The following is a 72,089-nucleotide window of genomic DNA, read 5'->3' on the forward strand; positions in this document are numbered from 1 at the left end:
GCAGGGCATACTACCAGACTCCATCAAGACGCTATTGTGGCCGCAGGGCAGTGCGCGCACTCGTGAGCGAACTTTGGTGAGCCTCTGTGCATTCCTCGAACACACGGGCTTGACGTCCCGTCTGTTCTCCGTCAGGTAGTTACACGCAGTGACCGAACGCTCCGCGAGTTCTACCTTGAACGATTAATAACTGGACGCCCCACTCCAGTTGTAACCTACACAGTGCTGTGCGCGTGTGTGATTTAATTCCTCTAAACTGAACTAATCACGCGCACAACCTGGACACATTACTTATTGTGTAAATAGTTTGTACATATTACTTCTCCCCCTGTCCTCTATTCCTGTCCCCTCACCTCTTTCATTTCATTTCTCCATTCTGCCTGCTGTCCTTTATTTCCGCTGCCCCAGCTCAGGTGCTTCAGTATCGATGGCAGATGCCGGGGCTAGCAAAAATCTTTTCCTTCCTTTTTACTATTATTTTTAATAAAACCACTACCACCACCAACGAGGCGGCGCACGAGCTAGCCCGAGCACTCTACTTCCGGGCAGCCGCAGAGCCGCCTGGTTGCGAAGGGATGGACGAGAGGCTGCAGACATACAAAGAGATCATAGAGCACTATAGACTTGGTAGACGGTCCCTGCCACCACCGGACCGAGCGCTAACAAACAGGGAGGCAGTCGCATGGCGGCGCCTGCAAGCAGGGAACTTCCCGAACCCCGTCTGGCTCTACCACACGCAAGTGGAGGAAAGAGCCGACGATAAATGCGCGACATGTGGAGAGAGGGGTACTTTAGACCACATAATCTGGCAATTCCCTGGTTCCCCGGGCGCCAAGGAGAACATAAGAAGTAGAGAAGCCTGGGAACTGATGCTGCGAAGCGAGTCCCTCGCCCACCAGTAGCAAGCCATCCGCCTGGCGGCTAAAGCCGCGAAGACACACTGTCGCTTCGCCTGTCTTTAGTCGCGGAGACCCCGGCCCCTGTTCTCCAGGCCTGCGTGCCGGGGATGGGGAGTAGGGGGTCTCCTACATCGGTGGAAAATAAAGCTCTTACTCACTCACTCACTCACTCACTCACTCACTCACTCACTCACTCACTCACTCACTCACTCGGTGGACACCTGAAGCGCGCCTTAAAAGAAGGGATAAATGCGGCAGAGGACGAAGAAAGAGAAACCTGAAATTGAAAGTTGCATTTTGGGGAAAGGCGCGGCGCTGCGAAGCGGCCGAACACCTGTGGCTCGGTGCTACTAGTGGCGCATGCGCAGTTGTGACTAGGGAGCGAGAGAAATGCTACAGCGAACTAGAAAATCACTAGACTAGAACTAGGTTCTAGTTAACTGTAGAAATGCGCCGTGTGTCGTCACTGCTCCTCGCGCATGCGCAGCACGGCTCTCCAGGAATCACGCGAAACTGCTCAACCTGCGGCCAGTAAAGCTTTCGCTTTAAAAATTCGGCTGTGGTTCAACGCGATTGAAACTGGTTAGTTGGAGCGAAAGTTTGGTCGCGCCATCTGTTGGACCATCACCGTACGTTGCGTGTTGGGGATTTAGTGGTTGCCGCATGATGGCGCTACGAATTCACGCCATGAACGAAGGAAATTCACCGAAACGTACTTTGCTACTCGCTTATTTGTAATATCTATAATTTACATACTCATAATTGAGTTATTCATGCAAATCTCAGTACATATCGCGAAGATACGTTTCTTAGACATCTTTACCCGCCGCGGTGGCTCAGTGGTTAGAGTGCTCGGCTACTGATCCGGACTGCCCGGGTTCAAACCCGATCGCGGCGGCTGCGTTTTTATGGAGGAAAAACGCTAAGGCGCCCGTGTGCTGTGCGATGTCAGTGCATGTTAAAGATCCCCAGGTGATGGAAATTATTCTGGAGGCCTCCACTGCGGCACCTCTTCCTTTCTTCTTTCTGTCCCCCCTTTATCCCTTCCCTTACGAAGCGGTTCAGGTGTCCCGACAGCGGCGGCCGTGTTTCGATGGAGGCGAAAAGCAAAAGGCGCCCGTGTGCTGTGCGATATCACTAGAACATCTGCTCCTTCGCTGCTCCGCGTTCGCCGATGCTCGTCGCGATATGCTCGCGGCCTATAGGGCGCAGGGCATACTACCAGACTCCATCAAGACGCTATTGTGGCCGCAGGGCAGTGCGCGCACTCGTGAGCGAACTTTGGTGAGCTTCTGTGCATTCCTCGAACACACGGGCTTGACGTCCCGTCTGTTCTCCGTCAGGTAGTTACACGCAGTGACCGAACGCTCCGCGAGTTCTACCTTGAACGATTAATAACTGGACGCCCCACTCCAGTTGTAACCTACACAGTGCTGTGCGCGTTTGTGATTTAATTCCTCTAAAATGAACTAATCACGCGCACAACCTGGACACATTTCTTATTGTGTAAATAGTTTGTACATATTACTTCTCCCCCTGTCCTCTATTCCTGTCCCCTCACCTCTTTCATTTCATTTCTCCATTCTGCCTGCTGTACTTTATTTCCGCTGCCCCAGCTCAGGGGCTTCAGTATCGATGGCAGATGCCGGGGCTAGCAAAAATCTTTTCCTTCCTTTTTACTATTATTTTAAATAAAACCACTACCACCACCACCTGTGCGATATCAGCGCACTTTAAAAATCCCCAGTTTGTCGAAATTATTCCGTGGTCCTTCACTGCGGCACCTCGTTCTTCCTTTCTTCTTTCACTCCCTCCTTTATCCCTTCGCTTACGGCGCGGTTCGGGTGTCTGCCGAAATATGTGAGGCAGTTACTGGTCCTTTCCTTTCCCCACAACCAATTTTTCATAGCGAGAAACTCGTCGCTCAGTATAACCATGATTAGCCGCGGAACCTAATTTTTAGCTTCAAACCCGCTATATCCATGTCTTATACTGTTTCGATTACAAGTTTGATAAAGGCTTTGCGCATCGAGCGGAGTGGATGAGTCCACTGCATACTAAGAACAAATTTACCGCACATATCCAAGCAGTTATGAAGGAGACTTAGATATGAACTGAAGTACGTCAGACCGCTTTTTATCAGAAAGTTTATCAGTCCTTAATAACACTATCTTCGGCTTTATTATCAGCAGTAGAGAAAACTGAAATGCGCACTTAGGTCGTAGTTTTAAAGAAAAAAAAAAACAATTCACCGCCAAGTTTGCCCCAGTGTTCGACTTAAGACTGGCAGCTAGGGCAGTATTTACATCGGTGTGCTCAGCAAACGTGGAGATGAGCAAATCCAAACATAGCGGATGTTTCCGGAAAAATTCCTTCTAAGACGCAAGCAGCGCCATCTCCCTCAAGGATTTTCAACTACTATTGCGATCTATGCAACCTTTGCTATACCCGGTATATTTCCTTGTTGTTTCACTTAATAAATTTTATAAACAAATTTATATCTGTTATAAAGGTCCTCTAAATGCACGGTTTGGGGGCGGAAAGGTCGTCGTTATGAATACCGCACATATTTTGAGCTTCATCTCAATTATTAGGTGGTGGTGGAAACATTTATTGCCAACGATGATGTAAATGGTGGGAGCGAAGCCCCCTATGTGGCACTTGGATGCTCCTTCACTGCGAGGAGGCACCCCTAGAAAGCGAAGGATAGCCCTTGGAAAGCAATTCTTCTGAGAGCACTGGAGATGAGCCGGCGCTGGTCTTGAGGAGAATTTTCGGTCATAAGAGTCTTCCAGTAAGACTCCGCCACGGTCGGTGATGGGGGATGAGGGAAGGTAGGGCATGTGAGCAGGGTGTGTAGAAAGTCTCCTGGTTTGCCGCAGTTTGCATGACGAGGGGAATTGGTCTGGGTGTCGGGCATGTAATATTATGGGGTATGCAGCAGTCCGAGTTTGTAGTCGTCACCAGTGTGCGGCCTGCGCTATGGTGAGGTACCCGCCGCGGTGGCTCAGTGGTTAGGACGCTCGGCTACTGGTCCGCATTTCCCGGGTTCGAACCCGACTGCGGCGGCTGCGTTTTTATCGAGGAAAAACGCTAAGGCGTCCGTGTGCTGTGCGATGTCAGTGCACGTTAAAGATCCCCAGGTGGTCGAAATTATTACGGAGCCCTCCACTACGGCACCTCTTTCTTCTTTCAATCCCTCCTTTATTCCTTTCCTTACGGCACGGTTCAGGTGTCCAACGATATATGAGACAGATATTGTGCCACTTCCTTTCCCCCAAAACCAATTATTATTATTATTATTATTATTATTATTATTATTATTATTATTATTATTATTATTATTATTATTATTATTATTATTATTATTGTGAGGGATGGGGCGGGGGGTGCATACTCCCTTTGTTGTTCCCTGTAGTACAAGAGAATATAACGGAAGGAGAGCAGGCGCTCTTCGGCCCGTACAAGCCTAGGGCTCGACTCCCGCTCGGAATGTGAGACCTCGGGCTAAGGAATGAACCTCTTCTGTCCAGGAAGGCCGGCATGTGGCGGCGTACAGATGAGTGTTATAGGGCGCCGGGGCTGCCAGAAGCGTAGTAAACGAGCAACAGTGCGGCATATGAAGCCATTGGTATATTTTAGAATGGCAGATTGAGAGTCAGAGATAAGTTTGGTGGCAGATGTTGAAATAAGAGCAAGCGCGATGGCTGCCTCTTCTGCCTCTGTGGTAGAATTGGTGATGATTGAGCTGGAGGTCAGAAGCTTTGCTTGATTGTCGGCTACCGCCAGGGCCATACGGGAGCCTGACGTGTACTCCGCTGCGTCCACGTAGACCTCGTCATGATCATCGCTATACTGCTTGTGGAGGGCCCGAGCCCCTTCTACTCTGCGGTCCCTGTCCCGCTTAGGGTGCACGTCCTTGGGGACGGGGGGTACGTTGAGGTTAGAGCGGAGGATAGGAGAAAAGGGGACCCCCTCGGTAGGGTGTGTGGTTGAGGGGAGGCTTAATTGCGATAATAAAGTCTGGCCAGCCTCTGATTTGGATAGGCGGGATATCTGTGCCGTAAAGGTAGCTTCTGTGAGTTCCTCAAAGGTGTTGTGAACTCCGAGTTTGAAGAGTCGGTCGTTTGATGTGCGGGGGGAAGACGTAGAGCCGTTTTCGTGCAACTTCGCAGGAGCGCATTCATTCGGTCTCTCTCCTTCTGTTTAAGGAGTAGGTATGGAAGGGCATATGTGGTGCGGCTTATGACGTAAGCCTGGGTAAGGCGAGTCGTGTGTCGCTCGCGGAGGCCAGCCCGGCGGTTCGCTATGTGGCGAATCAGTCGGGTGGTCTGCTGACCGTGTGTTTGAAGTCTCTTTATGACTTCTCCGTGCGCGCCATGGGAGTAAATAACCAGCCCAAGCACGCGGATTTTGTTTACTAGTGGGATGGGGTGGGTACCTAGGGTGAGGAAGATTAGTAGATTGGCTGAATCGTGTTGTTTGGGCCGGGGAGCAGGTGCGCAGGGAGCAGGTGCGCAGGTGCGGGAGCAGGTGCGGCCACGCTCCCGTACATATGTATCGATAGTGGTTAGGGCCATTTGTAGGTGTTCTTTCATTTTGGCATCAGTGCCGCGGTTTGCCCAGACCGTGATGTCGTCGGCGTAGAGGCTTAAATGGATGTTAGGGATTTGAGCTAGCTGTAAAAGTAGGTAAAGGAGTGCAATGTTGAAGAGAATAGGGGACAGGACGGCTCCCTGGGGTGTACCTCGTGCTCCCAGCGTGACACATGTGAGGCGGTGGTCGCCGAAAATATGCGTGGCTTTGCGGTACCTGAGGAAGTCTCAGATGTAGTTGTACATCCTCGTGCCGACTCCCAGGGTCGTAAGGTTTTGGAGGATAGGTGTGCGTGCAACGTTATCAAAGGCCTTAGGGAGATGCACCCCTAGAATAGCTTTGGTGTAGGAGTTTTGCGAGTCGAGAGTGTGAGAATGTGTAGGAAAACGTCCTGTGTGGAAAGGCCAGGACGAAATCCAAACATGCTGGTGGGCATGTGATTGTTGCCTTCTAGGTATTGGCAAAGACTTGTCTGGAGTACATGCTCCATGAGTTTGCCAACAAAAGATGTGAGGGAGATGGGTTTGAGGTTAGAGGTGAGCAGAGGTTTTCCAGGTGTGGGTATGAAGACGATTTTGGCCTCTTTTTATTGCGGTGGGAGGGTGCCGATTTTCCAGCACTCATTATAGTATTCGGTAAGAGCGGCAATACATTTTGCGTCGAGATTCTTGAGTGCCTTGTTATGTATCCCGTCTGGGCCCGCGGCTGAGGACGTGTCTCTGGAGTTCAGCCTGAAGCTCTGGTTCTGTAATGGGTTGGTCAAGGGGGTCGTTAGGGAGGCCTGCATAGTCGGGGTGTGTTGCAGGAGGGTATGCGAGAAAGTATTGATGCGAAGTTCTTGGAGAAGTTCCGGTGGAGGTGTATCGGAAGTATGTGTGAGTTTGGTGAGGTTGTGTCTTTGGGTACTTTTAGAGTGAGTGGAGTCTATTAAGTGCCTAAAGAGGTTTTAGGTCTGGGGTATACTCATATTACCATCTAGCTTGTTGCATAGTGATTCCTAGTTTTGGAGTGAAAGAATCGCTGCGTACGTCTTTATTTCTTTGTTATGACGGGCGAGGCGGCGCTTAAGTGTTCGGTTCCAACGCTGCCTTTGCCAGAGTCACTCTAGGCCTGCTTTAGCTTCCCATAAATGTAGGAGGCGGGAGTCAGTTATGTCGCTTGGGCAGTCCTCTGCTAGGGGGCGAGTTACGGATCGGACATCGCTTTTTAGTTGTTCGGACCGTTCGGTGATGTCCGTGATGGGGGCGAAAGTGCGGGCTGCTCTACATGAGCGGAGAGTCCCACTTTGTGAAAGTTGTGCCTCTGGGAGGCGTGCGGTGTAGTTGAATGTTTAAGAGAATCTCGATAATGCAGTGATCGCTACCTAGATTCTCTTGTGCGTTGCACCATGTGGCGTGAGGAAGGCGATGTGCGAACGTGAGGTCTGGTGTAGTGTCTTTACAGACACTGCTTCCCGTGCGTGTAGGAAAGGTAGGGTCGGTGAGCAGGGAGAGACGGGCTTGTTGCGTGGCAAACCAAACCCGACGTTCTTTCGATGCGTCGTGTGGGTGACCCCAGGCCATATGTGGGGCGTTAAAGTCTCCTACGACGAGTAAAGGGCTCTTGTTGGCTATGCGCTTCGCCAGTGTAAAGAGGCATTGGAAGTGACTTTGTAGGCACTTAGGGTGGCTATATACATTTAGGATGAAGAGACTGTTCGCTCGAGCGTGTTGCGGCACAAGCTCAATTAGAAGGTGATCAATACCTTCAATAACTATGGAATGATGGTTGGTGATTAAGCGACGAACTAGAAATGCTACCAGAGACGGTGTGGCAGATGTGGGCAGAACAGCTGTATAGCCGCGGGTAAGGTAAGTGGGTTTGAGGGTTCCTGCAGGGCAAGGGTGTCGAGTCCCGTAGCGCAGGACAGCATTTGGTGGACCGCATGACGCTTCTGGTCAAAGCTTCGGCAGTTCCACTGCCAGAGTGTAAGACTACGGTTTGGAACTGCCATCATGAGAGTCTTTAGGGGGGGGGGGGGGGGGAGAGAGCTATAACGACGGTGGGGGGGGGGGGGGGGAGTCATGAGCTACGGCAGGGATAGGGATGTCCGGTCCTACCGGTGCTTTGGACTTCTTGCGTCTGTTTGGGGCGGGGGTCGCGCTTTGGGAGGCTGGTTTCGTTAAGTGCTGAGCCGGGATTCAAGATCGTTATAGCGGTCAGATAATCTTTGGGTTAGTACGTCGAATCGGTTGTTAAGAATAGCATTATCTTGTGTTATGAGGATTACCGCGTCTTTGAGGGTTGCACATTCCTGTTTGATGTGATTTATAGCGCCCTGAAATTTTGCCTCAAAGAGAGCAGCAAAGAACTCAAGCAGGGTTGGTATGCTGTCTAGTGAGATGGGCGCGGAGGGAGGGGGGCGTTGTAGGCGGAGGTGAATCATTAGAGGGTTCAGTGTCAGCCTCCATTGCTAGAAATTTGGAGAAGTAGGTTTGGAGTGTCTTGGCGGAATATGGGCGGTAGGTGGGTTGGGAGGGAGAGTTTGGGATGTGGTAGGAGTGGGGGTAGATGGAATGGGAGATCCGGTGGCAAGAGGACTTATCTGAGCTTCCAGTCTTGCGATGTGTTGTCGAAGGGTGGCGGCTTCTGCTCGGGCTCAGCTGTAGCTTCTGCTTTAGCCGCCGCGGCCTCCGCCTGTAATTTTTCCAAGGCATGTTGTAGATTGGGAATCGTTGACATCGATGTCGTGTGACCGTGTGAAGAGGGGGAGGTGTTACAGGCTTGTTTCAACGGCACTGCCCAAGCTTGCTTGTGTTGGTTGGGCTGGATGAATCCGGACGACAACTGGGGAAAAGTGTCCCTGGCTGTGAGCGCTTCTTGCTTCTGCGTTTGTGGGTGGCTGGGCTGTTTCAATGGCTGGTGAAGGTTTCGTCCTTTGCAGGATCCCGTGCCGGTAAGGTGAAGGCCCTCGCACAGAATGCACGTGGGCGTGCAAGGAGGGTCTTGTTCCGAGTGTTGTGCTTCACAGCGGGGGCAAAGGTTGATCTCTGGGATTGGGCATACGACGTGGCGGTGACCCGGCTGTATGCAGTTAGTGCAGGCATCCGGACTGCCGCGGTATGGGGTGCAGCGGTGGGTGGCTCCCATGTATTTGGTGGAGTGAGGGACCGTAGTTGCGTCGAAAGTGATTAAGACGGGGTGCGTGTTTCCCCATGCGGCGTGCTGCTAGTATGCTGTACTCCGGATTTCTTCTGACCAGGTCTTGGCAGAGTTGCGTTGGGGTTTCGTCGTCATAGGCGTTCGTGATCACACCTCTGGTAGCCCCGGTGGGGGAGCCACGTAAGCTGCGCACGGGTAGGTGTGATCTCTAACGGTGAGGGACGTCAGCGTCTTGATAACCTCGGCTGCTGGGAAGTGTGTTGTTGCCATGGTGAAAGTATTGTTGGTCGGGTGGATACGCAGGCAGAAGTCGTCCGGTGTGATGATTTTTCAGTTGGGTCTGCACTGCCTTCAAGAGTCGAGGTGTTGGGATTTCTTGCAGTCGTAGTTCACCTCGCGGGGCGAACGACTAGTCGAATAGCGTTGGGTCGCAGCGGTGGCAGCTGCTTGCTGCGTTGCACTGTGAGGCAAGCCTCCTTAGTGGCAGGTGGTAGGCGGGCTGGCGTCTTGCCGCTGTCCGTTGCGGCTGCTGCGTCGCGCGCCGCGTTCTTGGAGTTCGGGCTAGCTGCGTCGGAGGTAGCGTTCTCGGAGCGGTAAGGTGGGCCTCGGTGATCTGACTGTGCGGGAGGCGTAGGCCTTATACAGAAATGGCGCCCAGTCGTTGGAGTTTAGTTCTTGTGTGGTTATGGTGCGGCCTTCAACCGTTACTTCCAAGATAACGGTTGGCGTCGCCGACGGTGTCGGCAGAGACGCGTAGCCCAAGTTATGCTTAGCTCGACGGCTGAGCGCCTAAGTCCGATGATCGTTCTTAGCACAGAAAAGGTTGGGTATTGCCTGGGAATGGGCGGCTTCCTGTCCTCTTCCTTAGGCACTTATGTCGCTTTTCGTGCAGATTAGTGACCGTAGGGGAGGTTGGGTAGGGGTAGCACGTACAGTTTGCCGAAGCTGGCGTTATAGGCATCCGCTCGCGTTGGCCCCCTAGAGGCGATCTCACCGTCTCAATTAGTAATTTTATCCTCGGGATCATGCTAAGTAATTTGACACCCCTTCGAACATTCTACGTGAGACGGGTAGCCCCCAAATTTTATGCAAATGATGGTCCCGGGGGGATCCCACTTCGATGGCGGATATTCTGGCGCATATATAACAGATCGAAAGTATAGGTATCAATGGAGGCAATGTGAGCCCACTGTTGCTATGTGATTAACTTCAAGCACCCGTAGCTAACGCTCTTAAGTCGAACACTGAGGCGGTGTTAACGGCGAATTTTTTTATATTTCACAGTCCACCTATGACGTCACTCCTGCATGAAGATAAGCCGAGTACTTTCCAGAACAGATAGTAAAATATGAATTATCATAACAACTGAGACGTTTTTTGAAACTCCGCAATACGTGTGCGGGGTATTTAGCTTGGTTGGGAGGTACCGGTCGGGAGTGTGACATGCAGACTCAAGTAAACAAAACTTCCTAAAATCTTTTTCTCGTTTTATAGCGTACCCCTATAAGTATCTTAAGCAAATTTCCATGGTTTATGAATAATGCTAAAATTAGATTCCTGCGAAATTACGGCGTTGCAGCATGTAGTGACAAATATAAAGAAATCACTGGTTTTGATAGAAGTGATTCGTGCTATCAGGCAATGAAAAAAAAAGCACTACTGGGCTAAATTATTACATTAAAACCATAGTACTCATTATTCAAAATGATCCCTTTTGCTTTATTGTAACCTTATACAGATGCGCTGAAAATTTCTACCCTGAAAGGAGAATCTAAGACAAATAGCAGCGCCAAAGCATGCAACCGCAGAAGAAGAAAGGACAACACACAAGCTCTGACTCCCAACTGAATTTCACTGTTGACTGACTACTGATGATGCTGAGAGGAAGAAGGAAAAGGAAAGTGCACGGGCCTGCCTACTGGCTCAAGCCGAGCCACGCTCGCTGCCGCGTGCTGAAAGTAGGAGGGGGTAAAGGATAGGAGAGCGAAGAGGGAAAGAAAAGACGCGCCGCGCTAAGATGCCCCGCGCCGATCCCGGAGCCAGTGCAATACCGGGCCGTCCCGTGCCAGAGTGCTTCAAGCCAAGCACTCTGCCATATTTCAAAAATAAGTTTAATATCTTAGGTCCAAGGACCCGCTGCAGATATTAAATCAGGTATACCTGATTTAATATCTGCAGCGCGTCCTTGGACCTAAGATGGACCTTTACTGATGGAAGGCCCACACCTTAAATAAGGCGAGGAACAGGGGTGAAAAGGAGGAGATCAAACAATCGGGAAAGATAACAGCACGCACAAGCAAGCAGCAAAACATACAAAAACTCAAACGTTTGCTGTTTCTAAAAAGTCGACCTCTGTTGCGAACAGTGATAATGACAGAGTGCTGATGCAAATGAAAAAAAATAAAAAATTGCTTTTTCGGGGAAAGGAAACGGCGTATCTGTCTCACATCTCGGCCGACACCTAACCGCGCCGTAAGGGTAGGGATAAAGGAGGTTGTGAAAGAAGAAAGGAATAAAGAGGTGTCCTAGGGGAGGGCCCCGGAATAATTTCGACCACCTGGGGATCTTTAACGTGCCGTGCACTGACATCGCACAGCACACGGGTACCTTGGTGTCTCGCCTCCATCTGCCGCCGCGGACGGGTTCGAACCCTGGTACTCCGGATCAAAGCCGAGCGCCCTAACCACTGAGCCACCGCGGAAGGTTGAAACTGCACTCCGTGCACCAACTAGCCCAAAAAGAAGTTTTACTGAAAGTAGAAAGCGGGGAGTTTATCACTTCAATTTTTTTCGACTTTTCGAAAGTGGCAATAATATGTAATGAAGGCACTGAATATTGCTCAATACTTTGCTTCAGCTTCTCGCTCAGCTGTTGAGTAGGTGCGTGCAACGTTGCTTTTTTTTTTTTGGCACCATATACGCGTACCTATGATATTTTTTTTTTCTGCATTTTGGTTTTAGTCGTATGCTTAAAGCGCGGATCAATAAACATAGAAATATAGGCTTCCTTGTTCTTCCATTCAGCGCTCACTGCTTTGATCGAGCTTTTCGGTATTGGAGGAAGTGTTCTGTGCTTCTATTAATATATTGCAAAGGGTGAGCCCTGAGAATGCGAAAACTGGTCATCGGCATCCCCTGAGCAGGGGCAAGGAAAAAGTCATCCCCCAAAATTGGACGCGATAGAGTAGTGGGTTAGGCTTTCCATTCCTAGCAGTTTGTCACCTTTGAACGCAGTTTTCATTTTTTCAATTGCTTCAATTAATTAAATGATCAGTTGCTCTAAATTTTTTCAAGTTAGCGTCATGAGGCATTGGCTTTTCGTTGTGAGCATTTTGGCACCTTTGAATCCCCCTTTTCTAATTTTTTTCATTTTAATTAATCATCTAATTACTATGATTGCATTGACTCGCCATAGGCTATCACACACAAATAAATCATCAATTACTTGAACCCCAAATTACCGTGACAGGATTTTTTTTTACGCAGCCTCCGATTATATGTCGTCGGCTCGAATCCCTGCCGTGAGCTAGGCTCTAACTTAAATAGTAAGTTTATTCTACACAAAACGCTGAATCCTATGACGCCGTCCGGAACATTCTGCGGCAACCGGTTGGCATGATAAGATTTTTTTTTTAAGTAGCTCCCGATTGTTTCCGACACGTGCTGCTGACTACTACTACAGCGACGGCTTTTCGACCGAACGAGCTGTAGTATACGCTGTCGCGTAAAACGGACAGTACACATTGCTGGCGGGATATAGACTGGCTCCTCACTCCACTAAAATGGAGAGGGAGATAACTGCTCTCTTATTTTGGCACGCAGCTGAGTGCCACTGAGAAGGCGGTCGCGAGGTCCGTCGCGTCCCCTACTTTATGGAGTCGTCGCCAACGACAAAAAAACAGACGAAAAAAATCACAGGAGTATGGCAGGAGAAACAAGGGTGGTGCTCCCATCCGGTGAAGGGTGACCGAATTAATTGTGCTCACCGGAGCTCATTGGTCATCTCTGCGCCGCATGGTGGTACCACTGGGCCCCTCTCAACAATTGTGGTCAAGCTCAAGTTGCTCGCTTCTCCTGCACGAACAGGCTTCGTCAAATGCCTCCAGTGTCGGGATTTTTTCGACCACCTAGCTATAACAGCGACTATCTCTGCTCTCCCCCACCCCTCTCCCTTTCAACACCTGTCTGCAGTGAGCGCGACTTGTACTTGTGCACGTGCCACTCGAGCTTTGGAATACGGCAGTGACAACTGACCTTTCATATCTTACTGGGGCCCCTGTAACTGGGTGTGGTAATAATAATAATAATAATTGGCTTTTTTGGGGAAAGGAAATGGCGCAGTATCTGTCTCATATATCGTTGGACACCTGAACCGCGCCGTAAGGAAAGGGATAAGAGAGGGAGTGAAAGAGGAAAGGAAGAAGGAGGTGCCGTAGTGGAGGGCTCCGGAATAATTTCGACCACCTGTGGATCTTTAACGTGCACCGACATCGTACAGCACACGGGCGCCTTAGCGTTTTTCCTCCATAAAAACGCAGCCGCCGCGGTCGGGTTCGAACCCGGGAACTCCGGATCAGCAGTCGAGCGCCCTAACCACTGAGCCACCGCGGCGGGTGTGTGGTAAGACGGCAGTTCACAAAAGTGCAGTTCGCCTGAAAAGTGTGCACCACTGCAAACACGCGTGTAGTGTGGTGAAGCGTTCATAAGGCAAACAGTCGCGAGCGGTGGGGTGAAGTCGTCGTCGAATACCAGCTCCACGAGGCAGAATTGAAAAACGACAGATGAAAAGGCAGGATGAGAAAATAGGTGAAAGGAAGCAAAATAAGTGATTGGAATTAGTCGGGGTTGGCTTCGGAAACGCTGAGCATCGCGGTGCTGGCCCATGGCTGCGAGACGCTTTGAAGTGCGTTGAAATGGGCTCCTACTTTTGAAAGAGGCAGCGGTGCGAGAATGGTTAAAGTTGGTGCACTAGTCCGTAATTGCCACAAAGCTGCTTCCTGGGAGAAAAGTAGGAAGGATGTGGCAGGGGCGAAAAAAGAAGAAATAGAATGGCGAAAAAAGGGAAAGGGGAAAGGTAATGAAAGTGGGTCCTCTTTGCAGAGTTTCTTCAGAATGAAACCTAGTCGTGAGTGCACCAAAGCCAGCGAACAATAACTGTGCGAAGCTTCACAGCATTACTGTGCTCAAGTTACGAGAAATCAGCGAAACTTGAACACTTGGAAGCTGACACTGACATTTGACGCCCAAGGCATGACGGGCGCTGACATACTAAATTTTATTCGTATATAAGGCGAATAGCTGGCTTTCAAATGCCTATTTTTTTCGCCAGTGCATTCAGTTTGTTTTCGAAGTGCGAAAATATACTGCAAATTGTGTTAATAAATAGAGATACGTTTTGTCAAGTTTTTGCGTCTTATATTACATCAAAGAAACCAACTTGTTTGCCTTAGATAAAAGCGCTGTAAAGCAAGTAAAGAAAAACTACACCACCAGAGGCTCTGGCTATTTTTCGAAGCGAGAAGCTTCACTAGGCTCGTTAACACCGGGCTTCGCGTGAGCCACACTACAGATTTGCCACAGCTGCGCATGCGCGAAACTGAGTGACGTCACGCGGAGCGCAGGTGGTCGCTGCTGTCGCAGCCGTCGCAGCCACCGCGCGCTGACTCCGTCGTCTGACCGTGAAACCGAGTGACGTCACGCAGAGCGCAGGTGGATGCTGCTGCCGCAGCGGTCGTCGCCGCCGCGCGCTGCCTCCGTCGTTTGACCTTTCGCCATGGAAGGAGAAGAAGAAGACCCAGAAGTGGTAGCATGGGAGTGGGTCAAAGGCAGCGAAGATATGAAAAGTGCAAGGCTAGACAAGCGGCTGAAACGCCAGAATCACGAGAGGCACCACGAGCATCGCCACGAAGCTTTTCGCTTCGAGATATCCAGGCTTAACACTTTAGCTAAGCCTCATCCCAACTTTTTTTTTTTGCATCGAAGGACTTTTCGCCTCTCTCTACACATCCTACGACCTACCACATAGCATATATGGCTACTCTCTGTGTATCTGGGAACAGCTTTGCGGAATCGATCTGATCGAGCTATTGTCCTCTACAAGCGTTCGTTTCGGTCCCAAGGAAGGATGAATAGAAAAAAGCCATTCGAGTTTCACATTTAGCAGTGCACATCGTCAGCTGGTGGAAGATCACCGGGCGGCGGCGCCACATGGCGCCACGTTCCCGTCAACAGCGCGTGCGCGCCTTGCTCGCCGTGACCAATCAGCGCGTTCCTAGCGGCAGGGCATGGTGCGCGGTAAGCAGTAGCGGTACGCGCTATGCTATAAGTATCTAGTATCTTGCGCAGACCGTCACACCGTCGCAGTATCTCGAGTTCGGATCCATAAGTCAGGGAACGTCACCGATCAGTGTTCTCTTCTGCGCCGTCGACGTGGCGATGAAGCATCGCTGGGTCAGCTGGGAGTTCACATGGCTACTGTAACCATGAAAACGACGCTACCAGCCTTGGCAAGAATGAGTTACAGCGATCAGGCTACCATGGTGTGCAAACTTCCGCGACGTTTTGATTGGCTGTTTTGATTGGTCCCGCCCCGTGTCGTCATTGGGCGAGTGAAATGGGAATGGGAAGCCTCGCGAAAATTAAGTTGAGGGCAGCATTTTGTTTGCTTGTATTTTGAAATTTTTTCATTGAATAACTCCCGTTCCTATGCATCGATTCCTGTAACTCTTTTTGAGTCAGCGTCTGTGTCATATAAAGAATACATCCGAAGTGCAGCTGGCATCCGTTCAAGCAATGTTTTGCAGCCCTTTTAATGTGCTCAATATATGGTTCGCCTGAGTACTGGTCTCGCAAGAGTAGCAGGAACTGTGCGAACTGAATTCCGGGTGCAATGCAAGGAAATTCAATGGTCCGGCTCTGTTTGTCCACTGCACGTTTGCTACAGCCTATAGCGTACTCGCCGCTCGCTTCCCACAACCACCATCCGACAGAGGGCAGGAGCAAGGAAACATAAATAAGGAGCGAGGAGGAAAGGGTCCCCCCCCCCCCCCACTTCCAGCTTTCGCGTGTCTTCGTCCAGCTTGCTGCTGCCTTCTTCCACATGGTTGTAAAAGGCGAACTGTATACAGCATGGATGAAATGGCCGAGTTAGATCGAATCGCCTGTCTAGGCTCCCACCACTGGCAGCGTAGCGAGTGTGTGCGCAGAATCTAGGCCTGAAAAGGACGCCGCCGCGGTGTGTACGTATAGGAGGCTTGAGCCAACACAGCTGCAGGAACGCGTAGAGACGAGAAAGCAGAGTGCACCGTCAAAAGGAGCACTCGTATTTTGGCGGCGTAGGCTCTGCGGTGGCTGTCGTCGTTAAAGGAGCTTCGCAAAACTCGCATTCGTCCCGGCTCATCTTTTTCTTCTTTCTTTTTTGTCCCGTCGACCTGCGCACTGTGAGACGCCTCGGTCCCGAGGCCACAGCAAAGGCGGAAAGCGTCGTATTTCACGAGTTACATCCGGCCTGGATAAGTATATACCTGTGATGCCAAATAAAGTTCGCTTTCTTTCTCTCGATACAACGTTGTTTCCTGAGATCTCCTGGGAGCGGTACATCGCGTATGCCATGTAGACACAAGCCACTAAAAGGCATACTACAGACCCTTCGTTGCTTGAAATCTTTGATACACCTCTATGGCCCAGTAGTTTATTTGAAATTACTCTCGGAAACGCCTTGCATATGGCTCTCAGTGTGGAATAGAGTGCACAATAAATAGTAAACAAATCGCATTTAAGACGCTAGCTGATTTCGCACAAAGCTTTCCCGTTATCTTTTCTATCTGAACTCACTGTCATGACAAAGGCGATGAGCGCGTAGCCTAATTTCGATCCGGTATTATGTAAGGGCATAAAAATGGTGTATGGATCCGACGTATGATGGGAAAAGCCGAGTTGTTCGTTCCAGGACAAAAATCAGCGACGCGGGCAGGGGCGAGAGTTAAGTGCTCAGGCTAGGCTCGCTGGCCATTATTATGTCATCGCCGTATTTCAGTCGGTCATATCCCTCTGCTTACAGCCGCCTAACAATATATACCCGCATGAAATTCTTGTCGCTAAGATCGGCTCTAAATCTAATCTCTCTCTGATCCAATTAGAAATGAGTGGCCGATTGGAGACACGTTCACGTGGGAGCTCGAGCTGCTCTTCGTTAGCAAGAAGCAAACCACCCAACAAGAGCAGATGTGCCCACGGAAAATGTCAGTTGGAAATGGGCCCACTGTTTTTTTTTTATTTTCGCCCGACGGCCCCTACTGCGAGTTAAGAAAAAAGTGAAGTGTGCGCATGAGGGAGGGAAGGAAGAAAAAAGTGAAGTGCGTGCATGAGAGAGGAAAGGAAGAGGTACAGGGCACGTAGAATAAGTCAGAACTTCGTTCCTATATGATGGACATTCAGCACCGCTGCAGTAACCGTTATTCCCACGGGAATAAGCCATTAGGCAGCCCTCCCCTGTCCTCGCTCCTCCGTTTGCTCTCACCTTATCGTCTTGGGACAGAACGGGAAAATTGGTGGAACCGGCGAAAGTCTTCGACAGGGAAAGAACCGCCAGATTGGGCTCCGCGCGCGCTGTTAGCGAATTGACAGTACCCCGCCTTAGCGCCCCCGTTTCGTCATGATGCGACAGCAAGAAAAAAGAAGGGCCGTCGCAGGAACATGGTGCTTTTGTCTTTTTGTTTTCTCGGTCTGAGAGCGAAGGTGAGAGAGAAAAAAAACGACCACCGTACGCTCCAAGATGTGGGTGAGCCTGTACACAAAGATGCACACATGCACTCACGCACACTCACATGTACATATAGAAATGGTGTGGCGCTCTCTCGGGAAGAGACGGTCGACGGCGAAACGACAAACTTGAAATTATACACAAAGGTATTCTTTATATCAATACGTTTCGTACTTGTCGGAAGGAAATGTGTTCGTTCTCAAGAATGGTGAAAAAAAGAGGCAAGTCCGGTTAATTTCCACTAGATAGACAAGTTGACTGCAGTTGTATAGAAATGCCTCGTGGTTGAGGCTTCGCGGGACTACATTACGAAGTCTCAATCGCAGGAAAGCATAAATTACATTCAGGTATATTGAAGATAACCTGCACTCGAAGAAGAGAAGGCGAATTAGCTCTCCACTGTGATGTAACGCGATGTTCATGATCTCAGCGAAATGCAAGTATCTAAACCTGCTGAGAAAAAAGATAACAGCCTTGAGAATAATGTTATGCGTCCCGTGGAGACTCAGTGTTGAATCGAATATCAAGTTATAAATTTTTAAAACCGTGCCGGAGGAAACGCTCTGTGCGCAACAGACTGTTTCAATGGAGAGAACACTTTCTGGGGAAGTGGTAGATGAGATGGCGTGGCGAACTGCTGGTCGAACTCCAGCGCAGTCTCACAACACCACAGTCTAACGGCTTGCGGTTTTCTCGGCTCATAATAAGGTAAATGCTGTAAGCTGTCATTGATTCACTCGCGTCATATGAGAGCACAACGGCCCCATCTTGACTGCTTGGTCACGTGAAATGTGAAGCCTCACTCGCAGCATTTTGGCTTTCGTGAATGGCCTAGGGCCCCAAGTCAACACAACAGCGCCTGAAGAGAACCTCTTGTGCGTTTGGAGATCAGCTTGAAGAGTGGACTTAGGACATATCTAGTCTTCGTTTGTGTCCAGAAACTGCCGCTTCTTTTTATCTTCCTTCCTGCCTTCACCTGCTTTGCATGTCTAGAGTAGCCAAGCGGACGTACAGTCTAACGCAATTTGAAGGCGATCACTTCAAGGTTAACGTACTCGAAAAAATCTTCTCTAACGAAATTTATTTTTCGAGAAGGATAGAGCAAATCCAATAGCTTAGCTAGCCGAATAATTATTCTATCCTGCACCATTATGCTTGTTGCAGACTAAGTGGCCGTCACGCCGGGAGGGATTTGTTGGTCCGTTTGAGCAAGAACGAACATCATAACATTCAGATCACGCTAGACTATACTGCCAACTGACCTCCCTGTCAGTTCAACTTACTTGTTCTTTGCTTGCTTAGTGTGCGGATGATCCCGCTTAGAATTAGTTATAGATGATGTCCCGTTCTGAAAGGCACGTCACCTCAAGTGAGCAAGCGAAAGAAAAAAAACTTAGATGTCACCGAAGTCCTGGCGTCAAATCGAAGTTACGTCAAGAGAGTCTATATTTGTCCACGTCCTCGAAGCTCTGCATCTTCAGCACGTGGCGAGATTTAGCTTTTGGGTCAAGCTATGTCAATGCACGTATCTGTGCTTGCACCGCCACTGCGAGTATCTTATTCTGGGTTCCGGCTTCTTCCCTCCTTTTCTAGAGCGACTCTGATGGTCATGATGGTCAACTCACGGCTCGTTGCGTAATGAATATGGCCGATCCGTAGTAAGAGGGCAAGAAACTCACGAGTAAGCGAGTTATATGGACTCTGTCATTTTTCTTCTTACACTTTAGCGAGGGGAGGGGGAGGGGGGGGCTGTGTGGACAGGTGCCGGAAAAATACCCTTTCGCTGGCTGAGATATGTGCCGGACACTGCGCCTTTTTTTAATGTTACGTAACGCAAACACCTCCTGGCTGATCGGCCTCCCGAACGATGTTCAATATTAAATAAACTCGGAAGGTCATGATCACATCTCTAGATTTACTTTGCGATTACCGTATCACGTGAAAACGTGTTCAGAGCAGACGTTTTGTCTAGGGAACATGTTTTTGGGCCGTTAGAATGAGTTTATTAGTGATCGCTCGTTCTTGGTGGCGTTTGATTGGCATTTCGTTCTGTTCGGGGATCAGCCGTGCACTGAACGTCCTTACGTTCTTCTTCTTTTTTTCGACTCGCTACAGATGTACACCGTTTCGCGTGCTTAACGCAAACACGCTTCTGGTGGCGTTTTATTTACCCAACTGTCAGCCTTTCAGCCTTCTTGTCTCGCAGCCGTGTCACTGGGGCACTGCGATTCAGCCGCATCGCATCTATAACTTTACAGCGATAGAAGCCACGAGTCTAGGAGTTTCATGGCTCATAGGTCGTTTGTACTTTTCAGTACTAATCATGTTAGCTACCCTTACTGATTGCTGTTAATGGACAGCAAGCCGTGTTGAAGAGATCTGCGATCGCGCACCTGCGCATCTTATGGCGAGAGTTCTTCACATTTTTGCACCCGCGATTTGTAGGACGCTGCTGCTGACTCTCCATTCCTCAGTAATCGTGGAGAAAGTAATGTTAGCTCGTTGTCTCAGAGTTTTTTTAAGATACAAGCGAAGCGCTACCAAGTACGCCCGAACTTATACGACTCCGGGAGACGATGCAGGCTCCCGTGAGGCTTCACCGGGACAGCTTGGGCAAGATCGGCTCGACAGCTCCGAAACCCACTTTGGTTGCTCGCAAGAGAGCTCTGTCACACAAAAAGCATATTTTCGCACTTAATTTTTGGTACTCTCTGTATTGCTTTACTGAAGTCAAAATTCTGCCCTCTGGGCTAAAGAAGGGAAACCCTAGAAAACTGTAGAAGTAGGCTACGTTCTCGAACTTTCTTGAGTGAATGCACCATTTCGCAGTACTCTATAAACACGCACATTTGAAGCGAAAAGCTTCACTACGCTAGATAAAGCAGTCGTCGCGCAGGGCGGAGAATGACCTTGAACGACCTTCAGCCCTACCGCGTTAGCCATATGACCATACGGGGTACAGTTACGGTGTCGAACCCTTGACCCCTGGTCTTGACCCATGACCTTTAGTTGACCTTTGACATTGGATGATATATGGGTTGACGTTTTACCTTAAGAACATCCGTTGGGGTGATGTGAATCCACGTGATGACATCCGATGAGGGTGTCGTAAGAAAATGTGATACCACGTCATAGTCACGTAGTCGCGTGGGTATATATAAAACGGCTGTCGCGAGCGTGTAGCGTAGCTGCCTTGGACGAGCCTCAGACGCTTAGTAAGCGTGCTTGCCTTTCGCTGAATTCTAGGGTTAGCCAAGTTAAGCCATTGCCAATTTTATAATGGAATTTGCAATGTTTCATTTTCTATATCTTGATGGTACTTACCAATGCTACCTTGAAAACAATGGCAAAGAGGATTTCAAGCAGAAATAAAGAACAACTGCGTGGGAATTCTCTGACTACGTTACTGTTTTACTGCGCTACTGAGTTACGCAACGTTGGCTTGGTGATGTTGTCAGAGTTCGCGTCTGGATAGGCCAGAACTGAAAATGTATACGACACACACCGACGCTCCCGTGACTTTTATTGCGGCTCTCGCTGCGGCGCCGATCTTTATTGCACCTCCGTCATGCTTCGCTGTTTTTACGACTCTCCTCAAAGCGCAACCTTCTTTTACAGCACAGGCCAACTAAAATGGCTTGCAGTTTGAAAGCAAGAGAACTAAAATCAGGGCGCTGGCTTCCGTCGATAACTGCCGCCGAGATTGAGAACATGGCTCGAAGAAGCTGCGTTGCACCAGCGTCTATGTGTTGGCGTTGCTGAATTTCGACTGATGGGTATAGTAGCCTCGTGATTGTTCGCATTTGGACGATTTTCTACGCGTCTTTTTCGTCTCGTTATATTTTGCGTGTACAACTTTTAAAACGCCAGTCACGTTTCAGCTCAGCTTCAGATATGTCCACGGGCTCCTTGTGCTAACCTAACTTTTGTTGAGCCCGATAGCGTTAAAGGCACCGTTACCTAGAAAATCCGGCGACGGTGTTGTCGGCGTTGTGCGCAATAAATCACGAGCATGACTCCGGAAGTTGGCACCCAGAGAGCAACCTAGGTGGCATCGCACAGCCTGCCCACCGGATAGGGAGCAAACTTCCCGCCACGGCAGGTGACAGTTAAATTAATGATTGGTCGCTCGGGAAGAGCAACCAGGCCGCACAAGGCCCACTGCTGTGCCTTGAGCATCCGCATGCGAGGCGGATGCTCAAACCCTTACGCCACCGCTGCTGTGCTTGAATAATAATAATAATTGGCTTTGGGGGAAAGGAAACGGCGCAGTATCTGTCTCATATATCGTTGGACACCTGAACCGCACCGTAAGGGGAGGGATAAGGGAGGGAGTGAAAGAAGAAAGGAAGAAGGAGGTGCCGTAGTGGAGGGCTCCGGAATAATTTCGACCACCTGGGGATCTTTAACGTGCACTGACATCGCACAGTACACGGGCGCCTTAGCGTTTTTCCTCCATAAAAACGCAGCCGCCGCGGTCGGGTTCGAACCCGGGAACTCCGGATCAGTAGCCGAGCTTGAATGTTTTCGCTTTCTCTTCTGTGTACATCGTCAGCCATCGTAATCCTCATTATTCTCCTCTTCTCCTTTCTCACTGCGGAGTAGCAGGCCAGAAAGTAATCGCTGAGACCGACTTCCCTGCCCATTGCTCCAAGTAAACCTTTCTCCCTTTTTAGTGTCGCCGTGTCATCCTGCCGCTCTCTTGTTATTCCGCTCACTCTGTTCGTAGTGTTTGAATGAGTATCTAGTACAAGGTCTTGTTCATCACTCCATGAGGAAACACCTTTTGTTTCCTGCCGAAAGCGAAGAAGGAAACAGCGACACCCTCGCGGCGGCAGTGGCAGGAAAAGGGAGGCTCGCGAATCGCTAAAAAAAGCGCAAGTGCTGGCTGTGACCGGAAAGAAGGATGGTTGCCGCGCTGCGAAGACAGTCAGCGTGACGAGGCAGTTGTTTGTTGAAGCGCGGTTTCACTGCTGCCGCAACAAAGCCACGCGGCCACCTTCCCCTGCAGCTTCTGCGCGAGACAGATTCCGTGCGTGCACCATCGATTCGGAGGGCGTTCGTGCGCCTGGCGAAAATGTTGCAGCAGCGTTCGAGGTGCGCTTCCCTCTGACGCGTCGGATTCAGCAGCGCGTTGTCCCGCGGGAGTCCACGCACCACTCTCCTCTCCAAAGGACGGCCCGAGTGACGAGTTGTCAGTGAGCGCTTACCGCCAACGCAACCGGGCTCCCTTGTGGTGTGGTGGCAACCCGGTGATAAGCGAGCGGCGTTCCGCATGGCTAGACCCATATCCGCGTGGTGCAGAGATACTGACGCCGGTTGCTGGCACTGCTACGCACGACGAAATTATAGCTCAACGCATACCGCTTCGTGTGTTTGGTTTTCGGCGCAACTGTCTTCTATGTACCGAACTCCGCCTTGTAAGCCTTTGGTGGCCGCATTTTGAGTAGGTGGGAGGCAAGTTGGAGCCGGCGAGATCATGGAGCGAATTAGGGATTTTCGCCTTCTCTTGAAATACATTATTTCGCGCAACAAACGCATTGAATACTGCAAAGTGAGACGACAAAATACTAGTCGCTTGTTAGCAAAAAAAAATAAAGTGCTCCTCAGTAACTGTTGGAAAACAAAAAAGTGGATTAAACGAACCAGGACACCCCCACGAGCGCGAACGCTCATGAGGGCGTCCCAACGGCAGTGCAATGGCAGCTGTGATTTCCGACGTGGATGTGGACATTGAACGGTGACTTACCGAAGTTGCTGTCATCTAGTGTTCGCATGACTGACATTCATCGCTTTGGACAATTGAGGCATGTGAAGGTCGTGTTTGAAGAGAAGAAATTGCCGCTGCATGCACACTTGGGAGTCACCTTGTCCTCGCATTTGTGCCTGCGGCTTTTACAATGCTGCAAATCTCAGAGGCTTGGGAGTCAACGCGCATGCAGAAACAGGACATGTGGGCGTTCGGCCGCTGTATGACAGTGCAGTGAGAAAAACCGCCGTGACCCTGTACTTGACAGACATTGTGCCGTAGTTGTTTTACTGAAGGCTTCTTTTTTCTCTGTGTCGTTGACCATGCCCCACGTAGTTGACAGTTTTTGCGGTGCCGGGAAAGCGGTATCAGACGATAAAAAGTTATTTAGGTGATCTTAATTATTAGCAGATTGAGCGTCGCAATTATCCTCATAGGTGTCTGCCCGGTTGCTCAACGCAGATGCAAAAGCGACTTTCGTGTACTACTAATAGATAAAAAAAAACGAAAGCCTAATTTTGAATGACCCGTTTTTACGTTTGTGTTTTCCGATTGAGTAGACATTAGCCGTTAGTCGTGCATGCTGTATTTCTGTGTGTTATAGCTGTATGTCCGCTTATTCAGCTATACTTGCTTTAAAATGCAATAAATTTCACTTCTTTTCGTAGGTGGCGCCGCTAGGTGTACAACGGTAAAACTGACAACGCTGCTTTTCCCCGCTTAGGGCTGTCTTATTTCAACATTGAATAATGTGTCACCTCCCGCGCGAGGTGTTCCCAGTGGCATGAGAAACAACTACAGGACTAAACTGAAAGATGAGAGAGACACGGCGGAGTCAGGCGGCAGGGTGTGTGCCTAAAGTGAAGCGCCTACTTAAGGCCTTGTTCGTGGATCCCTCGTGTCTGAGGGAGCTTGCAAATGACCTGTCCGGGAAGAGATCCCGAGCAGCGCACGGAACCCGAATGGGACCGAGGAGTTTGCGAGGAGAAGGTTTCGTCGTCGGCGTCCGCCACCCCATGGGGCCATGCGGCTGAATCGATGTGCATAGAATATATTAGAACCAAAAAAAGAACAAAAAAAATGTGCCCCAGACCAGGCGCCGCACGCAAGAGTGAGCGAAAAGAATGTGCCTTGCACGGTTTTGTCTTCATCAGCGAGACGTATACGCATGTTGGGCCGAGCGGAACTCCTGCGCGAAAAGCGGGTGCGCATAATTTACCGTACTGTGTTGAGAGTACGAAGAAAAAAGATCCCCTACGCTTACCGAACTTGTGTAAAATGCGACAGTTTGCGACAGCAGTTGATGGGGTGAATATATCTATATTTCTTTAGTTCTGTTTCCTTTCTTATCTTTCTTCTGGTTGTGATCGTCTTAGTGTTGCTTTATGCTGTTTTCATCGTCTGTGTGACTGTTCTCTTGTCTTCAACATCAGCAGCATTGTTTTGTGGTCTGTGTAGACGAGCAAGACACCATGGAGCAAAGCAAAGCCGGCGACACGTCAGCGCACGTCACCTCTGCCGCAGCGGCTTTGTGGTGGCTAGATGTTAGCACTTGGACAATGCCGTGCACAAGCACTAGTTCGCGTCGCTGCGGACAGAGGTCGCCACAAACCCATGAAGTGGCCCTCGTACTGTGGGTTCCACGGATCAGGGAAGCGACGTTTGGCCCAGCATACCTCACTGTTCCTTCCGTCTTTCTTCCTCGCTCTCCTACTTCGGATTACGGCACCAGCGCCGACGCCAAAGCTGACGCCGAAGAACCAGAACCATACCCTTAACTGCTGTCATAGTAAACAGTGAGTGACGGAGGTAACGAAGGAAAGACCTAGGGATGCACGAAGATACAAATAAATGAATTTAGTTGATCCCAACAAAAACAAAAAAAATTGACAGACGATTGAGATAGTTGGCAATGCGAAGTTTGAGCGCAGGTCTTCACGTATTTTAGTTTTGCCACCCTTTGCGATCTTCTCGCGGCAGCCACCTTCCAATGCCCTTTCCTCTTCAAAATGGCGTTTCGCTCTCCTACTACCGGTCACTGGTCAGGTGGCGTGTTACGTCGACTAAGCCGACTACGCCAACGTGTAGTGGTATTGCAGGTGGCGTGTCACGCTGCTCACCACCCTTCGCGATCTGCCCGTGGCAGACACCTTCCAGGTGGCGTTTCGCTCTGCTACTTGGACAGCCGGTTATGCCGACAACGCTCACAACTATGCCAACAACTACAACTACGACGCCGAAGCCAGGAACGGAAGCCTATGAACTGCGCTTTTAAAAACGAAATGAAAGAATGAGCGAGCGACGACAAAACTAACAAGGAAACGGAAGAACAAGTGAACCCTCCACGGTTCGCTTGTTCCCTCAGGATTGGTCAGCCTCTCTTTTGATGCCCATTCCGATGAAGAACATTGTTTTCTGTGTATCCACCCTGACATCACAGCCGTGAACTAACAATAACTACTATTCGGCTACCGTATAAACTTGGCAGCTGTATGGACGAATGGACGCACGAATTGGCTCTAGGGAAAGAAAAAACGAAATCAGTTTACGGAATGGCCATTTCAAACAGAAAGAAAAAAAGACATTAGATTCTGCTATCGCGCTTATGTGTACATATCCCCACGTCCCGTGCGATCATCGAGGGGCAGTTCCCTTTTTATATTGTGGATGGAACTTGACCCCTCCTAGGAAACGTTTGATATGAAGCGTTCTTCTACATAGCAACAAGACGGGCTTGAGCGAAGCCAGAAACGTGAAAATGTCGGTTGAAAATGGTGTATGAATGCATAGGAGGGTGACATCGTAGATTTTCAGTTGGTTTGCGCACAAGGCTCTTCGATGTGAGCCCGGTAGAATTCACCTATTTTTCGCGCGGAGAACTAAAATGAGTTAGTTCAGTGTACTACAGCCTTTAACCGTATAAGTACTGACGAATAATGGTTTAATAAGATATATTGTAGACGTGAAAGCCTAAGCACGGGCCCAATTTTCTTCCCTTATTCTCCTCTATTGCGCCCTCAGTGATCGGTCAGCCTCTCTTTTGATACCCATTCTGATGAACAACATTGCTTTCTGTGTATCAACCCTGACGTCACATCCGGGAACTAACAACTCCTGTTTGGTCACAACGTGCAATGATCCTCCGCGCGCGCATTGGCTGCGTATGGCCCGGGGAACGACGGGTGCGTCACGGAATCGCGACGAGTGATGTGTGTGACGGATGCGGTGCAGTGGAAGCACTAGAACACCTGCTCCTTCACTGTACCGCGTTCGCCGATGCTCGTCGCAATATGCTCGCGGCCTATAGGGCGCAGGGCATACTACCAGACTCCATCAAGGCGCTATTGTGGCCGCAGGGCAGTGCGCGCACTCGTGAGCGAACTTTGGTGAGCCTCTGTGCATTCCTCGAACACACGGGCTTGACGTCCCGTCTGTTCTCCGTCATGTAGTTACACGCAGTGACCGAATGCTCCGCGAGTTCTACCTTGAACGATTAATAACTGGACGCCCCACTCCAGCTGTAACCAACACAGTGCTGTGCGCGTGTGTGATTTAATTCCTCTAAAATGAACTAATCACGCGCACAACCTGGACACATTTCTTATTGTGTAAATAGTTTGTACATATTACTTCTCCCCCTATCCTCTCTTCCTGTCCCCTCACCTCTTTCATTTCATTTCTCCATTCTGCCTGCTATCCTTTATTTCCGCTGCCCCAGCTCAGGTGCTTCAGTATCGATGGCAGATGCCGGGGCTAGCAAAAATCTTTTCCTTCCTTTTTACTATTATTTTTAATAAAACCACTACCACCACCACCTACCCTATCAACTTGGCAGGTGTATGGAAGCAGCAAAAAAAAAAAAAAGACAAGGTGCTCATTGGCAGCGCGCTGGCTAAGGACCAGGGTACGGAAAAGTAATGCGTAACTGCATTCAGTCTACTTATTCACCGTTCCCACTTTGACGTTGCAGAGAAGACAGGCTCGTACGCGCGGACTCGGTCAGCGTACATCGCTCTTAAGCGCGTTGGCGTGTGACAGATGGCTGCCAATTAGATGCGCGGCTCGCGAACCTGCAATTATGGCGATTCATCCCTGCTTCCAGGCCTCCTCTTCGACTTAACGCGGTTGGCGCTGAAGCTGCGGCTGTGACAAGGCGAGCGGGCGTGACAGGGCATTGCATGCGATGGAATGGGCCTCACTCGGCCATTGGAGGTTTCGTGCGTGTTTTCGCGAGGAAACGCGCAGGAGAAAAGAAAAAAAAAGTGGCTTGGAGAAGGCTGGGAACTGTTATAAGGCTAGTGCTCTTTAGTAAAGCCAACAGAAAGCGATATTTCAGTGCTGACTTGCACAGTTTTGTCCCTGTTTAATATGTTCTCAGTATTTTTCTGTGGTTATTGCTGCCGTGTTGATGCTGTGGCGTTGTCAATGCCTGCATAGATGCCAACTGCAAATAGCCCGAAGTATTGAGTCTTTTAGGAACAGCAACGCTGGTACCGTCCCTTAAGAACACTCTGTGCCTTTTTTCTGCGTTTCTTACTTGTGCAGGATCTGCGTTTATCAATATTTTTAGTGTCGAGTATGTCTTACCGCGCCTTTATGATGCATACAAAATCAAAGATAAGATGCATACCGGACTTTTTCAGGATGTCTGTTTTCTCGAGAAAAAAAATTGAGAGAGATGAGATCCCACAGAATATTGGTACAATTACCTCCAATGATGCATTTTCCTTCGCTCTGCGGAATTTGCATTGCACTTAAGCCCTCGTTTTATGAATGGTTGTAAGATTTTTTAAAGTTATTGTCGCCTTTTTGTATAGTTTGTACACCTTACCCTGCACCCCCTCCCCATGCAATGACACTTGGCGCTGTGGGAGCTGTAATAAATAAATGAGTGAATAATTAAATGAAATAATTGATAAATTTGCAGACAGAAGGCTGACAGATGTAAATGGATCCCACTATACTGTCGTAACTGCAGCATTGTCATCGGTAGTATGCATTGCCCTATATAACATAGACGAACCTTTGATGATATACCGCAGCTTATGACGTACCTGATCGAACCGTTCATCAACCAGCTCCATACCTCCAGAAAGAGTCCTGTTCATCGTTTTTCTGGGAAAATATACTTTCAATTAGAAAAAGAGTGTTGAGGAAACGTTTTGAATAAAGCGCAGTCTTTGCCCAGTTTCCATCTCCGCTTGAAGTGGTAACAATAATTTTGGGCAAAATTTGAACAGCGGATAACCTCTTCAAGGGTCTCGATCTCCTCAAAGAATAACTTGAAGATGCTAATGTGCCTGCTTTTATTATTTCTCGTAAATAAACATTATTTCGACACCAGTGGCTTGCAAAAGCCAGGTTTGTTAAGTGAGAAATAGGGGTAAGAAGCTTGGAAGAGCGGTACATGAATTTCAGAGTGCCAGCAACTCTTGCAGAACCGCCACATATTCCCGACACTGAAAACTACAAGTCATTGTCATTGTTTCTTCTTAAATCTTTACCAACCACATTCTAAATTCTTCCGGGCATTCTGTTCATGAAAACACAACACAAGGTTACAAGCCACGTCTTATTGGAATGAATAAATCTGCTTCCAAACGTTGTTAGTTCACTTTTCGTAAGTGTAGTTAAGCTAACTTGCTCGAAGAAAGTTATAGAGATAATTTTGTTTACCCCAGGTAAACCTGATGTGAAAAATTTGAAAGATGATGGATTTCCGGAGCAGAGATTAATAAAGATAATTTTTTTCCTTTAACTCTGTAGCGTAGAGTGTTTCGGCTGGTGAATCAAGAAGTATTTGCTAGCTTATACATAAACACTTGTACAGTATGTCATAGAGTAACAAAAACTTCATCGGGCCGTGAAAAGAGTTAACAGATGTGGGAAGAGTCTCCTTACAGAATTACGTTGTTCCCTTGCATAAGGCTTGCAAATCAAAAAAGGGCAAATACACCCCTCGCCCGTGCGCTTAAGCAAAAACAAAAAAAGCGCAGCATATTCGCATGCTGCCACCACCGGGTTCCCATTACCTAATGACAAGTGCACTCTGTTTCTATTCAGACACATATTCATTTTCTTTCCTTTCTTGCTTTTGGCATGCAGTTAATGGCTCATCACTTGGCGGGCAGGACGCAGCCTTGTGCGCCAAGCAGAAGCCACTGGCGCCGTCTGCCGGCGTCACCCTTTGTCAAAGAAGCAGCGTTGCGTCCCCACTTCCTGGCGGCTCGGCGCACTTAACGTAACACTCTCGATCCCTAATTACGCATGCACTCGTACGCAAGCACAAACGAGATCTCAGTCAACTAGAGCGGCAACGATAAATACTGTTCCTGCCCTCTCGCTCAGTTTCTTTCCTCCTTTCTCTTCAACATTAGCACGGCATCGGCGCCTGAATGGGCTGGTACAGGGCGTGAAAGCATAAATGCGCATAGCAGTGGGTGAAACAGAGAGAGAGAATTGACAGGTAGGATACAGGGAGAGAGGGACAGAAAAGTGTTTTCTTCAACGGGAGAGCCTTCACAGCACGGGAAATTAGCCAATTAGCACTAAGCTGCTGCCACCCAACTAATTATCGCTTCCTAGATCCTTTTCTACTATGCTCCTTTCGTACACAAAACTGAACAACTACGCCTAAACTGACGCTGGACTAAAGAGTTTGTATCCAGCCGCGTTCACGTAAATTACCTCCATGCGGACCATCGCCCCTTCATGCGGCACATTGGCGTACCTGTTGCCGCAAGATCGACATAGTATCGCCATACAATTTTTCCTTTACTTAACTGCTAGCTTTTTTATATTCTCAGAAGTAACTGTAGCGGCTAATATAAATATTTACGTAATGAAACAGCGAAAAGAACGCCAGTAACATTTTCACAAAAATATCTTCGTAGTTTATGGGCTCAATCTGCTTTCTTAAACCACCAAGAAACCAGAAATTCATTATTCCGGAGCCCCTCACTACGGCACCTCTTCTTCCTGTCTTCTTTAACTCCCTCGTTTATCCCTTCGCTTACGGCGCGGTTCAGGTGTCCGCTGACACCTGAACCGCGAGAGAGACAGATACTGCGCCATTTTCTTTCCCCAAAAACCAATTTTAATTTAATTTTTTCTGATATTCCATAATCCATAATTTAGTGTTAAACACACACACACACACACACACACACACACACACACACACACACACACACACACACACACACACACACACACACACACACACACACACACACACACACACACACACGCACACGCACACGCACACGCACACGCGCACGCACACGCGCACGCGCACGCACGCACGCACGCACGCACGCGCGCACACACACACACACACACACACACACACACACACACACACACACACACACACACACACACACACACACACACACACACACACACACACACACACACACACACACACACACACACACACACACACACACACACACACACACACACACACACACACACACACACGCTCTCTCTCTCTCTCTCTCTCTCTCTCTCTACGAGCCTGCGTGAAAAAGGCCTGCATGAAAATAGGATTTTAATTGTTTGATTCAGGACGTCAGGTGCTGTGAAAACGCTATAAGTTCTTTTGCAAAGCAGAGCAGGGACACATTAGCTTGAAGACACTGTGCGGACAAACTTCTCCAGGAAGAAGAAAAACTATGCAATGATGCAATGGTTGAATGAGAACGCCGAAATGAGATCTGTAAAATTGTTAAAGGCTTTGTAACTCCTCAGGCTTTCGTTTTTAAATGATGGCTTCACTACTTGGTACATATTTACGTAACAAAGAGGGCGGTATGAAACAATAAAAACGCGGCTGCGCAGAAAGTTGACGACTAACGAACAACTGCTCTTTATGTAAGAATTATCCTTGCGTTTCTTATTTCGTTTGAGGAAGGCGGTGACTGGTACGTATTTTTTTGAATAAATGCATTAATAAAAGTACTTTTTTTAGTCGAAAAGTGTGCTATGAGGCATAAGGTGAAAAAAGGGAAAGGAATGCGGGAGATTGAAAGTTAAAAGAAGGAGTGAAGACCCGTTGCGCTCAGGTAGTCGCACAGGTTGCTAATGAAACGATTGTTCGTAGTTCACTGCACATAGTCACGTTCGCGGTTCCACCGCAGGCCCACCTCCCTGAGGAGCCGTTTTCTGATAGCAGCCGTCATGGGGCACGTCCACAAGTGCCGCAAGTCACAAATGTCCGGTGCTGAGCTACAGTGAGGGCACCTGCCAGTTGCTGGCATATCTTTTGCGCGCCACCGATGACGGACAGATGATGTCAGAGCCGCCCCTGCCCAAATCTGGCGCGCGGATACCTCCTCCTACCGAGTAAGACTACGGGGGAGAGAGTGAGAACACGGAGGAATTAGAGCGCGTGTTCGCTGGCGCAGAACTTCGGAATCGGAAACGTGGGACAGGAACGGATCTGGGGGAAGAGGGGAAGGTGGCGGATCGTCTAATGTATGAAGATGAGTCATAGCATCCGCTTGAATGTTATGTGGATCCTGGGCATGGCCGCGAATCCAGTGTATGCGCACAGGACATGGATACTTTGCGCAGAGCACATGAATAGATTGTGAAATCTGGAACGTTCGTCGAACAGCCTTCAGCTGTTTAAGGGCGGCCCGGTAGTCGGTGTCAATGTGAACTGTATTGAATGTTGGAACGAGCGGAAGGGAAGCAATGGCATTGTAAATGGCTTGAAGTTCCAATGCCAGGGGAGTGCACGTATCCGCAGTATACGTTGCGCGAGAGTTGAGATGCGGATGAGATGGACTATACACTGCAGTAACTCCCCTCTCTGCAGAATGAGATGAATCCGTGTATAATATGCACCCTTCAGGCAGATACGCTGCTGATACCGACGGGGAAACAGTGGGGCGATTATCAGTGAGCTGGCAATAGGACCACGGTGGAAGTGTCTTTAAACGATGGAGTTTGAGAGACTGTTTTCGAGCTCTATTTGCCACCCGTTGGTCGATCATTTCACTGGGTGTATTAAGTTGGGCGAACTCCTGTAGCACAGGTGTGGGTGTTAAACGAGGCAGATATGTTATGACGCGCATAGCCTCACGATTGATAGCTTCAAGGGAGTCCCACTGTCTGCGGGTGAGACGTTGAAATTGAGCCTGATATACTATCCGTGGCTGAAGGATAGAGCGCACAAGCTGGCGGGCCGTATGAGCACGTGCGCCACCAGAGCGAATAGCAATGCGACGAATCAGACTTAGAGTAGTGTGAGCCGATTTACGGGTGGCTGTCAGCCACGGGGTGCCAGTCCCAGATGTATGGAGGAGAAGACCAAGAATACGAACAGTTTCTACCTGAGGAATCAGAGAATTATGTACCGTAAAATATAAAGGGGGAGCTTTCCGTAAGGCGGCTTTATTTCCAATGCGAATGAAACATGATTTAGTAGGAGAGAGTGTTAGACCCACATGTGGGAGGCGAGAAGTCAATACATCCAGCACGTGCTGAAGGACCGACCGATGGATAGACGCATCTGGATGACAGCACCACAGGGTTAAATCATCAGCATACGCAAGCACACGGATGGAAGGGACGGTCTCTAGGGCTCGAACAAAAGGAATAAAAGTTTTCATAAAGCTTGCAGATGGTAGGTGTAAGAGAAATGGGACGAATGGCCGAGAGATATACTGAAGGCTGATCTGACTTGGGTATTGAAACCACAATACAATACTTCCAGTCTCCCGGCATGACGCCAGAAGGCCACACTTCGTTAAAAGTATCAAGTAGGGTTTGCAAAGCCGTCCCTTCCAAGTTGCGGAATAAGGAGTTAGGTATGCAGCCGTGCCCGGGAGTAGTGGAAGTTTTTAGGCGTTCAATGGAGGCCAGCAGCTCTGCCATAGTTAGGTCAGAAGTAATCCCATCGGAGGGCTCTGTAACCGATAAGTCAGGCGGAGACGTAGCGGTGCAGTCATGGTGTGCAAAAAACTGACGGGCCGCTTGTTATGCAAATGTGTCCTCATCCACATTCAGCGCGAGGCGAATGCTCTCTGTGTAATCTGCAACCTGAGAAGGGCGCTCCATGGCGTGAAGCACTCCAAAGATTTCGATTGCCCTGCGTAGAGGACAGGTGGGCACACCATGCAGCCCATCGTTGCGTGCCTAGCCGCTTTGCATAGCGCCGCGCCCGTGCGGTAGCGCGGTGAAGAGTAGGAAGAGCCGAAGGGTCATCGGGGTGGCGAGTGGCGTAAAGATCCGCCTGGCGACGAAGAGCCCACCGATTCAGGAGGTGTATGTCCGGGTTTGGGTCGTCTTAATATACAATAGTGGTAATAGTGTGAGTCGCGAGAACAGCAGAGAGAGTAGACAGTGGTGAGGATGGGTTGAATGTAGATAAATGATTGTCTTCGCGTATAGAGTCCCATGATGTTATGCGTACGCTGCGACGTATTTTCCGTAGGCGCGTAGGCGTGAGGAAGATAAAAACAGGGCAGTGATCACTACCCCAAGTATCTGAATCAACAGCCCAACGAGGGCTACCGGAGCCTAACCACCAAGTCAAATCAGGTTAATACGGGCCACCTCGTGGGCGGGTAGAAGTATTTGGGTGGTTTAAAAGTTGAAAGGGATGATCTGAAAAGCTCTCTTGGATGTGTGTGCCCCTTGAGGAATCCGATGGGTAACACCACGAAATGTGTGCGCAGTTGAAGTCACCACCAACTCGTATAGGGATACCCAAGTTGGTAGAACGTAGAAAACGAACCCATCCCAGATTGAGAGACGCGGAGCCAGGACGACCATAAAATGAAACTAAAATAAGGGGTGTGCGTGCAGGTTTAACGAGAAGGGCGACAACCTCTTGACGTGTGTTGCACCACCGTGAAAGGTCGAGCGGTGTATGCGGAACTGAACTGTGAATATAAATTGTAGACTTACCTGGGCTGAGGGAGGAGGCGGTGCAACGGCGATCAGGGAGAGAGGGTGAATGGTATGCGCAGAAACCTGAAAGGCGTGGGAGTGAATTATGCTCTTGCAGTAGGAACGCCCATGCCTTCTGCTTTACGTCGCGAAGGCGGATGTTCACTTCAGAGGCTTTATTAGCGAATCCTCGACAGTTCCACTGCATCACCATAGATGATGCGCTATCCATGACGAGGCCGAAGAGCTTCTACGATGAGGGATGTCACCTGCTTCATGAGCGCTAATATCTTATCCACTGTCGGGGTAGTCACGGTTTACAGGTGGTCGGCACCTGATTGTTGGCCAGTGCTTACCCTAGGTGATTCCTGTGATGATTGCTCCCGAGTTATTAGAATTCTTCGAGAGGAGTGAGAACGACACTCTTCCCGGCGCTGGGTGAGCTCGTCTTGTCGGCGGCGAGCCTCTGCGATGGCATTGTCTAAAGCTGTGTCTTCACCTGTGGTATCCGCACATGATGAAAGAACATGTCGTTTTGTTGTACCATTTGATCCGGGAAGGTGAGCCGCTTGTGCATATGAACGCTGGTGAGTACACGTATGGCGAGCAGCGGGATCAGATAAAGGAAGTTCAGGGAAGCCGTTGTCGTCACATCCGAGAGCTGCAAAGCGATTACTTGTAGGAACATTCACTTTTGAAGGCGACTTGTGAAGCTTCTTCGCTTGCTTCTTCTTTGGACACGCGGGGGAGCGAATGTCATGGTCCAGCGATTTGCATAGGGCACAAGGAACTGTTGGTTCATTCGTTGGTTCATTCTTATCAGCAACAGGTGCTGGATTAGGGCAGGTATTTTGCATATATCCTTCTTTGTGGCAGTGATAACAAAAAAATACGACGAGGTCAGAAGGGCTGTGGTGTGAAGATCGCAGCGTTGTAGGTAAGGTACTTAGGGAGAGTCAACGGGCCTTGCAGGATGAGCAGGTATGAGCCACGGCGCCCCATAGGCCTTGCTTGCCGTACAACGTGACGTATAAAATAGCGCAACAGCAGACAAGGACATGAAAGAACACACACGCTGTCTGCTGTTGCGCTGTTGCGCCCAAACTGTCACCTTATTGTACTACGTGAATTGAGCAGCGAATATTTGCGCGCACCTCCTCGGGAGGGCTTGTGCTGTCGACATGATAAACCATGCAGCGGAGTGTTTCAGGACCGGATGCAAAATGTATTTGTACCGGGACATGCTTCCTGTCATCCAGGGGGATCCGCTTAACTGCGCACATTTTCTGGGCGTTCATCAAGGATGGCAAGTTTACCGTGATGGTGTTCGATGGGCGATGGACGACAAACCCGCAGTACTTCGAAGAGCCAAGAGCGTGGTCAATTGTGGCTTGAACATTCCGGACAGGGATGGCAGTCATATCAAAGCGCAATGTAGGCTTGATGGTAACGTGGAACGAGTTCACAGCAGGTGGCAAAGAGGCTTGACTCACGGGAAGCATATGTGGAGGTGGCAGGCACTCAGACGCTGGTGACGGCCCTTGGTGGGAATACTGAACTTGCGCGACGGGCACAGTTTCTTGAGGGAATGCTACGGGCACGGAGGCGGTGGAGCAGTCCATGTCACAGGCCAAAGCCGTTGCATCGGAAGACGGCGCAGGCTGGAGGCCCGGAGGCGCTGACGACTGCGTGGACATGGAAGCTACGTCAGGTGGCAACACAGCGGGCACCCGCGTAGCTGTCGTCGCAGAATCCATGCAGACGCGTAACGCGGCCTCGCTCGGCAGCGCCGAGCTAAACCTAGCTTGCGCCTGAGGGTTCCGGTTGAGTTTTTTTAGTTGAGAATGAGCCTACCTTGTCGGGAATTTCTCCGCAGGGGCGTCGTCGGCATTCGTTCTCACGGAGGGCACTGTCCAACCCACGCCACACGCGAAAAAACAGTCGAAAACACAGAGCTAAAAGCGGACACGTATCCACCCACTAGGTCTTCGTCTCCCAAAAAATAAAAATTAAATGAAAGTACTAGAAAAAAATAAATAAAAAATGAACAAAAATAACCTGAAATAAAATAAACAGATTAAATAAAATAAATAAAATAAAAGAAAAGTACTGAACCTCATTAAGAAGACGTACACAGTCTGGATTGCGGTCATAAAATAAGATCTCTGTAAATTACTGGCTTCAGAAAAAGAGCGTCGAGGCAAAAACGCTGAACCATTAGCGACAAAAAAATTTCATCATTCGAACACCTGTAGCCGCTGACAGCCCACAATGTATCAGTCAGGCATATTACTCGCATTAGGTGTTATATTTGAATTTTTAATAATGTCTTTAAGGAACAATAGGAACATGTACACTAGCTTGCTGGTAACTGGATACAAGCGAAATAAGCATTTTAATCCTTTGAAGAAAATCACATATGGATCATTTTCGGGCTTCAGAATTTGCCCCATTAACTAGACAATGAGTAAGCTGCTATCTACAACAACATTTGTCTTGTTATCAATATCTAATATCGATAAAGAGCAACTATGAGGCAGCCCATCTATTAAAACTTCTTCGATGGCTTCACTATAGCGCTCAGAAAAGCTAGGGCTAGCTTATTGACAGATAATCATTTAGAAACAAGACGTAGGAAACAGCGCACCAAAAACTTGTTCTCATCTCTTATTGTAGCGATGCAAGGGCGCCTTTAGCAGCGATGAGAAAAGGTGGGCTTAGTGTCTTGCTCCAAATCCTACACAAGGCCGCTGTAATGTACAACGGTTATGCAACCATAGAGGGCTTTTCTTGTCCTTTTTTTTAAGTATAGCTCCGTACATCCTACGTCTTGCCTCCCCCATCCCTTTCTTGTTACCCTTTACTGATCGGATGTCGTTCGAGCTTGTCGCCGGGAAAGCTGGAGCGATGATCTTAATCGTGTTCTCTGCGTCCCTTATCTTATCGACATCGACATTACGGATATCCTCTGGCTGTGGGTGACAAGTGGTGCGTGCTTAGCTGCGAACAAGAGTCTGGGTGCTCGGATGACACTTGCGCAACGTGGAATACAAGCTCTGTTTAGGTCTTCCGAGCCCATGCACTCAGACAGGAATGGCCGTAGGCAGTAAAGGGCAGACATGGCTGAGGCTTAATTCTCCTTCATCGGGAGTTCGCATGTAATTAATCGGGCCACATAGGCCACTCGAGTAAAACATTGCGGCAATTTTTTAAATTTGTATTATGAGGGCCTGATAACAAGATATCGACTAGTGGAGCAACGTATTAGGGGTATACGCTGTTTCGGTTGGCCTTTCTGCCCTTTAATCAGGAACGTTGCAACTGGTCTATGCGTTACGGCTGTTATTACTTCGTCGTGATGTTCCACTGAAATGGAACCGCAGAGCGGATGGAATGAATTAATAAGGGGAGGAAAAGCGAAGAAATAGCGAGGCAGACCCTTGGCAGAAATTCTTCTAGAAAAAGCAAATACTCAGTGCTGCACTAACTGAAAGGCTGAAACCACCGCGGCCGAACGAGAAATTCCGAAGTTTATGAGCAGCTGTTGCAAAAACTTGGCCGACGCTTAACCTATCCTTTAGAGCACAATGTGATAGAGCTAAAGATCTGTCCCGTGCAAGTACGTGCTCTATATCTTTCATGGATTCATAGAGCGCTGGGAGTTCTCATACCACGCATGATGCAGTGGTGTCGCGGTTAAGCGGTGTGCCACTGCTTCGGCAGGTGGCTCTCAAAAAAAAAAAAAACGCAGCCGCCTGTGGGGCTTGTGCTTATTAGAGAGTTATAGCATAGCACGATCCCCAATCCGCTACCGTGATCCGCTTCCGCGAGGCACCGCTGGGTACATGCTGATTGGTCCCGACGCGGCTCTCGCGAACGCAGCGCCATCTGGCGTCCATAGGGCGATCTTCGCATGCGCAGTGGCACCTCGCGGAGGCGGATCACGGTTGCGGATTGTGGATAGTGCTATTCTATAACTCTCTATTTTCACACAAGTAGACTTCCGCTACCGGGATGCTGTCTGTGTCTCGACCAATGATCTGATGCGCAGTGCCACGGTGGGCAACAGTGACATTGAATTTATTGCAGTTAATTTCACTGTGACCTGCACACTTTGGCAAATGGAGAGCTTGCCATTTGGTGACGCGGATGAATGGTCGGATACTACATTTTGCTCGTGAGCGGGACCTTTAATGCTATCGAATTAACTAATAGATATTCAGTGCGGACAAAAAGCAGTCCGCATTATTCGACACAGCATATGCGGCCTTCTCGAGCCGTGACTTCTATTCGGCGCATTTAATGGATCGGTACATATATATGGGCTGTGGAGCATGTTTCCATCCAGATAATTCTCTATACAGGTAAAGTTCTAGGTCTTTCTGCTTACGCTTCCGGTGATAAAAAAAGTGCACATTTTCACGTCAGAGTCCTTGGCTTGAGAGAGAATCGTGCCACTTCTCTTAATCAGCACACCAGTCTTTCGGACCGTTTCTAGTTTGATCTTTTGTGCTTCCACATATCGACGAACAGAGCGAGGGCGGTAGTAAAAAGAACGAAAATGTTACAGGGGTCTTTTGGGCTAACGTCTGACGAAGACACGCGAGAAGTAGCTGATGATTGAGAGCCTTCTTTGCTCCGGAAAGAGCAATGCAGCCAACGCTGGTACGTTTTGCGCGTTTGTATCCGCTCAGCACGCCGCGCAACCAACGTATGCGTTGCATGCATTACTCAGTTTACATTAAGACTTTTTATTACGCCATTACCGTTAAGTTAGTAATAAGGGAGTAATGACTCATGGCATCCACCTGGCTACAAGCAATAATCCCGGAGTAGAACCTTGGACCGGCACGAATTTTTCTTTAACTACGAAGTTTCTGGGGACGCCGTTTAGCATTCCTTTGTAGACGTATGGCTGCGCTTAGCTGGATGCGAATGAATAATTACTCCCTTATTACCAATTTACTCCACCTTGGCGCTTTGCCCTAAACATTACACCCCACCTACCTTTAATTTATTTTTTCATGGTCTTGTTTCGGCTATGGTCGCCTTATATCATTCCGGATATAGTCTCGTCTCCTATAGTCTCCCTGTCTCATTTTCAGATGAAGGGCTTAGAAGCACTTGCGCATCACTATTTTGCGTATGACAGTGCATAAGGGAAGGTATAAAAAAGAACGGCGGAGCTGCTGTGCCCGAGTTTGTTTGCTTCAAATGAGGTTCGCATATTTTTTCCAACTGCTCTAGTCTGAGTACTGTTTGTGACTCGATGTTTTTAGCGCGCAGCTTTAGGCATCTGTGTAATGTCTGTTGAAATGAAAGAAACAAAAAAATTCAGGGCGTACTCTTTTCGCATTTCCAGCAGCCCGTGGCTGCCAACTCTAAGCGCCGTCCTGCACCTTGTGAAGGCTTGAAGCATGAAATGCGTGCCTTTCAGCGACGCGCATCGGCAGGACGCGAATGAGTTTTCAGTTCGCCCGAATCTCGGCCACTGAATCGCGAGCGGTTTCGAGCGGCTCGAACTGAAGGACCTCTCGGGTGGTGCAGAGGCCTTGACACCTCTCTGCATAACCGTCGTGCTAAAACGAATGCATTTCCATTTAGACGAAAACGCAGCCCTTCCACAAAGGAGGCTCAGATTTTGCGCGACGAAAAGAGAGGCAGTCAGCTACCGGCCGTCAGAGCATTTTCTTCCCATGCGAGGCCGGTGTGTGGAAGTCACTTTGCGCTTGCGTTCTTGGATGTGTTCCACGCACTGACGTGAGACGACCCCCGCATTTACTCATTTAACGGCATTTCCGGAAAGCAGCGGGGAAAATAAGACATAAGTACCCAACGAATCGCTTAGCTCTAAGTGTCCCACTTTTTGGTTATTATTTTTTTACGAAAGGAAATGGCGCAGTAACAGTCTCATTTTTCAGTGTACACTTCAACTACACATAGAAAAAAGGCAGGAAGGTGGGAAGGTTAGGGTAAAGAAAGAAAGAGGCGCCTTGGATGCCTTCTACGTTTTGCCTGCAGCGAAACACGGCTGACTAGGCCCGGTTCGGACCATGGTACTCCGGCTCAGTACCCGAGCGCCCTAATCCCTTAACCACCGTGGCGGGTATCCCTTTTTTTTGCTTACATACTTTCTTTAGGCTCTCCGAATTGCTTTGCCGAATAGCTGCCGCTTTCATTACTGGGAAAACGCTTTCAGATAGGACGCGCCTCTTGAGTGTTATTAACGTACCTTTAGTAGTGTTGCTTCCAACTCAAGCGCCTCGAAGGCGCAGTAAATTTGGGGAACATCAGCAGCTTTCACCTTAAACATGATCTGTGCGGTAGCCTTCAATGCATCCTTCGTGACTTCTACGTACTTTTAAGAACAGCAGAAAAAGCAGCCGTGGTTTTAACTATATAAGCACGTGATATAAGCGCATAGTACACATGGAGGGTGTTAGAGTGGTGAGACTAAAAATTTCTAACCAACACAAACGATATGATTTTGTTTCTTGTGTGTAAAGAGACGCCTTAAAGCCCAGTGGTTGTTCTGTAGAATAACCAGTACTTGTCAGCGACGCCGACGTTTTTAGTTTTGTGATAGTCCAGGTTGGCCTGTCGACCCTGACGTCAAGGTGCACTTCAGCGCTGGCATTGACCTGGACCGACACTGTCGGTAAAAAAATATAGCTTATAAGTATTCATTAAAACTGTACACCGATATTTCATAATTACTGGGCCTGTAGGCGTCTTTAAAGGCAAAAAACCAACACTCAAAAACTTGGTATCTGTACGCTTTTAAGGGTTCTTTGGCGTCTGGCTCCTGCGGTCGTATGTTAGCCGCGAACAATTGGTGCTGTGGGTTATATTCTGCATAGAGTAATTTAAGCCCATTCAGTGTCCGCATGCGCACACTCATTATTGCGTAGACTTAGCGGCTGCGGCAGACCTGATCTGATTTTTCTTACTAACAACGTCGGTACGACGCTGATGACGACGGCGAGAAACTGTGGAAGGACCTAACGCCGTAAAAGTGACAACACGTTTGACTACTTCCCCTAACTCTTCATTTCAGCTGCGTGCTCTTTTATCTTGAGAAATGGCACCTCCTGTAATGCACACTGAGGGCATGAAAGTTTTGCTGAACATATCTTAGTCTGTTCACACGGTTTGGTAGAAGCGAGAGAAAGGAGAGCAAAGAGAATGAGGTGTTTTGTTTATAGTTCATAGGTGTTTGTTTAACGTCTCAAAGTGACTCAGGTTATGAGGGATGCCGTAGTGAAGGGCTCCGGAAGTTTCAACCACCTGGGGTTCTTTAACGTGCACTGACATCACACAGTACACGGGCGTCTAGAATTTCGCCTCCATCGAAATTCGAGCACCACGGCCGGGATGGAACCAGCGTCTTCATGTCATCAGCCGAGTGCCATAACCACTAAGCCACCGCGGCGGCCACAGGACGGTATGTATTATTCGGAACGATTTTAAAGCAAAAGTAATGCGGGGAAAATCAAGATTGAAAAATATTCTGGGAAGCACGATGAACAACGATTGGACAATGTTTTAAAGATAGGGCTCGAGCAATTTCTCGGGCCACCGCTCGTTCCGAGTGTTTCCGGCCGAGCGATTACATCGCCGGCGCTAGGATGGGAACTAATCTGTCAGTAGAGACGGGACAGCGAGCGGAAAACGATGCGTGGGCGCGGAGCGATCCGTCTTGGCTCGTAATTTCGGGATGGGCGCTTCACTTAACGCCTATTCCCATCTTGCGTGTATGTCCGACGGGAGGCAGCATTGATAAAGCGGTTCCGCAGTACCGTGTATATCACCCGGAAACTGCACATGGGCATTCATATTGCTGTGAAATGGGGCTCGATTAATTCGTGAGAGAGTTCCATTGAAACCGCTCTCAAATTTCGAACTTACAGATAATTTATTTTGCGCGTAGCACAGAAAGCGAGCCTTGAAGCGATACCATGCTGCCTTAAAAGAACCCAGAAAGGGGCTCTCAATAAAGGTGCGATATGTCTGGGATGTTAAAAGACGCTGCTTCATAATTATCCTCCAGCAAAAATTATTTTAGTGCTTTTGTGGCAGCTGAGTTATATGCAGACAAAATTTGAACTTCCGCGTCTTCGAGCCTTTCACTGTCCTCTCGCACGCCAAAACGACGCGCTCCTCCGCCGGCCACATCCACTCGGCCGCTCTCCTATCTTCAGAGCACAGACCTCTGGGCGAGTTGGTGCATTGCAATCACGCACAAGCGCAAAAACAAGGACAAAGAGGGACTTCGACAAGTCCTTCTTCGTCCTTGTTTTTTACGCTTGTACGTGACCTCTATCTACGCCGGCTGCGGCGCGCACGGAGTGGCCGCGGCCGCGGTAGCACGTGACGTCTGAACGAATTTGGCGCCGTGAACCAATGATAACCCCCGGCTGCTGACGACACTTGCACGACGTGACGTCGTCTGCGAGATTTTCGCGCGAAAGCCCTGCACCGCACGTCGCCACGAGATGCGAAATAGGGAATTTTAAAAATGTTTTGTAAATTTCCCTCCCGCTTCTGAGTTCTCGTGCGTGGCATGGAAGCTCGGGGGCCTGTACTCTACATAGTGCAAGGATTTTAAAGCTAGGCTCAAACACCCTTTTCTGTGGCTTTTTAAGGACGGAAGGTAAGCAGGTAGCTTCCAAGTTTCATTCCCAGTGCTCAGTTATTTTTCAGAAGCATTAAAATCATACGGCATACGCTCAATTTTCATTGGATTCCTCTCCGTCAAAGCTGTTTTTTTAGCACAAAGAGTGCAGCTGAGGCAAAACCAGGTTTAAAAAGTTGAAATTCTTCGAACAACCGAGCAGGCAGATCTTGCCGCTTCTGATGAAGTGTATTCTGATGCTTTCAGTCATGTTCATGTGCCCTAGAATTGTTGTTCCTGAGGCCCTGAGGCACTAAACCAAACGTTTTATTCGGTTCTTGCTGATAATTTGTAAAGTTCGGGCTCTTTCACGATGTTCAACAGCAGAGCTTGACAGGCCTCGAATTCCATGTCTTCCATGAAAAGAGCCCCAAACTCATAAAAGTATCTCCAGCCGTGTTCCGGGGCACCGCACAATATATTTTTCTCGCTCATTCCTCCAAGGGGCAATCAACAAGGAATGCGAAATCCTTCTCATCCTCTTATAAGCAATCGGCATAAATACCAGATCGGGAAAGCGTGACGTCTGCTTGATACGACTGAGGTGAAAAAATACTAAAATACAAGGTGACCAGCGAGGACAAAGACGGCGCTGCATACTAGACGTCAATTGGTGCAGAATGGTGATGAGACGCTTCCTATAAAGGGGCACAGCGCGGATCCTGAGTTTCTTCTCTAAGCACCGGAAAGAGGATCAGACCGCTGAATCCGGTAGACTGGTTGCCACCTGTCACCGGTGGGCACATGGCGTTGACGTCACAAGACCACGCGACCTCTCTCGGCCAAACATCAATCTAATCTACACCTGCCACTGTGGGCAGGTTCCGCGCATTCCGGTGGGACGGTTGCCGCAAGCAACGGTGGGCTGGCTTTGATGACATCATCAAGTCACGGGACCTCTCAATCAGCTGGGCCGGTTGCCGTCTGGCACGGTGGGCAGGTATCCGCATGTTACAAATTCAAGCGACCTCTCTCGACTAATCAGGGAATTTCGTTCCGGACATCGCTGGGGCTTTTCTGTGACAATAATAAGGCTATCACCTTAACATCGACGCACTCGTCTTCCCTCACCCTCCGGACAGCTGATTACCATGAAACCCCCTCTCTGCTCTGAATAGCAGCGCTGTTCTTCCCGCCTTCTCGTACGGACTTAGCTCACGCTAAAAACCATTTCGGTTGGGAAGAGGCCGGTTAGGGTGGGTGGAGATGTAGTCTAGCGAAGGGGGGGGGGGGGGGGGCTTGCCTAATGGTATTAGCAAAAAGCGGGCTAATAGCACTGAAGGCAAAACTGGCTAATAGGCCTGGAACCAAGAATAAAAACCCGTTGTGTTCAGGTACTCGTCAAGACACTAAGAATTTGTGCTGATATTTGGCAGGGTGCACATGTGATTTAGTGTCGGAAGGGAGTTCCAGGCAGTGAAATCTCGTGATAAGAATAAATATATGGGCGTTATAGGTGGGGCCGGCAGTGAGTAAGGTGATCGAAGGTTACAGTGTCAAAGCAGGTCGCGCCATTAAGAGTAGGAACTTTTTCGAGACAATACCATCCGAAACCACGGAGTCGGGATTCAAGAGCAATTGTTTGGTCGGAGGAGCTACTTCGGCCGTAATGCTTAGGGGTACAGTTCTGGAATCTGTTAGTACGTCAATAATAAGTACTGACTGAAGGGTCTTGAGTATGCCCGCTGCTAGTGTAGGCTGGCCATTTCGGGGGTAGTTGAACTCAAGAGAAAATTAAGCTTGCAGATGTGAAAGGAAAAGAGCGCAAGTTCCAGAAATTACGTGTTCACGTGAATACAACTGCTTGACCCAGCAGTTCGTGCAGCTCGCGGCTGCATGTAGAAAGCGCAGCGAGAAGGAACGCGTTACGAACGTTTGCTGTGAGCGAAAAACATTGAAAATTGAAAACTGGTTTTTGGGGAAAGGAAATGACGCTGTTACTGTCTCACATATCTCGGCAGACACTCGAACCGCGCCGTAAGGAAAGGGATAAAGGAGGGAGTGAAAGAAGAAAGGAAGAAAGAGGTGCCGTTGTGGAGGGCTCCGGAATAATTTCGACCACCTGGGGATCTTTAACGTGCACTGACATCGAACAGCACATGGGTGCCTTAGCGTTTCGCCTCCATCGAAACGCGGCCGGCGCGGTTGGGTTCCAACCCGGGGCTGCGAACGGCGCGAACTCCAATTGCATGGATTCACAGCACTGCGAAGGAACGCCTCAGACTGGGACCAATTTTTGGTTGTAGTCGTCTGACTTAGTCTTCTTGGCACCGACGAGAGATGGCGTTGCTACTGCAGCTTTTGCAGAAGCTGGTTTTCGGCCATAAATTAACCAAAATCGAAATCAAATCAAAATTAACCCCGAGCTCCGTGCTACCGCGTCCCTCATAGCCCATGTGTCGCGCTGGGACGTTAAACCCCATACACCATATAACGAACCCTTAATATTGTCGTAAGCCAGTCAAAAAACAGCAGTGTTTATGAACGCTCCTGCACAGAGGTCGTTCCTCTAAACCCATGTAGTGGTCACACTAAGATAAACCGGTATTTTCTCAGTAAGCGTTTCTACACGCGTGCTTGGTTAACCAGAAGTCATGCCGATCATACTTCATGAACGCACGCGGAAGCCAAAAAATGCTGTAACCTCCCTGAAGTTAGGCCGCTTTGTTTATAGCAGCGGTAATTTGAAACCTTACCTTCCGTGACGTCACACCAAACTTTCTCGTGCTTCTTCCTTGCTTTGATGAGAAGCGCAAAATTAAGTGTATTACATCGCTATTTTAAATGTTAGAGCAAAAACACTTGGCATGCTTCACCTACTGCCTGTATAGATTTGAACCCCTCAAGACCACGGAATTCTCAAAAAGTGGTGCAGTTGCTTTTTAAGCAAACTTTTGCGCACAATGCGGCGAGCCACTTAGAAGGACAAACATTAGAAGGAAGTAATAATAATAATAATAATAATAATAATTGGTTTTTGGGTAAGGGAAATGGCGCAGTATCTGTCTCATATATCGTTGGACACCTGAACCGCGCCGTATGGGAAGGGATAAGGGAGGGAGTGAGAGAACAAAGGGAGAAATAGGTGCCGTAGTGGAGGGCTCCGGAATAATTTCGACCACCTGGGGATCTTTAACGTGCACTGACATCGCACAGCACACGGGCGCCTTAGCGTTTTTCCTCCATAAAAACGCAGCCGCCGCGGTCGGGTTCGAACCCGGGAACTCCAGATCAGTAGTCGAGCGCCCTAACCACTGAGCCACCGCGGCGGGTTAGAAGGAAGTAAAAACTAATCTGGACTTCACATCAAGCAATAGTGTAATTTTCTTTGAAGAACTATGTTTTAGATATAGTCTTCGTCCCATGCACTAGAAGACGAGGCTCACACTTTGCCACAGTCTTTGAGTTTCAGAGCGTATTACAGGTTGCTAAACTTTACACTATTTTCTGCTTCTAGTATTGAGACTTATTTCTAAGGACAGTTGCTGCTACCCGAATTAGCGTCCATAGTACTTAGCCCCAGTGTACGTGGCGACATTTAGCCATCGCCTTTTTATACTTTCCACCTGTCGTAAACATCCCTCCATCCCCTTGACGACGGTGCAATGTTCCTCTCCCAAACTCCATTCTCTTCTGAAACGGCGCCATACAAGAATAAAAAGTTGGAGGCGAAATAAAGCAAAAGCACCAGCGCTTTGGAAACAGGTAAGTTGAATGTCATAGACCATCTCATACGCAGATATGAGAGTTCTTGTTGCTATGTGCATAAGTTGCATTTGCTTCCTTTATTATTCACTTCTCTTAAGCCCATAATCTGACGTTAAAAGTTACGACTACACAAAAAAGACTCCAGTTACTCGAGAACCGCTGCAGTTAGTGAAAAAAAATACGACTACCTTGCGAGAATGCACATCAAATTCTGGCATTGTTAGAAAAAGAGAACTAAACGACTGCCATGAATTTTCCACTCCACTGCGACCAGCACGCAGCCTTGGTGCGTTCCTGAGGCGTTGTTAGCGTCTTGCGCTTTTTGTTATTCTTAATGCATTGAGTAGCGCAGCGGCATTAAGTGCTGTAGTGCTTAATGCATTAAGTGCTACATTAGTCCAGCGGCCACGCACACCCCTTCGCTTACCTTTCTGTGGAGAGCCAGCCCTCAGCATTGCACACAGCCAGCCACGGCTGTAACGAGAATCGTTCAAAAGTTCTTTGGTCCTGACCGCTTGGCGCTTGGTAGAAAGGAGGAAAAGAGAGCTCGCATAGGAAGGAATGTTTAATTTAATTTAAAGTTTACAAAGCCGGCACCCGCTAGTCGCATTTGCAAGAAACCAAAAATGCGCCGTGGTGCAAACTATGAAAACAGGCGAAGCGTGGCGATTCCTCGATGCGGGCCAGACATGCCTTCCCGCATTCAAATCATAGTTTAGTGCGTCACGTGGGTGGAGTGAAAGCGAGATTCTCGCTCGGTGAAAGCTCCCCAACTGAGTGCGATTCTTTGTTCGCAAAAGAGTGGGCTGCTGCACACGGGCGGTTATACAGGTGCCTCCGATTGTGCGGTGCTCGTTGTTTGCCCAGCACTGACTTTCAAAATGAGAAGAAGGGGGTAGGGAATAAACAAGAAGTGATTCGTGGTGCTGTCTGGCAAATTTTAGTTTCATTGTGAGCTTGGAGAAATACGCTGGCTTGAAAGCAAACCTCCGGAGATTTCTCACCGCCGGCTAGGTGCGGGCTGGCCGGCCGGCGATGGCGATGCTATCAAAGTAGATATTTGAGAGATTTAGAATAGCGGAGGATAGGATTAACGTATGCCTACTGGGCATGCACAATCGGATGATGTGTAGCAAGGTAAGCCGCGCCCTTGCCACTGGGCGCGTGCGCAGGGGGCATACGTTAATCCGGTATACGTCTAGGCTAATACTTTTCTATTGTACCAAAACTTTTTATTACTGTAGTAGACGCGATAGAATGCACTCTCTGCTCTGTATAGTTTTTCTCTTTCTGTAGGCAATGTCTGATTAGTGCAGTCTACTTACGAACAGCGCCGATAGAGGAAGATGCGGCGAGCGAATAAAAAAATTACCATTACGAATAGCGCATTTGCTAGGAGGCCACATAAATATTGTACGTACAGTTCGATTATTTGTAGTAACCACAATATTAGTAGCATCGAAGAAAAAAAAAACCTGCTGAGGTTTTCGTCTTAGTATACAGACTCTCCTGACACAATATTACGCTTGGTGCGTAAAATAAAAGTCTACATAATCCTATATACGCTATATGTATACCTATACATTACGCTCTTGCATAGGTGTATGTTAACTCTAATTACTAGATATAAAGATTTATACAACCCTATAGAATTTTTTCAAGCGCATTAAAGTAGCATAATTTCCACCTAAAATTGTTAATCATTTTTCCCTGCCCTAACATCGGCTAACCAGCCTGATATGCCAGTACGGAGAGTTACAACCTCGGTGCGGTGGGTGGCTTGATTTATGAGCCCTGATTGAATTTTTTTTCACAATTGCTCAGAATCAAGAAAGGCATGCCGCTTTCCTTAATTGTCATGTGACTTTGCTCAGGTTGCTGTTTATCGTTATTATCCTCCTGCTTGAAATATTCTCCACCCTTGTTCCTTTGACCACTAAACACAAAGGGCGGAGGTGCGTGGGATGTGCCGAAAGTGGTGCTGAAGAAAAATGCGGTTACAACAAGAAAGATCTTGCAGATGCAGCAACTCCAGATATCAATCTGGATTAGGGTGCAAGTCGCGGGACGGGATTTTCAGGTTTCTAGCTCCGGTACAAACTCGCCACATGAAGGGAGCCCCAAAAAATTGACCTCTCCCTTTCTCAAATAAAACATCCCCGTGCCGTTTTTTTCATCTGGATTACCTGAGACGATATAAGAAGAATTTAATTAATCTTGTTCTTAATCACCTCAAGTGCACGAAGATGCACTAGAATGCCTGCATTCTATTTCGGGGAGATGCACCAAGAATGTTTGATTTCCTGGCATAAACATATTTACTGAAGCGAGATACGCTTTACAGGAGATTCGTGCAAGAGTCGAGACGGTGGCTGACTTAAGAGCAATTTTTTGGTGTTAGGCAACAGAGAGCAGCGGAAAAGCACATGCAGATTGAGTGTTAAAAGGTCGAAGAGCTCGAAAAAGAAAACGCAGTAAAGTAAAGAAGCGCCATTCAGCAAGGAGGAAAAACAAGAAAACGTCATTTTATAGCTGGGGTTATGAAATACCCCTTTCTTCCAGGATTTCTGTCCCAAAGTTCTTAGTCTGTGTGTGTATGTGTGCAATGCTAATCCTATTTATTCGAGAAAAGTTAACTGGTTTAAGTTCTAACTTCAGTAAGCTACACAGGACCGAAAGAAAAAGGAGGTTTTCTTTTGATCATCTTTGGAACTACCTTTATATGTTGCATAATGTGAAGAAGAACTGAGGAGGAGGGCAGTTCATTGAAAAATGAACATGTTAGGTGTATGCTCTCCTTGGGGAACCGTGGATTCTCTGTGCCTGACCGGTATGCGTACAGTTCTCATTTGTGCCTGCTGTAGTCAGTAGTGTGGGCAGGTGGCAACCAGCCCGCCGGGCTATGAACGAAGTTAGTATACTACTACCTCGGATATCACGAACCTTAGTGTGCCACCTCGTACATGATGAACTTCAGTGTGTTAATCTCTGATATATCAAACCTAAATATGTCGAACTTTCGTGTGTAACCTCGGACACAAATATGCCACCTCAGATATGGCGAACCTTCGGGCCTGAACCACGAATGTAACGGACTTAGTGTGTCAGCCTCGGATATAGTGAACTTTTGGCTGCTAACGCATTAAAACAATCCACCGAAGATCGGCTAAGATATTTGTATCATTTGTTTTATTTGTTATAACCTGCTTTCTTTGCCTTTCCGAATGAGTCATATCCGTATTCTTTGCAGGCTTGCTCCCGTTCACAGAAGCGTACATTTTTATCGTCAGTCGCACATTTACCAACGGTCCACAACCAGCACCATTAGCACCGCAGCTCGTTACTACTGTACTGTCTAACGCGCCTTTAACCTTTAGAGCGAAATATCTGCTTCATGCCGCAGTATATTTTTCTTCTTTTCCAAAATGTGTACACCAAAGACAGCGCTCTTCACTCGTCCTGATTTTCACCGTCAGCGGTATTAGTGGGGGTTGACTTAGCGCCGCAGTGTAACATATTAGTGCGAACACACTCATACGCTCACCAACACCGACCTATCTTGTTATGTCTAGATCTTGTGCCGTGGCCTAGTAACAGAGACGTAACGTTAGGTTAAAAACACATCAAATCAATATCCACGACTGGGAGTCGAGCCCGTGGCGGCACGGAAAGATCAGCATCGGCACAAACAAAAAGCATTAGGCTATCGACGCATCTTTCTTGCCAACATCGTATTTACTACATGACGTTACTTATGTACAGAAAGGGGCTATGTACAGATTATTTGTCATTAGCTGTGCGCTTTGTAAATAATACGCTATCGCTGCAGGTCAATACAACTCTTTTTAAAATGAAACCCACTGTCGTGCCTTGCACTGCCCACCGTCTTCTTTTCCCACTAATATTGCCCGTGTTTTCGCACTGTGATCAGTTTGACCAAGTTAAAATCCTGACAGTTTTTATTTTCTCTTTCTGACTAACGGCGTTTTTCGACTTGTCTTGTTACACGTGAACCAGACTCGTGAACGCGGCGCCAGTGTTGGTTCCTACCGCGCGGGCGACAACCTTTGGCGTTCTGTCCGCTTCGCCTCATAGCTAGGACCGAAGGGAAAGGAGGAGCGCGGGCGACAGGCAGCTGACGCTACGATCTTGGCGTCGTCAGGGCAGAAGTGCGTTTGGGGAGGCTCCAAACTACTGAGAAGATGGGGCTTGAGAGAGTAATTTGCCTGGCCAATTCGTTAGCAGCTGGCTCGAGGAAGCAGCCGAATATCTACCGCAAGGTTATCTTTGCTTGCTCTTTTGTTACTGGCGGGAAGTTCTCTTGCTGTGGGTTACTGCCTTTCTAATTAACGTCTCGATTGCGTTGGCATTTGTGTAGATTTGTGTAGAACTCTAGGGTACTTTTTTAACTATCTTATCCATATTGCTAATGCCATCGCCCCCTTGTCTCTTAATGCGCACATCTTATTTTTGCATACGCCTAGTTTCCTCTTCGCCGCTTTTACGTTGCCTTTTTTTAGAGCATGCTCGATTATCTCCATATTAGACTACCTTATGTCGATTACCTTGCGCTTGCTGATTATCTTAGTAACTCTGACGGTTTATTCTGTCTGTGAGGTTTGATGCTTCCATGCTTTGACGTTTCTTAACCACATCTTTTGTCTCCTGACAGAGCTTGGAGGCATCCTGTCGAAGCATGCTACCGCCAGGCGTTTCGCAGTGTGTCCTCAGCTGACCATGCCATTTTCGGGGGCAAGACAAGATTTACTTCCACGTTATCTGAAACTGGCGCTCTAGACTACCTCTAGTCCGCATACGAACTGTGACGAAAGAGAACTCCGGGATCGTGTAATGCAGCGCATGTCGCGTAGTCTCAGAGATGTTTTCCTCCATGACGCGTTCTATCATCTTCGGCAATGCGATCAGTATGCGCCGCACGCTGGCCCTCTGAAAAGCGTCGGACAGTGCGGCCCTCTACGCCTTCGGGCTTTCTCCTCCTTTATGCATTTCAGTCTCCAATACCCTGTATATCCTGACGCCGTAAGAGATGGGTAAAGAGAATAAGGAGCTTATATCAATTATTAATGTTAAACAGAAACTTGAGTGGGAAGTAGGCACCACAGAAGACACTTCTTCTTCCCTGGTCCCTCATAATGGCGTGCGCAACAAAGAACAGCGTTAATACTTCACCTGCTAGAGCTATTTAACACGGCTCGTACAAGCTCAACACGGCCAGCTGCACCTCCTATTGTTTGCCGGCACGTCCCTTGATCATCCTCAGTCACGTCCAAGATCTGCATCCGTTGTATCCGAGCAGGGTCCGCCGCTCCGTCAATTCCCTCTTCCAGCGCGTGGACTGTTGCGGTGCATGGTTGATGAGCCCGCGGCTCGGCGTGCGCACCTGTGATGGCGTAGCACCGCTTTCTTTCTTTTTCGCCTTTTCTTTACAGCCGTGGCCTAGGAGCAAGCTTAGCTCGTTTACGTATTCATGAGCCGCAGTCCCCTTCCTCCAACCTCGGTCGTAATGTGGCAGATGGCGGAAGGCCTTGTCTCTGAACACGCTCTGTTCATAGCGGACAGGGCGTCTCGCATCAGCACGCACAAAAATAAGCCTCCCGCTGCAGATCTCGTCAGTGTTGCAAAAACGAGGGGGCACGCCTGCACGTACTCGCTACGCGAGCGCATTGAAAAGGGTGGCGGGGCAGTGTACGCGCGCCGTCGAACATATCTACGCGAGAATGTATACGAGAAGAGAGTTTTGCATCGCGTTCAAACTCATACTTCTCTGTGACGTGACGTGAGCGTTTCGGCCAAAGAGAAGCGCAGGTTCTGGATGCGGCGTCGTATGCGAATGCTTCGCTGAAAATTTTTCGGACATTGGTGCGTCTCATATCCAACATTCTTGGACAAAAATTTTGAATTTTGGAGAATTGTAAGGTACTGGTATAAAAATATTGAAGGTATTGGCTCATTCTTCCGATATTTAGGAAAATCTTTCTTTCGTAGCGTTTCCATCGCTCGCATCGAGCAGTTAAGAGAGGCATAGAAAATCTCTAGGGAACTCTTTTGACGATAGCAAAATCGTTAACAGGAACAAAAATGTAAGAGTGCTGACGAGAAATCTGCGGATATATTGATTGTTGTAGCGAAAATATATGTAAAAGAATTGCGCTCATAAACGTTTTCCCGTTAAAAATTGCTTTTGCTCAGTGTTGTTGGATATGTCTCAAGGTTTTACGTGTTTCATTATGTTGGAAAGGGCCTATTGCGTAGGGCAAGGCCCAAAGTTGGAAGGATTTTGCCCGCCTTTAGCTAGCTAGTTTCCAAATACACAACGTGTTTCGCACTTTGAGGTTGCGCCTTCATGTTTCTGATATTAGACTGTTAATTTAAATGCTATGAAAGGTTTAAAAATAAGAATGAACTTTAATATATCAGCTTATAATTTTCTTTTGAAACCTCGAGACGTATTTTGTAGGCCTTCGTTTCGTTTTCGTTTGTTTTGCCCTCTGCAATACGTTGCGATTCCTGGTGACGTATGCCGGGAAGGAAAACGTCACGCTGGTTGTAACTCAGGAACATGCCCATAATGCCACTTACTTCCATAAATTCTGTCTGCGCCCTTGCTGTACTAGTGTACCAAAAATGAAGACTGAATGAGTGGTTATAAAATACGTCCACTAGGATATAGGAATGGCCTATATTGACTCGTACCCTTATAAGACTCTGGCGTTACAGCAGTGGGACTCTTTTCGATTGATCTGATGCAGCAAATTAATTGACCTAGCGCAGCCTCTCAATCTCCACTCTTGACTTGAACGTTGCACAACATATTTTGCGTCGGAAGAAAGTCCTCGATCATAATCGGCATCAACGTACGTTCATATGACAACGTTTTGTAGCGAGAGCTACATTACGGTAGCACTTCGAGCCTTCAGCGTGGTTGGTCGCGTGGTGCGGAGGAGCTGCCAGTGGCGCGGCACCGTGGCTCATCACGTGGTTCGTCACGTGGTTGGTCACGTGACCGCGTTCCACTCAGCCAGCCGTCGCTATCGCGTCACTCCAGGTTTAACCAGAGCTAAACCACCGCCAATTTTACTATTTTTCGGAAGCGCTAAAACAACACGGACAAAGTAGGAAGAAAAAAAAACAGACAGGCACGAGCGCTAGCGCTCGTCCCTGTCTGTTCCTTATTTGCTTGCACTTTCGAAAAATGTCACACGTGCACCAACTAGCCTCATCCGCCACTCTTCGGACGCCTACTACTACTACTATGGGCAGGTCTCCGATTATTGCCAAATGCATGTTTCCGAACGTGTGACCCATTTGAAATTTATGTGTTTGTTTCTCAAGTCCCAAGATCACCAGCTCAGAGAGGAAGACCAAACTAGACTCCCCGTACCGAGGCAAGGACTACGGTCGAAGATCAAAAGATACTGCTAGCACCGTCTCCGTGTCTGTTCCAGGAAGACGCGAGAGTACGTCTCTTCAACACAGAGGTCGGTCTCTGAATAAATAAGATAGGAGCTCCGGGTCTCCCCTGCTTTCTTCCTTTGTGAACACTCTTGCTGACAAGACGCACGCTCATATTTCTCGTCCGCGCTCTGCTAGCACGCACTGCCTTCACGAGAAAGCTGGATCTCCCCATGAATAAGCCACCGAGCTTCGCGCCTTTCCAAACTGGTGCGACGGCCGGCTCGTCTTAGTGGAATGGCGGGAGAGGATCACATCTTCGTCCTATCCGCAGTAGCCGCAGTCGTAGGAGCTGAGTTCCCAAGGGAACTCAAGAAAAGCGGGCGACTGGATTCGACTTGTCCACCGTACGATTTCGGTGGTGTTCGCGAGTGTCATCTGCCAATGGGTGCGCAAGCACCACCTTCTGCCATCCCCACCATGGAGAAAAGAAAAAAGGAAATAAGGGAAGGGAGGAAGGAAGAAGAAAAGTTCTTGTCCCGCATTTCGTGTGCCGTGTTACATCTTGCTGCCGTCTCCTTCTCCAAGATTCGAAATGGCGCCTTGTATGGCACTAACGACATGGCTGTGTTGGATCGTATTGCCTGTCTCTGCTCCAGCTACCGGCCGCGGATAAGGTGTGTGCGTGGAATCCAGGCTGAAAGAAGGACAACAATGTTGCGCAGTTCAGTACGAAGCGCTGTTTCTTGACGTTACAAGGTACACAGAGTTATGAAAGTGGATTGCACCCAAGGAAGGAGCCCTTGTGTTTCGGTTGCGTCGACTGTGGTGGCTGTGGTGATATTTCGCTCCCGTCTAAGCTTGCCTTTTTCTTCTATTTTGTCGTTTCGAGCTCGGCGACGTTAGGCGGCTTTTTCTCAGTGAGACACACCGAAGAGAAAAATATTAGTGCATCGCGATTTACAGTCGGCCCCCAAAAGCGTATATTTTACAATAACGGGATTCCTGACCTCCCCTGGGAGACGTATGCCACGTATGTTGTTTAGAAACAAGCCCTAAAGGTGTAGTTTCGATCCTCTGCCAATGGAGCTGCTACACGCAGCACCCTTACAGGCCCAGTGCTATATATGGAACTACGCGCGGGATCAGCTTTTAACAGCTTTCGGGTAAAAGTATCCGGTGATGGCCAAAACAGTGGTCGCGTTAAAATTACCTGGCCAGCTGATTTCACGTATTCTCTTCCGCATTTCATTTTCCTTACTCTGTTAGCTCATTCCTATGATACGGCATGAAGAGGGTGGCCCAACTTCGCTCCCGTATGCTATGAGGGCATCAAAACTTTTATATGGAACAGGAGTATTACGAGAGAAGCGGACTCGTTCTTGAAACGTAGCGTTTAAATGTAAAGAAAAGCGTAAGCGTCGACACGAGGGTACCTCCTCGAAGTTCTTCGTCCGATCACAAAGAGAAGAGACTGATTCGAGACGCGTTCAGGCGGCGCGTGGTTCCAGCTCCTGTTGGCAACCATCACCATCACCATAAAGCTTTACTAACACAACTGAGGAGTTTAGAGCACGCAGGCTTCCGAGCCGCCGCACAAGAGCTTATGTTCCTGCCGCTCCGTAACGTTCGCAGCCCGGTCGGCTGCGATGGTCTGGACGACCGGGTCCTTGGACTGCAGCTGAGTGTCGCACTCCCTCCAGGTCTTGGGGTGCACTAGGCACCGCGGGGGAGGATCCGACGGGCAATGAGAAAGGAGATTGAGAGCAGTGCAGTCAAATATTTATGAGAATCTCCCGAGGGGGACTGCCTTGTAATAAGAGAGGAATTGCTCATTGGTATCCACCCAAGCGCAGCCTTACGGCTACAGAGGAAAGCTATACGGCTTTCTCAGAAACTTCGTAGTTAAAAAAAAAATGAACGGTACGCAAGTGTCCTCCTCAAACTGAGTGTACAGTGTAGTCACTCCTTAAATTTCTTCAAGGCTGCGTCATCCAGGTAACCGGATTAAATGATTAAAGCTCATAATGGCGTTTCGTTCAGAACCGAGGGCATTTTAGACAAATAAAACCATCGCGCACGCAAAAAAGCCAGGCCTCTTAAACGTGCGCACAAAAATCACACGCAACATACATTCACATACAAACACACACACACACACACACACACACACACACACACACACACACGCGCATGGACACACACTCTCACGTTAAAATGCACTCGACCTTCGCTAAATACTTTTCACATAGAGATTAAAGCCAAGAATGAAACACAGATACATATCAGAACATATTTGTGACTGCAGATCTTACAGGTTCTGAAGATACGAATGAAACTTTCACAAATCCAAATGCTCTCGATGAAATCAGTTTGTAGAAGAATGAAGTGTACACTCCACAAACAGCACACATATATCACGGGCAACAACGTACACACCGTGAAAACACTCTATTCTCCAGAGGTGATGCAAGGTTGCGGGTAACAGGGCACTGCGTCCAACCTGGGCTGCATCTACCAAAGGCGGCCTATACTGCCTCCCATCCGCGTCGCAGCACTCCCGACATGCTGTCAACCGCGTCTGGTGATATTCAGTAAACGCATGGGGCAATAAATATCATACGAGATTTTTGAAGTTACCGTCAGAATAACACAGAAAAACTCACAGTTCTCCATCTTTCTACTTCAAATTAAGACAGAGTGGCAATACGTCACATGGCACTCTACACTCTCTTTATTGCACCTACTCCCAGTCCTACCTGTATGGACCAAGTGATTAAAGGTTTCAAATTTCTTTGAGCGCTTATATTCCTGGGCTCACACGTTAACTGCATGGCACAAGCGCACCTGTGGAACATAGTCAATTTGCAACGGGAGATCGCGGCTGCTATAGTGTAAAATCTAAAACGGCGACGGCGACTCTGTTTACCCCAAAAAATCTCTAGCCCGCCTTGGCTTTGCAGTTTATTCGCCGTCAGAATAAATTTGTAATTGTGGGGTTTAACGTCCTGAAACGACATATTGGCTATGGGGACGCAATAGTGGAGGGCTCCGGACTGAATTAGATCATCAGATTGTCTAACATAGGCTTACATCACAGAACACTGTGGCGTTTGTGTGGTCCGCTACTGTGAAATACGGGCGCCGCTGCAGGGATCGCACGCGCCACCTTAGTAGCAGCAGCAAAACGCCAAAGCCACTTAGCCACCGCGGTGGTGGTGATGATAAAAACATTTACTAGCTCAAGAGGAGGTCTTCTGTGTGAGGAGGGTCTCTTACTGCAGGGCTCCTAATGCCTTTGCTGTCAGCTGGGCCCTGTACGCTGTGTGATCATCATAAGGAGAGCACAGGGAATAGGGGTGCAGTATCAGAAAGCGGTTCCAGAGCTAACACACTAAGTGAGACCTCTTGTTAGTAAATGTATGAAGTGTTAATCACAAAATGCAGCAAACAATCGGCATAGCAATGATAAATTTCCTAAATTGGCGCGGTAAATTACATGTCATAACGACTGAAATGTATGCTTTGGGGCATTATCAATGTAAATCAAAGAAGATAGAAGCAGTATATGCATACGATATAAGAATTCGCAGAATAAGCTAGGGCAAAAAAAAATAGTCTCGGAGTTTCATAAACATATATTTATGGATCGGTTATGAAATAAACACTTTAAAACATTTAGAATGGATTCGGCGGTATATGTACTGTGTATATACATAGCGGCGGCTCTTAGTTCGCTGAGCACTTGTCTGTCCTTGCGGGGTAGCTTGAGGCGAGTCTACAGTTGGTTGCATACGAAGCTGGGAAGTCCAAATGTGAGGCGCGCGTATTCCCAAAGGAATCCGCTCTATGTTCTTGTTCAGGTGTTTTCAGCCGTACGACGAGGAGGTACTGGCAGATGTTTCTGGAGTACACTAGAGCTTCTACTGCTCATTGTCTGGCAACGACGCTAACATGACATCTACTCGTCCGGCCACATAATTTTCCTCGCACTCTTTTAGGGACCGCCTCGTCTACAATCCGCGAAAACCATTAATACGGCGCATATAACAATTTTCTTATGGAATGACAATGCATCTTCTCATATAATGCTCACTAGTTGCAAAATTAAAGAGGTCATTGGATCCATACCCGAAGCCAAGGATTCCTGAGGGCCTTAGACGCCCGTCCATGGTTTTCTTGTCGCCGTCGCCGTCCTCGCCGTCGTAGCCGTCGGCGTCACCGTCGTCGCCGTCGCCGTCGCAGTCGTAGCCGTCGATGCCGTCGTCGCCGTCGCCGTCGTCACCGTCGCCGTTGTCGCAGTCGCAGCCGTCGTCGCCGTCGCCGTCGTCACAGTTGTCGCCGTCATCACCGTCGCCGTCGACGCAGTCGTCGCCGTCGCCATCGTCGCCGTCGTCGCAGTCGTCGCCGTCGTCACCGTCGCCGTCGTCGCAGTCGTAGCCGTCGTCGCCGTCGCCGTCGTCCCAGTCGTCGCCGTCATCACCGTCGCCGTCGTCGCAGTCGTCGCTGTCACCGTCGTCGCTGTCACCGTCGTCGCCGTCGCCGTCGTCGCCGTCGCCATCGTCGCCATCGTCGTCGTCGCCGTCGTCGCCGTCGCTGTCGTTGGTGTAACCGGTGAGTGCGCTAGCACTCACCGTTTGCGCCGGTCCACCTGGGTCGCATAAGCCTGCGGGTGGCTCTGTTTGGAACAGCCGCCTGCCAGTTCAGGGGTGCATCACGTGACCACTACACCAGTGGTCACGTGAGTAAACGCGTAAGCAGCTATTGCTGCATCTCGCGTTACATAATAGTAACCGTCCTGTGAGTTTTTTTCTCACTCACTACAGATTCCGAGCTTTGAGTGTGTAATTGGTGTAGCACTACGCGGCTCGATCTGATCTTTATTCATCATCGTGTTGGTGACAAAATTTCCGACAGAGTGTCCAGTTTCTCCTTCGCAGTTCAATGGCATCGATTTAAATAGCAAATCAATATATTCCATGGAGCTTAAACGGCATTATAGCTGCAGATTTTCGGGCGCTGAATCGTATTCTTGAACACCGCAGGCGTAAAACGTGCCATAATGCGATAACAAGGGTCGCTGTCTTTGCAATTACGAATTAATATTTAACACAGTTTCGTAAGCTTCTCTGAAAATTTGTTATTTTATTCCCAGAGAAGAAAAACATAGCACGACTATTACAACTATTTTTATGATTTTGAGGAATTCTGTAGAAACGCGCTGCTTGCGAATTCAAGAAGCGAAAATCAAAATTATTACGCGATGCTGCGCGAGACTATGAGGACGAACGAAAATGCAGACACAACTTTGTTCTCGCCGTTTCGCGCTGCATCCTTTAATCGCGGAACCAAGCCAACAAGCTCAAACCGCAACGCTAGAAAAACAAAATAACCTAAAGCAGTACATTAAATCCTCCCGAAGAAAATGTAATTTTCTGAGAAAAGCGGATGTAGGATGTCTGTATGGGACTATACTTACGATTCGCATATGGCGCGTTTTTGCAAAGACAAGCAACTTCTCTGCACTTTCTGTTGCTGTCGTGGCCCATACTATATTATTCATGAAAAAACAGCAGCGGGGAGTTAAGAAGGTGTCTATAAACGGATGTCAGGAAAGCTGGGCAATAGCGACCCATAAGACCAATGGTGTTGAATAATTCACCGCACAGGTGTTCAGTCTATCCCTTGACATATTTTCAGAGAAGTGAATTCCTAAAGTTTTATAATACGGTATAGCTTGGAGGACCTTATTGTTAAGCAAGGTGGGAGGACGTTCAACATTCGTGAGGTGTGTATGAAGTACAACTGCTCTAGTCTTATAAGTATTAAGTTAAATACTAACACGACTAATAATACCAATCAGGAGTTATTACCAGCCCAGTTGGTTATAAGGGAAAAAGCGTGGTTAGCATGATTACCTATATATGAACCTCTGTTTCCAGAAAAGAACATCGTTATATGTTCGCCAACAGTACACATCGTGTTTCACCTAAGACTCTACACAATTTTTTAAAATAGGCTTTTTGAATTAGAAGAGCGCTTTTTAAGGCATAGCATTGTGAACGATGTAGTACATCGGAATACGGCTAAGACGTGCTAACTAGCAAGATGCTTGACCAATATTGAATAGTAAAGTTCTTACCTATTACTGTTTGGAATGCAGTCCACCGTAAGTAATATCCATATGAGTTTTTAGAATTTCGAAAATGCGGTTTTCCTCAGCGCTGCGGCCTAACAAATTTTGGCTGAATCGCGCCAGAATACATGATCATTCGAGAAGCTTGCAGGCAAACCAACCTCTCCAGTGTACGTAACTGGTCAAAATGGCCAAAATTTGCTGGGCAAAGCACAGAGGCTAATCACATTTCTGAAACTCTTTAAACTGATATGAATATTACTTACGGTAGGCTACACGCCTCCCAACAATTTGGGAGCCTAACGGTAATAGTAAAAGAACTTCACTACTTAATATTAGTTGACTAGCATGCTAATAAGCGCGTCTTAGCAGCATTCCGGTGAACTACACCGCTTACAATGCTATGCTGAAAAAAGCGCTCTTATGGCTGAAAAAAGCCTATTTTGAAAAATTGTTTAAAGTCTTAGGTGAAGCACCCTGTATTTTAGTTAGGTTCACCTTTTTGCAAATGTCGTTAATGTATGCCATAAAAAGGAACGGGCCAGTAATGCTACCTTGGCGAACACCTGTCGTCGCCATCTTAATGCCTGATGCCTGAGTGGTGTCTATTTATGCCAAGCAGTTATGTGCGATGCTGCAGAAACAATGTTATTATTGGCAAACGCTTGCCGCGAATCCCGTAGTAGATAAGTTTCAGGAGCAATATATGTTGGTCCCTATGTAGCAATATTTCATGGTCCCTATACCCACAAGGCATTTCTTCTGTAGCGAGAGCTACATTGACCACAGTTTCGCCGTTTCGCATACCTCTGACAGGTGGAGTTCTGCGCATGCGCGAGGAGCCGAGTGACGTCACAGCGCGCGCCTTGCCGCCGCTCCGACCGCTTCGCTTCGCCAGCTGTGCGCATGCGCGAGGAGCCGAGTGACGTCACTACGCGCGCTGCCTCCTTGCCAGCTGTGCGCATGCACGGCGCGCGCTACTGCGCATGCGCAAGGAGGCTGCGTCGCCGTATAATTGCAAGGTGATGCAGCCGCGGGGTATAGCCGCTTGCTATGGAGAAAAAGAGTCGGGCCGAGCGGCGCTGGAGACTGGAGAATCTCAACTCGTTCGACCCCGAGGTTGCGGCCTGGCCGCCGAGAACAGGAAGAAAAAACGGCGCAAGGCCAAGCGAGAGGCTGAGACGCCGGAGCAGAGAGAGGAGCGCCTGGCCAAGAGACGGCGTTGGGACGCGGAGCGGCGTGCCTGCCCTGGCCCCGCTGGAACGCGATGAGGCGTTGGAGGACGACGTGAAGGCCCGCCGTGTAACCGATAACGTGATTAGACTGAGTGAAAGTACTTTGCTGCATAACAACATGTCTCGACTTTAATGTAGCCACAATTCGACGTAACAGGGGGGGGGGGGGGGCAAAGCTAAACAATTACACGTAACCGGGGGGAGAAACCAAAGCTAAACGACAGGATGTACCATGTTAAACCTGTACCTCTCGCTACATATATCGTCGCATAGCTGAGCTAAACCACTGCCAATTTTTTTTCATTGATTTTGTCAGTGTTCGGGTTTCAACAGCCTGGAATGCTTTCTAATTCCATCCTCCAGGCCATGGTAAGCTTGAATTCAAGAAAAGACATTTCTACGGTCGTTCTTCGTAGCACAGACAGATTCTGCAATACATTCGGTGAAACCCCTGCAATGTGCTACTGCATTCCCCGAAGGTTATTTTGCAATGTTGTAGGGGTTTAAATATACTGCATGACTTTGCACAAGGTTTCTAAAATGCCAATGTGCCATAAAGCGTCAAGCATCAGCCTAACGTAGGCAGAGTTTGCGTCCGCTTGGGCCACAACTGAAAATGCATTCCGTTCACTCCGATGAACCAGTGACTTTTATTGCGGCTCTCGCGGTGACTTAGCACTGTAATGCGCAGCGGTAGTACTTCGAAGTTTTATACGGCGCTTATAAAAGCCGAGCCTTCCTTTACCTTTATAGGCAAGGCGACTCTTTCTGGAGAAAAAAAGAAATAAGGCCGCTGGCTTCAGCAGTGATCTGCCACAAGCAGCGAACATAGTTTGAAGAGCCATAACTGCACCAACTTGAACTTTTGGGCATTGCAGGCACTGAATTGTTAAAGCAGTAACATTCCAATTTCCTAAAGTCACTACAACGGCACACGAATTTTTTGTTTTTTTTTTCTTGATCTCAAAGTGCTGGTTGTATTACAGTTTACATTACAGTATCTATACGAGTTCTCTGCGACCTCGTTTTATTTTTCTTCATGGCTATGGTGTACATTTTGGCGGAGGAATTCAAAACGTCTGCCAAGGTTCTTTGTTGCTTAATTTTGGGGAAATGCATGGTTGGTTTTCAGTGTGCAATAAAAAGTGCTCTAATTCAGAGACCTTCAAAACAAACGCCAAAGTCTACCAAGAACGATTTTCTTTGCTTGCGTGCTGCAACAGTTCCCAACAGCTACAACAGTTGAGATTAACGAGGAAAGTATACGTCGAACCGCACAAAAATCTAAACAGGGAGCAAGGGGTCATTCTAAAGAAATTTCAATCGAATACTTATATAAATCCCGTCCGATTCAGCTATATGTTTCCAAATCAGCAACGACGACAGTCCGCTCCGCCGGCTCACCAGCCGCGGCTACCAGGACCTACAATAAATGTGGATTACCTTCTACATCTGGGTCACGTCCGGGTTACCAGATGTGGAAGGTAATCTACATTTATTGTATGTCCCGGTAGCCGCGGCCGGGATCAAACCCGCGTGTTTCGGGCCAACAGCCGAGCGGCATAACCACTCAGCCACCGCGGCGGCCCAGGAAAGCAGGAAATGCATGGCGTCTTTGAGGGAGGTCCGGTGTTAAGAAAACTGCTACCAGTACCGAGGCGTCTCCCTAATCGATTACTAGTTAGAGATTGAATTATAATCACGGCAGAGGTGGAGCTTAAAAGTCAGTGGTTTCTCAGGTCCCCGCAGGACTTAGTACGAGGCAGATTCACGGTCCTAAGAAATAATAGAATCCTTAATAACAATACCAAATAAAAAATTAAAAGTACCTGCAACATATAAGGTGCATTTAGAGTTTCGAATGCTAGAGCCTCTCCTTTCCTTGCAATACAGGATTCATTCATTCATTAATTCAATTGTGGGTTGGATTAATGATGATGGTGAGACGGAGTTCACTGGATTGGATCTGTAGATTGTATTGACGATAGTGATGTTGGAAATGATATGCGCTGTCACCTTCCGGTCCGGCCAACGGCGACAATTTTGAAAGTTTCTCTCCCCGAAATCTTGCGACAGCACCTGCCAAAGCTGAGAAAAAAGGAAGGTGCTGGACTCGTGTGATTCTATGAAACCCTCAACGCTTCTTATTAAAAACTCCTGCTTCTCCCCAGTGCAGGGTAGCCAACCGGAACACCTTTCTGGTTAACATCCCTTTCTGCCTTGTTCCTCTTTACCTGTCTCTCGATCGGAATATAAATACTTGCTCTCGTTACTGAATTTCGCCTTGTCTTAAACGGTGATTATGGATCGTTCATGTAACGGAAACACATTTCTAACAAAGCATCTTTTTTTCTGTTAGCAATAGTGCAGACAATACCAATTACGAAAGCTGTGTTTGTCAAGATGATAGGTGGTTTATGTACAAGTCATGCAGATGGCGCTTTGTGGTTTTACAGCAAAGCTTTTAGTGGCTCGCACGCCTTCTAGCGCGAGCGTAGCGCATTAACTTAACCAGCACAGGTCACGTGGACGGTGATGTCATGTGACAAACAGCCGCATTCGTCAGCAGCATTATTAAGAAAGACTAATTGTGCAGGCATTTTTTCCATGTTTTTTTCAAAATAAATTATAAATTTTAATTTACGATTTTTGATTTTCACCTATAACTTTTGATTTACAGACAATTACCACGTAATCATCTATCAGTTGCTCTCATTGCATTTCATTAGGGGCTAACGGTCACATCTAACGGAATGAACATTAGTTTTGTTCCTTTGAAAATACCAGCTCTGCAACATTGAAGGTTCGTGAAAAATAATAGAAGCTGCTATTATTGTACGCTTCAAGTTTTTGTGTCCAAGTGAGGGTGCGTGCGAGTTTGAATATGTTAGAACTGCCACACTGCCAATAAACCTGGCATGTTTAGTTTCATTACATGACATACACTAATTGAACATGCGGAAATCTGTCGCAGCTTTTCTTTCACAGACATACAGCTTTTGGCACGTTTCCCGTTGCTTCACTTCAGAAAGCCAGGACTCTGATATGAATTGCTTCAACTGTTTTAAACCAGCTCTGATCACTAAACTAAGGTTCAAAGATCGAACCTTAAAGCCTAATTGATTCTTAGCCATTATATGAAATATGGACTGCGTAATGCTACCCTGGGTGTTCCATTTTTTTTATGAAGGCATCGATATACTTTATCAGGCCAGCTTCTAATCCCATCACTACGTGCAACATACGGTTTAGTGGTGTTCCAAATTGGTTGCACAATGAACAATGTAGTCCGCAGTCCTACGTAGAAAAACGCTTGGTACTACCTTTCAGGCCGACAAAAGTACTGCAGCAAAAACATCGCGGTAGAGTTCTTACTGTTATTAGGTCGTGCTTATTACATGTGTTTGATACATACCTGTAGTAATAATTTTTACGAAATCAGAAATGGACGCTGCTCACGGTGCATTGCAGTTATGACCAAGTGAGAAGTCACTACGTTTTCGTTCATCATTTGAAAGGAAGAGTGTGCATTCAGCCCTTCTTATTTCATTACCATCCGCTTTGTATCTTGTTATATGTCACCATATCCATATTACGTCCACCTTAGTGTCCTCACTAACTTCGCCTGTTCCGTGTCACCGAATCCGGCCATGGTATATTTTTATTTGAACGACATCATCTGAATACTAGGAACGGCATTCTGCACACCTGTATTGAAAGGCTATGCCTAGTTAAGTTCGGTCTGCTATGCATCGCTTCTGGGAGATTGACAATAGCGTAAAATTGGTCTAGTTGGTGATTAGAGAAGATGAAAAAAATCGAAGGCGACATTTAGGCTCCACTTTAATGGTATGACGCGATAGTGTATATGATTGAATGATTCTCATATATGCAGAAGGTCATCCTGTACTTAATATTCATAAATACATCTGAGTCCTGTGAGTCCTCGGCAACGTTAAGTCTGAGCGATACAAATGCCCATATCGAGATCGGATTGAAAACTCACATTTCTTTAGGCTTCAGCGCAAATATCCCTCCAGGAAGATATTTCTATCCTGCTCCTATTTAGAGGGGCAAAATCAATTCAGAACAGTTATTCAGTAGTCGGAATATAGAACAGAAGAGATCAGCTTAGTTAGCCTTTGTGTAAGTCTTATCTTTTCTCTCAATCTCTCTCAAGCAAACAGGGCGTGTTCCGGACATCTATATAGTTTAATGGGGGCCAACTACAAGCAATTCCCCTTTCTTGAAGCGCTTGGCGCAACCGACATCCGCTACCCCATTCAATTATGCGGGGTAGGGGGAGGGTGGGGGTGGAGACGCCGAGACATTGCTTTCGAGTGTCTATCTGTCGCAGCTCTTTCGGACGCGAGGAAACATTTTCCTCGGCTTGCACTAGCCGAAGCCAAAAGAAGATGACAGAGGGTGAGAAATATTTCGTGGCAGAACAACACGGACACATGCATCTCGTTGGTAGAAAGTCGTGAACGACTCTCTTGTGATGAAAAATGCATGTCAGAAATGGGGCAGCGAAGTTAAAAGGTAACGATGCACGTTCACTAGCGAAGAAACAAACGCTCCTTATCCGCCATTCTTGCTTTCCTCGGAAACAAGCACACGCGTCTCAAAGGCGCTCTCTCCTCTCCGCGTGAAAGTGAGGCACCTATTAGGCGCAAAATCTGCGTCTTCGTGTTCTCAATTTCATCACATTCTTCATAATTCTTTTACTCCTATCGCTCTTTCTCTCCCCTCTTTCTTTTTCTTCTTTATATTACCTTATTTAACAATCTTTCAACCGGTGCGGTTGCATGCCCTCGAGTTTACCTTGAATGAAAGAGCCGGAAGTTGATCCTGCCCTACGCCATAAACAAATTAAGAGGAAAGGATGAGCAGAATGGCAGGTAATTCAAAGCGCTTTTTCTCACATGCCGCCTAAGCTCGCTCGAACGAGTTCTGCTGTAGCAGAGCTCGCGTGATGTTCCTCCGCTGCCGCACCGCGAAACGTTGTTGTTAGCAGTGCCAGTTTGGAGGGAGCCGCGGCTTGGTACGACGAAAGGAAGAGGGCTCAGCGAAACGGAGGGGGGGGGGGGGGGGGGATTCGGAAGAGATGGAGGATGTGGACTGCACGGAAGGGTGTATAAAAACCACACTTTTGAACGTCCGCCTCCACGGTATTACAATTTCTTCCAAATTTTTACCTCTCTCTAAGAGCGCTAGAACTTCTACCAAATGAAGATACAGCGTTTTTTCCCCTCCTCTATTACCTCTACCTTAGTACTGTGAACTGAGCAAATGAGCGGCAACACGACAGCCCCCAGAACTTCTGCAAACGAGGATTTAACGGTTCTCCCTTTTACATCCCTCGCTCTTACTTATGTGATAGCGAACTCTGCAAACGAACTCCAACACGACAGCGTATCGCGCGATGCTAGAACTCTGCAGCGCTGGTGTTGTGCTAGCAAAGAGACCACAGAAAGAGCAGATGCACGTGGTTGCGCAGCCAAATTAAGGAATGAATACGCGTGGAAAGACTACATTGTCCCATTAAAACCATGCAGCATTGTGGAGGCTTGGGTTGGCCTCAACTAAACAGGAATTGATTTTCCCGGACAGTAAGACGAAAGAACGGTTCTCGTTCGTTCCAGCTTTGTCCAATGTTATATCCTCGCTTATCGCAGTTGGTCACTGAGCATTGCAGCAGCCTAATGCCATTTATTATAGCACGCGTCCAGCCTCTCAAACTGGGCAGTGAGTGACACCAGCCCTGGATGCCACACGGCTGTGCGCTTTTAAGGGGATGGACTGCACAGAAAAGTGAAAATGGAAACCAAAAACCAATTATTAATATTATTATTATTAAGGATGGGACAGAAGTGCACACCGCCGCCGCCATAGGTACGCCAAACCGCTGCTTCTGAAGCAATGCCTGCCCCAAACATGCGCATCCCTGCTTTGACGTCTGCTCAAGAACCAGGAATGCAGCCTCGGTTCGCTTGCTCGGCCCAGAACAACAATAAAGCGGAGCCGATTAGCGGCGCGCACTCAGGCCATCTGGCGGGGAGCGGGTGCCCAGCATGCGCCTCTTTCGAGTCGGTTTAAGCCGGGAGATTCTCCTCATAGAGTTACTACTCTCACGCCACACCCAACCTGGGTTGTGCAGTCGCCACTTTTCTTTATTTTCCAAGTCGCTTGCAACGCGAGACATCAGGATTCGCTGGACAATGTTCATTTTCTGTGGCATAGTTGACCTGAACAGTAGGTGAATTGACAACATATGAACTTGAGGAAGACCTGTACAGTATGGCGTCAGTGGACAGAAGACAAAAGACACAACGAGCGCACACGTTAGCGCTGATAAAGATCGCAGAGCTTTTTAAATGCGTCATCATGCAGCGTCATTGGTCGGCGTTAGTGCTGGTACACCAGTGCTAAATGGGCGCGAGACGCATCTATGCAAGTAAATCGCGCCATGGGCTTGTTTATGCCGAGACCAGTGCTATGTGTCCTCCCGCGGACGACACCACTACGAACAGAAACCACTGGATGAGTACCAGATGAAGTGGAAAGGAAATAGATCACTTCAAAATACGACCAATGGTTGCCAAAATCTACGGAAGCGAAACAGTTTAACAAGGACTCAAACTAAACAAGGTCGACCTAAACCGCATGATTTCTAGCGAGCCGAATCTTGGATGAACTACCTGCACTAACACTTCTAAGCTAGTTTAAGAAACATTTGCAACCATTTATATGTGCAGAGTGGCAGTTAAGCTGTCACTCGATGTTATGCAAAGGTCGTCATAGCGCTACGAACTGGGTGCGCACCGATGGTTCTGAGGGTAGGAACGAAGTCCGAGATAACAGAGCAGGCTACAATGAAGACGAAGTTGCATTCGAAGACTAGATTCGACTTTCTATAAGGTGTTGGAGTATGCTTCGGCAAGTAAGAATCGTATGCTTTCACAACTCTATTTGGGGAGGTCAGAAAGGGGTGAATATATTGTTTTCGAAGAGAGAAGCTCGCCCAATACGCGAGAGCTTCCTCCCAGAAACCGCCTGCTCCTATATGTCAGCTGTATGACCGCTGTATACGCCTATATGCCGTGACTCTGTTGTAGTGTGCCTTCTTTCTCAGTTTTAACAAATCCAGAAGAAAAAAAATAAACTTGCGCCTTGTATGCGACAGGTCCAGAGTAACCGTATAAGCCATTCCTTATGGAATAACATCAGTGGGAGACATGCATATGCTGGAAAGGATAAATTTTCTCTGCCTGCAGATACTGCTTACTGTTCGCCGTGCAATGAAAGCGAAGTATTATTCATAATACACATGTCTGCAAGAACGACCTCTACTTCGAGGAGGCAGCTGCAAAAAAAAAACAGCAACAAAAAAACACGCTTCATTGCCTTTAGGTATTCATATGCAGAATATTTATTTATTTATTATTTGCTTCTTTATATGTTTGTACCTCACAGGCCCCCAAAGGTATTGAGCGAAAGGGGTGGGGACAAAACAAGAAGAGGAATGTAAAAAATCAAAATTCAAACTAAAGATTCAGCGGTTGCGGCACAGGGCGGATACACGAAATGAGCACAAAGTTTGACCCAAGAGGGAGCTAAAAAATACACAAAATTTGAAAACAAGAACAAACGCCAAAATGCGCAAAGCTGATGGCCAAGCAAAACTCAAACAGTAGTACAACAGATATATCCCCTTTTCTTTCATCAAGCTCAATATTCCCGCCTTCCAGCTGCCAACCAAACAGAGTTCAGTATGTTCAATTTGCTTGATCGCTAAGCCTCGCAGTGTATGTATTAAGGCCTGTTCAAAACTAGACTAAGCGCTAAATAAATCATCGTGCTGATTTGCGCTTAAGTGACTCTAAGGCTAACTAACTCAAGAGTTAACTCTTCGGATTTCCAATCAGGCCAGGTTACAAAAATGAGGTCATCTGCCCAAATAAATCTAATAACGATGACTGCATCTTCAGCCACAAATTTTCTATCACTCGTTGCATCACGAAGCCAGAAAATAGGCACAATCTTTGCCATACAATTCTAATGACTATCAACCAAATCTTAAACTGTACACTGATCATCTAAGGTACGGAACAGAATTAACAAATTGCTTCATTCGCATGAATAAATTAGACCGGTTGAAAGCACCTCACCTTATATTTATCATGTATTGTATTTTAGATTAGTCATACTATGTTATAAAGACTAAATATCACTAGAATGCATAGGTTTTACAAAAAATTAGGGACGCCTACTACTACATATACCTCACAGCGCCAGCCGTGCATGCGCAATAATTAGCTTGATGGATTGAGTAAAAGACCACGCCATGCATGAAGGATTTAATATTTGAATAACGTTTACTCCGTGGGCAACGTCCCGTTAGAGTACGTCTCGTTAGCGCTCTACAACAAACTTGGGAGAAGCGCGGAAACTGCTTCGTCAAAAAAAGGTGTTTATGAGGATAAATGAATATTCGTGGCGCGCAAAGATTTGAGGTGCTAGGACTTGAATGATTTATGAGTGTGGTCGTCGACATGCGGGACGCCTACAGGGGACACGAAACGACGCCCCTCATCGCGAGGTGATGACACGCATAACAGCTGCAGACACTGCAGGATCTCTCTGCAGCTGAATAATACAAGCAGAGTTATCTACGCGGATACGCTCATGGCGGTTTTGCTTTTTCTTTTCGCTCGCCACACAGTCGATGCCTATGACAGTCTTTCTTTCTTTCTTTCTTTCTTTCTTTCTTTCTTTCTTTCTTTCTTTCTTTCTTTCTTTCTTTCTTTCTTTCTTTCTTTCTTTCTTTCTTTCTTTCTTTCTTTCTTTCTTTCTTTCTTTCTTTCTTTCTTTCTTTCTTTCTTTCTTTCTTCCTCTGTCCTTTAGTTATGCTTTTCTCTTTATTGCTGTCGTATTTCCTCCTTTCCTTTCTTTCTCTACCTTTCCCTTTATCACATTCTTCCTGTATTCTTTCTGTCCCCCTAATACCCGCCGCGGTGGCTCAGTGGTTAGAGCGCTCGGCTACTGATCCGGAGTGCCCGGGTTTTAACCCGACCGCGGCGGCTGTATCTTTATGGAGGAAAAACGCTAAGCCGCCCGTGTGCTGTGCGATGTCAGTGCACGTTAAAGATCCCCAGGTGGTCGAAATTATTAAAGAGCCCTACACTACGGCACCTCTTTCTTCCTTTCTTCTTTCACTCCCTCCTTTATCCCTTCCTTATGGCGCGATTCAGGTGTCCAACGATATATGAGACAGATACTGCGCCATTTCTTTTCGCCCAAAAACCAATTATTATTATTATTATTATTATTATTATTATTATTATTATTATTATTATTATTATTATTATTATTATTATTCTGTCCCCCTAAAACGCAGCAGTAGCGAACCTCCGCTCGTGATGTCAATTTCCTGATGTCAACTCTACACAGTCGTGTAGAAGAAAAAAAAAACGGAATCCGTGTGGACAGCAGACACACGATAACCAAATCTGAAAAATGGGGCCGGAGTTCCCGCGGTCGGGTTCGAACCCGGGAACTCCGGCTACTGATCCGGAGTTCCCGGGTTCGAACCCGACCACGGCGGCTGCGTTTCGATGGAGGCGAAACGCGTAGGCGCCCGTGTGCTGTGCGATGTCAGTGCACATTAAAGATCCACAGGTGGTCGAAATTATTCCGGAGCCCTCCACTACGGCACCTCTTTCTTACTTTCTTCTTTCACTTTCTTCTTTATCCCTTCCCTTACGGCGCGGTTCAGGTGTCCAACGATATATGAGACAGATACTGCGCCATTTCCTTTCCCCAAAAACCAATTATTATTATTATTAATATTATTATTAAATGGGGCCCGTTGCATAAAAGAGAGAAAAAGTAAAAAACGACTTCATGGTGCCATCGACGCTTATGTAAACAAATATTGCATAGCTACTGCTTTATCGTTTATCGTTATAGATCTTGCTCTGCCGAATCTCTGGTGCTGGTTTAGTTCAGCCGATTCAAACCACGTTCACAGCCTCGTCGGCAAATAACGACTGAGTGCAGCAACATGATTTTTTTTTTCAGACATTGAGCCATGGATTTTGCCTTCCGATGTAGGAAACGGTTGCCTTTCGAGGAGCGTCGTAAAAATAGCGGAGTTTACGGCCGCGCATTCGTTCAAGCTCGACAGCACCCCGGGGGCCAAAGTAAAACTTACCAGGGCGTCACAGTGGATGCAATACATTTTCAGTTATGGCTCGAGCTGACGCTAATTCTGATAACATCTCCATATAAACGTCGCGTAACGCAGCAGCGCGTTTCAGTGCTGTAGTCGGTGGATCCACTGAATTATTCATCGGTGTGCTCACGCAGCGGGAGAACAGCTATGTAGAGGCTTTTTTTTCTACCTTACCATGGGAGTCGCAAATCAATTAGAAAGCATACTAAGATGTCGAAGCCGAAACACTGTAAAATCCTTTAAAAAGAGAGTGCTTGAGGAAATTAGGTAAATGCTGAATTTACCCACTGAAGCACAAGAATTAAGCTTGTACTTGCGCAGCTCTCCACTGCTTCAATATTTTTAGACAACACAACACAATTTCCACAGCACCGAAAGTTAAATGTAAGATAAAAACTTGTAACAAACGTTTTAAGAAGCGACCTCGCTATGATTAGCTTTTTGCGGAACGGGCTGGAGCTACGCAACCATCCAGCCAATCCGGTCCGATTTCTGCTGGCATAGTCTCCCATGTGCTAACGTTTCCCAGTGCCGTATAAGCCCTGTGGTCGCAAAGGGCCTTGCATTTTGGTACTGGTTTACTTAACACACGGAACGAACCGACGCAGGGTGAACGCGCTTATGTTCTGACCTCGA

General features: G+C 47.9%; 1 pseudogene; it reads right to left on the reverse strand.

The window, feature by feature from the left end:
• Positions 1 to 7,525: 7,525 nt before the first annotated feature.
• On the reverse strand, positions 7,526 to 28,229 carry LOC144119691 (uncharacterized; annotated as a pseudogene).
• Positions 28,230 to 72,089: the final 43,860 nt, after the last annotated feature.

Source organism: Amblyomma americanum, chromosome 2 (genome assembly GCF_052857255.1).
Source record: "Amblyomma americanum isolate KBUSLIRL-KWMA chromosome 2, ASM5285725v1, whole genome shotgun sequence".
Classification (NCBI taxonomy): domain Eukaryota; kingdom Metazoa; phylum Arthropoda; class Arachnida; order Ixodida; family Ixodidae; genus Amblyomma; species Amblyomma americanum.